Source organism: Canis lupus, chromosome 27, assembly GCF_011100685.1.
Source record: "Canis lupus familiaris isolate Mischka breed German Shepherd chromosome 27, alternate assembly UU_Cfam_GSD_1.0, whole genome shotgun sequence".
NCBI classification, from domain to species: domain Eukaryota; kingdom Metazoa; phylum Chordata; class Mammalia; order Carnivora; family Canidae; genus Canis; species Canis lupus.
The window spans coordinates 20,058,424-20,130,512 of NC_049248.1; the positions used below are offsets into that span (position 1 = coordinate 20,058,424).

A 72,089-nucleotide genomic window follows, 5' to 3' on the forward strand; every position below is an offset into this window, starting at 1 on the left:
AGAGCATGAAAGGCACTGAGGGGTTTGCCCAAGGTTACATTGCTGGTTAGTGGTAGAAACCAGACCAGTACCCAGGACATCTGGCTCTCAGTTGTACACTTTCTGAGCAGGTGGATCAAAGCAGACCTCAGCAGAGAAACTAAGTCCAAGAATACAGATGTTGCCAATTAGAAGAACCAGCCCCAGGGATTTTCAGCATGGGCAGTGGGTTCAAAGCCAAAGTGCTCTGTGCTCACAAAGGAAAGCTCTACTCCAATCCACCTGTGCATGCTCTGTTGCCCTCTCACACAGCAATGGCTCAGGCTACACAGCCTGCCCAGTGTGCTCTGACACCTGCTTCATTTTCCTGTGTTTTCCTAGTCTTGTTCTCTCTGCCTACAGTCTCTCCCTGCTGCCTACATGTGTCAAAACCCTATCTTTCCCTAGAGAGAGCCAACTCCAATGCCATTCCTCTACAAAGTCTTCTCTGATTTCACTATTCAACCCTCATCCCTGTGTGAGCCACAAATGTACATCCTCTACTTTGAATTTCCAAGAGGCTTTATTTGTATATTACTTATGACAACACTTTCTACTTGGTGTTATAGCTATGCTTTACCCATTGGATTAGAATATATAAGCTCTTTAAGGATGGGCGCCATATTTCATCTTTCTCTCTCTCTTTTTGACTTTTTCTAGTTTCTTTCATTTTTTAATGAGTCATAATTAACATACAGTGTTGTTATATTACTCTCAAGTATACAACATAATGATTCAATAATTCCACACATATCTCAATGCTCATCAAGAAAGTGTATTCTTAATTCCCTTTTTCTAAATACCCATCCCTCTACCCAATTCTCCTTTGGCAGCACCTCTTTTTCTCTGTATTTTGGAAGGAGGGTTGTGTTTGTCTCTTTTTTCCTTTTTTTTTCATTTGTTTTATTTCTTAAATTCCATATAAGCCTAAAGCATATGAGATTTTATCTTTTTCAGACTGACATGTTTCAAATAGCACTAAAGCCACCCAGTCCATCCATGTTGTTACAAATGACAAGATTCCATTGTTCCTTATTACTAATAGTTCATTGTATATACATAAACCACATTTTCTTTATCTATTCATCTACTGATGGACACTTGTGTTGCTTCCATATCCTGGCTATTGTAAATAATGCTGCAATGAACATGGGGTACATATTTTTTTTTCAAATTGATGTAACTAAAAAGCTATGCATAATAAAGGAAACCATCAACAAAACAAAAAGGCAACTTACTGACTGGGAGAAGTTATTTGCATATTCTATATCCAATAAGGGGTTAATACCCAAAACACATAAAGAACTTATACAACTCAGGGATGCCTGGGTGGCTCAGTGGTTGAGCATCTGCCTTTGGTTCAGGGTGTGATCCTGGGTCCTGGGATTGAGTCCCACATTAGGCTCCCTATAGGGAACCTGCTTTTCCCTCTGCCTATGTCTCTGCCTCTCTCTTTGTGTCTCTCACGAATAAGTAAATAAAATCTTTTAAAAAAAGAACTTACACAACTCAACACACACACACACACACACACACACACATACACACACACACACATAACAGAAAACCCCAAATAATCCAATTAAAAAATGGGCAGGGGACCTGAATAGACATTTTCCACAGAAGACATACAGATGCCCAATAGGCTAATGAAAAGATGCTCAGCATCACAATCATCAGGGAAATACAAATTGAAACTGTAATCAGATATCACTTTATACCTGTCAGGTTAGCTAAAATAAAAAAGACTAGAAAAACAAGTTTTGTCAAAGATGTGGGGAAAAAAAGAACCTTTGTGCATTGTTAGTGGGTATGTAAATTGATATAGCCACTATGGAAAATAGTATGGATGTTCCTCAAAAACTTTAAAAAAGAGCTACCATATGACTCAGTAATTCTGAATTCTGCTACTGGATATTTTCTTAAGTAATTTCTACAGCCAACACAGGGCTCAAACTCATCACCCTGAAAAGGAGAGTTGCATGCTTTACTGACAGAGCTAGCCAGGACCCCCTCTACTAGTGGATATTTGACTAGAGAAAAGGAAAACGATTTTTCAAATTTCTTTTAATAATTTTTATTTTTTTCATTTTTTATTGAAGTTCGATTTGCCAACACATGTATAACACCCAGTGCTCATTTTTTTTAAAGCTGGTGAGCAGCTATAGACACAATTGAAAAGTAGACTGAAAAAAAAAAAGGAGAAAGAGCAAAGACTCAGGCTTCACTCCACAATAAATATGGAGCTCTATTGGTGTTCCTACCTCAACATCCCATAGGGACTTAGCTTTTCATGTGCTCAAGAGTATTCCACATTATTGTGCAGGGGATCACACTGCATTCATGTATGATTATGTCAGACCAAATATGTACTGGCACTGCTGAGTTCAAGATCTACAGTCTTGGCCCTAAGTGAAGTGGGGTTAAGGAGTCAGGCTGTGCTAGATCCCATAGCTGAAGTAGATAGCAAACCCAATCAGCATCCAGACACCAAATAGAGACCAGGTGCCAGCTATCATCTGCATCATAAGGTAAACATTCAGAAAGATGCTCAGGAGTGGGAGGAGAGGCAGAGCAGGTACCTGAAAGTGAAGGGGAGGGGGGCTCTGTGGCTGTCTCCAGATTATTCCGGTGATCCCAATGATAAGCACCAGGAGCAGCACAACCACTGTGATCCACACTGGGTCTCCAGAAAGCAGACTTGGCCACCGGGCCAGCACTAGACAGAGAAGAGTCAGCAGGAGAGCAAGCAGTGAGGAGCAAACAGAGGCAATATGGCCAGAGAGTGGAGTGGGGGTGGGGCTGCCTGGAAAAAATAGTGTTTGTAGAGCCAGCTTCTCTGCTGCAGGTCTGTCCTCCTCTTGCACCTGTGCTTCATTTCCCCCATTCTTCTTCTCAGGCTGATATCTGAGGATGAGAACAGAAAAAGGTACCAGGGAGTAAGCTAGCAGGGCCCCAACTGACCTGAGGTTAACAAGATCAGTGAGTCTAAAAAATAGCATGATTGCTGCAATAATGCCAAAGATCACATTGGCTATGATGGGGGCATATGTGCCGGTATGGATCCTGGCAAGGACAGGGTACAGGAGGCCATCGTTTGCCATCATGTGTATCACCTGATGGATGAAGTACATAATACCCCAGAAGATGACAGAAATACTACAGATAAATGCAATAGTTACAGCATAGTAGGCAGGGGCCCAGCCAATATGGAGAAATACCTCAGGCAAGGTGCTCCCAGGTCGGAGCTTATAGTAAGGCACCATAAGCGTAAGTGCCACAGAGACACCAAAATACAACAAAAAGCAGATGAGCAGTGAAATCACAATGCCCATGGGGATGGAACGCTTGTGATTCTGTGTCTCTTTGACTCTGGTAACAATAATGCTGAAACCTATAAGTAAATAGAAGCATGTAGCTGATCCATGGAGAATCCCCTGGAAGCCAAATGGCACGAATCCTCCAGAGCCCAGAAGGCCCAAGCTAGAGGTATCATTGAGTCCAGGCTTTATGTGGTCCTCTTCTGTGAGCTTCCAGTTGTGCAGGTCCCCCTTCATGAAGCCAGAGATGATGACAAAACTGAGAACCAAAACTTTCACCAAAGTGAACACTTTGAAAACTATGAAGAATGGACGAATCATCATATTGTTAAATTCTATGAGCAAAAATACAAGGATCACAGCCAAGAAGCCTACATTATCTGCAAAAACCTGAGGAACATGCTGTGAGATGCTCTCATGCAGGGTTTGAGAGATCCAGTTCCTATACAGGTTGTCAAAAATTAACGTCCAGGTCTGGATAACAATGACTGCATCAGCAACAAGGGAGAGGATGAGGTTCCAGCCAGTGATGAAAGCCCAGACTTCTCCTATAGTGATATAGGTGTAGAGATATGCAGAGCCAGAGTGGGGAACCCGGGCACCAAACTCTGCATAGCAGAGCCCAGCCAACACAGAAGTTACACCAGCCACTAAAAAGCAGATCACAGTGGCTGGTCCTGCTTTATCTCTAGCGACATCGCCAGCCAGGATATATATACCTGCACCCACTGTGCGGCCGACACCCAGGGCCACTAAATCCAGAGTGCTCATACATTTGCCAAATTGGAACTCATATATTTCTTGATCCAGTGGACGTTTGTGTACCAGTTTTCGACCAAATCTGCAAAGTGCCTCATACAGCATTCCAGCTGGAATTAAAGAAAATTCTAGAATCAGAGAGCTGTAGCAACTCCAGGAAGCCAAGAGTTTTGGATCTGGTTTGGTGAGGCTGAATTAAACCGAGTTCCTTTGGGGCTTGCTGAGGTCTGTTGCTCAGGATTCAGAGTTGCTGCTTCATATTTCTTCTGCTATATGCTGTTCCTCCAACATACCTAAGTAAACAAGAAATATTTACTGCACAATGGTGTTCAAACAACCAACCAAAGCCCAGATGTCCCATGTCACCTGTTGCAGCACAAATGTCACAGAAGCTGACACCAAAAGACATCATAGAAAAAATCAACTGGCTTTTCCTCTAGAAAAAAGGGCCAAATACAACATTCTCCTTTTTTACATACCACATGACATAATCCTACTTGGGTTCATCTAACTCATGTAGTATCATGTACTAATTAAACTGAAAGACACAGCAGGGCATGAATGTATTGTGCAATAATTCACATGTGGGGTACATGCATGGTGCTTGAGCATGAGTTATGACACATTAACTCATGGACCAGTAGGTCTCTTTACTATTACAGACCTATTTTAAAAATATTATCTTAGGCTATAATATACATATTGGCTACCTCAATCTTAAACTCTTAGCCCCTACATCAGCTAGCCAAGGTCAGATGGCACTTTGGCCCCCCTTTCTCCTCATTCTGCATTATCCATCCAGTTGTACTGATGGCCAAGAATGTACAGTCCATTCCTTTCCTTTACCCACCTAGGCCCACAGGGGTAATGTGAACAGAGAGGAGGAGGGAGAAAGTGGCAGGACCTTCATAACTACCAGCAAGAAGGAGAGGACAAGGCTCCCTGGGAAGGAAACCCTGGAGAAATGGGGGCAGCAGCTGACCCAGGGTCCAGGGCTGAGAAGGGAGAGGAGCCAGGAAGGTGTTTTGTGAATTCTGACATTTAATCTACCTCACCCAAAACAACCAGGCAAAATTCACCAGTTTTCATATCCACAGTTATGGCAGTATTATGGGTAGGGAGAAAAGAAATAAGTGAACTAGCTCAGTAGCTCAGTAGCTCAGTAGCTCACAACTTTCTGTGTCCTTTGTTGAGGACACAGAAATGAGATGAGCTCATTTCTGCAGTCTCCTCACTGGCCACACTGTGCTCTCTACACACACTGCATCATCTGTAGTGTCAGCTGCCAGGAGCCTGGAGAATCTGCCCTGCTCTGTGAGCTTATATTAAAACATTCACCTGTAGTGTGCCTGGATGGCTCAGTAGAGTAAATATCTCACTCTTGATTTTGGCTCAGGTCATAATCTCAGGGCCTTGAGATTCAGCCCTGGGTCTGGCTCTGAGCTCTGTGGGGAGTCTGCTTGAGATTCTGTCTCTCCCTCTGCCTCTTATGCCCCCACCCATGCACAGTTGCTCTCCTTCTCAAGTTAATAAATAAATCTTTTAAAATGCCACTCACTTGTGACTCCCAATTAATTTTTTATAAGAAGTTATTTTTAACTCTCTCAAATCATGGTCCAATATTTTTCTTAATGAAGGAATCTTGCCTGGGGTTCCTCCTTCTTCCTACCCTACTGCTATTCAAATGGACCCCTACTGAGGGAGAGCATACCTTTGGTTAAAACAATTCACAGCAATACCCTAGAAATGAGTGCTAATCAACAGAAAAAAAAAAAAAAACAAAGTTATGCAGCACCTAGATTATGTGAAAATTGAAATGTCTTCTCTATAGATGATTAAAAGGAACCTTTGGGTTATATGCCAGACCTTCTGTCTACAAATTCATCTAGACTTCTTATTTGCCACTCACCAGTTCCAATGTTATAGCTTACTAACAAGCACCCAAGATATATAAGGAGGGTCATGGAATCTTTCTACACTATAAATTGTGACTGAGGAGTGCCCCACACACCCCCAGGCTTCAAACCCTTCCATGGTTCCCACTACGCTTCCTTAATATACTTCCTTCCTTCATAATCTGACCTATACTGATTCCTTAAGCTTCATTCTCTGCCCAGTTCCTTCCCCAGCTGTGAAATTCCACATTCATCCTGTTCCCTTCCCTCTAATGGCCTCTTGGCCCCTTCACTTAGCTAATCCCCACTTCTCTTTCCATTCCCAGATCAGAAGGTGCTTCCCCAGGAAGCCTCCCTGATCCTTACGCTGTCCTTCCTATGTGCTCTCATAGCAGCCAGGCTTCCCTCATGTGCCATTGATCCTAATGTATCCAAATTCCAGGTCAGCTGCCTGTGTCCTCCATCAGACTATGAGGTAGATGCTCAATAAATATTTGTTGAACAAATGACACACTGAGAAGACAGACCTGAAAGAACACATAATACAGAATTCCTATCTAATTAACTTTGAGATACATACTTTTAGGCAGGCAACCTTTATAAACCCAGATCAGGTAAAGATATAAATGGTATTACCTTCCTTGCAGAAGGCAAGCAAAATGAAAAACGTGGAGGGAAAAAACCTTAGCTGCCCATCATTCATGGCAGGTATGAGCCACATGAGGTGATAAAGGATTGTTTGTCTTGGAGTAAACTTGTTTTAAAATTATATCAGGCTGCCTGGAGTTAATAGGCAACAACCCACCCACGACCAGTTAGAGAATTCCTACTTTTTTTGAAGGCATCATGCTCAGGACCTGTAATCTATATGGGATGTCCTAAGGCAGAGGTTCTCACTTTGGAGGACAGAGGGAGGCCTAATGAAGACACCTGGGGAATATTTTCAAACTTCACATCTTCTCCTTCTGGAGATTCTTGTCCACTAGCCCTGTACTTCCCATGACTGCTCTAAACCATCCCAACTGACAAGACATTGTCTTCAAGTTCTAGGGAAAGAAATTCTGAAAGCTTCCTTCAAAAGAAGGCAGCACAGCTGAGTAGTTAGGAGTGAGGCTCTGCAGGGAGATTGTTCAGGTTCAAATCACAACTCAAGACTGGGTGTTATTCTGTATGTTGGCAAATTGAACACCAATAAAAATAAATTTATTATTAAAAAAATCACAACTCAACCTCACACCCAGTGCCTCTGGACAAATTAGTTCCTTTCTGGGATTTAGTTTCCTCAACAGCCAAGTGAGAGTAAAAGCAAATCCTTCCTATTGTAGCTGTGAGGAGTAAGTGAAATGATGCCTAGAAAAAGTATGTAGCTCAGAACCTAGCAAACAGTATGGACTTAATATCATCTACCTAATATTTAATCCTGAAATCTGATCCAAAGTCCATTAAAAATGACTTAGTCTTTACAAATGACAAGCCTTGAAATCATCCCCTGCAACTCAAGCCTGCTACCTAGCCCTCATGAGACAATGAAAATAGTTTTATTCCACATAATTCACCTTTAAACTCTAGGGGCTCTAACTAGACACTCTCATACATGATGGTGCTAAAACTTTGGGGTCCTATGCTCACTGAGTTATACGGGCCATCAAGAAATGCAAGGCTCAGATATAATAATAATAATAATAACAGTAACAATAATATCTTTCTGTGGGAATGCCTCATCTTATTTCTGGAAGAGGCAGTGCTGGGTACTGTGGCGGTAAGAGCAAAGACCATTATGTCAGAAATGCTGGATATGAGCCATGGTGCTTCTGAGTGACCACATGAATTTGGGTAATTTGCTCACTCTCTCTAAACCTCAGTCTTCTCGTCCACAAGGGACCTCACCTGATCTCCATCACTGGATCAGCATGAGAATTCAGTGAGAAGATCCAAACCATCATGTACCACTGGTGGAGTGTCACAGGGATCATCACCCTGAAGCTCAATTCCAGTAGAATTAAGAATGCACACAGCTGGGCAGCCCGGGTGGCTCAGAGGTTTAGTGCCGCCTTCAGCCCAGCGCCTGATCCTGGAGACCCAGGATCGAGTCCCACATTGGGTTCCCTGCATGGAGCCTGCTTCTCCCTCTGCCTGTGTCTCTTCCTCTCTCTCTCTCTCTCTCTCTCTCTCTCTCTCTCTCATAAATAAATAAATAAATAAATAAATAAATAAATAAATAAATATTTTTTTAAAAAAGAATACACACAGCCTCACATCCCAAAATCTCTCTCCAATGTGCACATTCCTAGGAAGCTGTCTCCTGAGTTCATAAGGAGCCCATGTGAGCACATTCATCACAGGACTGTTTGTGGTGGCAGGAAGTGGGGGCTGTGCCAGTGTCTGTTCCTAGAGGAATATACAAGTAAACTGTGTGTGTGCGCAGTGAAATATAACACAGCAGTCAGAGATAATAAAGTAGGTTTATAGACAACAAGTTGGGTAGCTCTCAGAAACAATGTTATATCAAAAGAAAAAGCAGGATGATGTGTCAGCACAATGGTACTTATGTACCTTTTAAAAAACAGCCAAAAACTATTGTATATTTGTCAAGGATACACATATATATATATTAAAAATGTCAGACATTCCTCTGCTCACAAACTTCTACTGGTTTCCCTTTTCATTTAGACTAAAACCAAAGTCTTCATTTACACTGACCTACAGAGTCCTAAAGCATTTGTCATTGAACCAGCTACCTCTCACCTTCTATTTCTATCCCTTCTCACTCATTTCTCTCTAGCAACTGGCCTCCTAAACATTCTGGCCTTCCGACATATCAGGCCAGACCCTCAGGACCTTTGCACAGGCTATGCCCTATGACTGCACCACTTCTAGCCCACATATCCACCTGGTTGCTCCCTTCGCTGCATTTGGTGAAACAGCACATTTGTAACACAGCCTTCCTGATTCATCCCATATACAACTGCAACTTACTCCTAACCACAGACTTGAATGCCCTGCTTTTCTTTCTCCCATAGCACTTGTCACTATTTACTGTACTTCATGTTTCAGTTATTTATTTGATTATGGTTTGCCTTACTCCATAAGAATGTAAGCTCCATGAAAGCGGGACTTTTTAAATTGTTTTGCTCCTGGCTCTACTCCTGCACCTACATCTGTGCCTGAGAGAGTCGGCACTGTATTTGTTGAGTGGATGAATGTATCTAAATACACATGTAGAGCATGAACTTGAAGAGCATTTGTTAAATACACTAAAGCAAGTGCCTCCAGTGAGGAGGGGAAATGACACTAGAAATAAGGATGAAGGGAGGAAATAAAATGCACTGAAAGGGGCCTGACAGGAAGTGATGATGCAAACATGCCACAATAGAGAGAGAGACTGACTCCACTCTGTGCACTGCAGGCTCCACACAGGAATTGCAGGAGATGATGTTGTGAGAAGACCTGGCATAGAGCCTGATAAGTGGCAGGCACTCAGTATATCTAAATTGAAGTGGAGTCAGAATCCTGTAATTGTCACGGTATGGAGAATACAAAGGAATACCCACCAGAAAGAGAGTGAAGAACAAGGGAAGATGGGGCACCCCTCCTACTAGTTTCCTCTGAACCCACTTCCCTTTTCCTAATTCCTCTTTCTCCTTCAGCTCCTTCCAGTGTCCTTGAAGGCTCCTGTAGTTGACACTACTGATGCTTGTACCATGTTTCTTTCTTTGGGGAACCATCCCCAGCCACCTTCCTCCCAACAAAAACTCAACAGTGGTTCTTCACATCTTTTTTTTTCTTTCTTCACATCTTTTAAATCACAAACTCCTCTGCCATTATTCACCTTTAAGAAATGTCATACATTCTGAAGTCCATCCATGGACCCTGAGCAGGAATCCCAGAGGAGGGCCATCTGAATGGAAAAGTCGGAGAGCGGTAATTTTGATAATTTGTTTCCCTCAACTGTGTTGTGCAGGGTGGTCTGTGCACTATTCCCACTTTTACTGAAGATGAGGGAAAGTGGACCTACAGAAAGTATGAAGATACCAGAGAAGCAACCTAAAGAACAAAATATCTGGGAATGAAATAATCATATTTTATGACTCCAACAGAAGCACTCAGAACAATCAAATGAATAAGTAAATTTGCAGAATAGAAGCAAATACATGATTGGGAATCCTGAAAGAGTCTACCAAAAATCTAGCTCCTAACAACACAGAGAAATCTCGTCCTCAAATGCCATGTTCAGAAACGTCCTTTCTTGTGCAATATTCTGTGATTATTCCAGACCCTCTGACGCAGCTGTCAGATCTCAGCCCTAATTCTCCCCCTACCCTCAGGCCCAGCACCTTCTTTCTAACTCAGCTCCTCACATACTGACTTCACTTTCAGGGATGAGCCTTTGGTCTGGGTAATACCTGCCCTGCCAAGGATGCCCTCCTCACTCCTTTCTGTCCACACTTGGTCCTCTAGTTCTTCTCAACCTTATTCTACAACATTCCTCCTCATACCAGGAAGCTTTTCCAAAGTCTTTCTGACTGATCCCCATCTCCAACCTTCTTCTACTTACTACCAGCACTTACATCCCATCCTGATGGTCAGCTGAAACCAATTTTCCCTGTCTGTCAGCTCGTATCCTGGGTGTCTTACTTAAATTCCTTTATAGTTTAAAATCTTCCAGAGGGCTGGGCCAGGATCTGTACACTTCCTAATTCTGGATTCCACACTCCCATCTCCAAAACTCACTACACGGGACAAGATCTGCTCATAATTGTACCAAACAACCAAAAAAAGGAATTCAGGACAGAGAAAATGAATATATAGATGTATTGATTGACTACTATATCTTGAGATTCCAGAAGAAGGGTTGTTTGAGAAAAGGGCCAAACAGAGGTATAAATATGAGACTAGAATATGTACCATCATGTATTTCAAGAGCATTTCCTGAGGACATTTCCTAATAAGGGCCCTGGGTCTGTGAATCTGTTTAATTAGGAAACAGTATCTCCCAAAGCAGGTGCTTGCTCAGGGGATGTGCTTAAAGAAATGTAGACAGGTGGAAGGGGTGGTGGGCGGGGGGGTGGGGGTGACTGGGTGATGGGCACTGAGGTGGGCACTTGACGGGATGAGCACTGGGTGTTATTCTATATGTTGGTAAATTGAACACCAATAAAAAATAAATTTATTAAAAAAAGAAAAAGAAAAATTAAAAAAAAGAAGAAGAAATGTAGACAGGGCCTAGGGAACATAAAGCCAGTTTGTATGAATTCCATAATGGCTCTGGTACCCCCCGCCTTCTTCCCTGTATTTCTCTGTTTCTGAGATCCTTCCAAACTCTAAAACAGAAGTTCCTTCTTATGTTGCCTAGAAGAGTATCTGTCAAGTCTAACAATCCACCCACAACATTGCCGGCTCTCTTGCTTTCCCAGCCTGCCCCACCATTGTCTTTTGTCCTGGAAGTCATGAACACTGCGGCTGAGTCTCATACCCAAAGATAGAAAAAAGACCTGGGATCGAGTCCCGCGGCAGGCTCCCTGAGTGGAGCCTGCTTCTCCCTCTGCCTGTGTCTCTACCTCTCTCTCTCTGTGTCTCTATGAATAAATAAATAAAATGTTTTTTTAAAAAAGAATACATATTGTGTTGGATTTTCAGTCAGTGATGCAGAGAAATGGAAATCAAGAAAAGGTTAGGATGTGCTCAGAATGGGTGTCAAGATTTTAAAATGGGCCAACCAACCCAGCCTCATCTTCACTCTGTTGTGCGACCATCACCATCATCCATCTCCAGAAATTGTTCATCTTCCTCAGCTGAAACTCTGTACCCATTAAACAGTTGTTCCCCATTTTTTGCCTCCCCGAAGCCCCTGGCATCCACCATTCTACTTTGTCTCTATGAATTTGACTACTCTAAGTATTTGATATAAGTGAAATCCTACACTACGTCCTTTTGTGACTAGTTTATTTCACTTAGCATGTCTTCAAAGTTTATGCAATTTGTAGTAGATGTCAGAATGTCCTTCCTGTCCTTCCTGTTTAAAACTGAATAATATTCCATTGCATGTGTGTGTCCCACATCTTGCATCTTGGTTGTCTATTTGTCAACTGATAGGCATGCTGGTTGTGTTACTCACGGGCTACCATAAATAATGTTGCTATGAAGATGGGTCTACAAATATCTTTTTGAAACTCTGCCTTCAATTCCTTGGGATATATACCCAGAAGTGGGATTGCTGCATCATATGGTAATTGTATATGTAATTTTTTTGAGAAATCACCACACTGTTTTCCACAGCGGCTGCTCCATTTTACATTCCCACCAGCAGCACACAAGCATCTCAATTTCTCCACATCCTCACCAATATTGTTAGCCTCTGTTTTTTTAAAATATTTTATTTATTTATTCATGAGAGACACAGAGAGAGAGAGAGAGAGAGAGAGAGAGAGGCAGAGACACAGGCAGAGGCAGAAGCAGGCTCCATGCAGGGAGCCCAATGTGGGACTTGATCCCAGGACCCTGGGATAATGACCTGAGCCAAAGGCAGATGCTCAACCGCTGAGCCACCCAGGCATCCCTGTTTTGTTTTGTTTTTTAAATACCAACCATCCTAATGGGTGTGAAGTGGCACATGGCTAGTTTTGAGGAATAACAGAGAGTCCTTTGGGGCCAGGACACAGTGAGTGAGGGAGAGACAGTAGGGGATGAGGTCAGAGAGAAAGCAGGAAGTGAGATCCTTCATGTAGGGTCTGAGAGTCACTGTGAGGACTTCGGCTGTTACTCTGGATATGATGGAAACCCTAGAAAAACTGAGAGTTTCACATGTTGTATACTAATTTCCTCATTTTTTAAAGATTTTATTTACTTATTCATGAGAGATACACAGAAAGAGGCAGACACATCAGCAGAGGGAGAAACAGGTTCCTTGTGGGGAACCCAATGTGGGACTCAATTCCAGGACCCTAGGATCATGACCTGAGCCCAAGGCAGACACTCAACCACTGAATCACCCAGGTTCCTCTTGTTCTTTGAATTAAGTATTGGGGTCGAAATAAAAACCTTCTCCAGGGTTTGAAAACAAGGCATGGAGACAGGTTCTGCAGAGCTCTCAGTAGATATTTGGTGTGTCTGCCAACACACTGAGGGCTGAACAAGCTGTGTGCTTCCATCTGACTCCCTCTCTAGATGCCGAAGAAGAGATGTCCTACAGCCACCCATGGGAGAGTAACATTGAAGCTCTTCATTTTCTGGGTTATCTCTAGGCAGGACTCCATCTTTTAAAACTCAAACAAAAGTCATGTTAGTATTATTCACCATTTTGGGTTATTCCCACCGTTACTGTGGATAATCAAGAGCTGACATGGAGATAAAGGGTGCATTTTCTGGAGCCTGGTGAAATTAAGGACTGCAATGACAAGGGTAGGTAGACCCTCAGGAAAGGGACAGGAACCATGTGAATCATGCATTCACTAGCGCAGAATTAAATCAATAAATTCAGTCCTAGCCCCAGATGCCTCAGGAAGGACTGTCAGAAATGTCTGAGACACTCAGAGCTGGAGAGAGAAAGGGCCCCCAAGAGAAGCCTGAACACACATTTCTGAGAGGCAAAGAGTACCTCTCATAACCTTACTCTCCCAGGTGACATGGATGAAAGATTCTATATCCAAATAAGAAGTCCAGAAGTCATATAGTTTCTTTACAATCTAATAATCTGGAGTAGATAGTTTTCCTACCACTGACTATAAATGTTGGAAAATATATACCTATGTGTGTGTAGGGGGGATGGTGTTTAGAGAAGGACAAAATACAGGGCTGTCCCCAATGGAAAAGGAGTGACAGAAATAAATTCTTAATATGGTATTCATAGGATTCAAATGAGGGTCAGGAGAGGGATGTATAGTAAAGTCTGAAACCGAAATAATTTCTCTCAGCAAGGACACAAGACATATACTCCTAGGATCCATGTGCTGCATTTCTTTCCAGCTGAGTATCACCTTATTTATCCTCCACTCTCAACATAATATGTTCCCTATTCACCCCGGGGTAAAGAGACTGTTCTACCTCATGTGATAGTCTCCATTTCATTTCCCTTCTCTGTGGGCTCTTTATAGAGGCCCTGGATTACCTTTAAGCCTTCAAACATGTATTAGAAAAATGGAACTATAATATAGGAGCAGGATGCTCTTTCTACTGTCCTCTGGTAGAAAAATAATAGAACTAGGTAGCAGTGAAAGCCTTATGTCATTCATTCAATAAATAATATTAAGCACCTTCTAATGACAGTCCTAGTGCTTGAAAAAGGTACACATGGAGAGTTACCTACGTGGCAGTAACTGTCTTTATCAATGTTCTGATATAATTCTTCTGCCCAAAATGTATAACCTGAATCTAATAACAAAAAAGAATCAGTCTGTGTTTATTCCTAAGTATCTTATCATTTTTGAACATCTATACTCTGAAAACTCTGAAAACTATAGACTTATGAAAGAAATTGTGGAAGACAAAAAGAAGTGGAAAAACATTCCATGCTCATGGATTAGAAGAACAAACAAGGGAAATAAGGGAATAATAAAGGGAATAAAGGGAAAGGAGAGAAAATGAGTGAAAATATCAGTGAGGGTGACAAAGCATGAGAGACACCTAACTCTGGGAAAAGAACAAGGGGTAGTGGAAGGGGAAGTGGGCGGGGGGTTGGGGTGACTGGGTGATGAGCACTGAGGGGGGCACTTGGCGGGATGAGCACTGGGTGTTATGCTGTATGTTGACAAATTGAACTCTAATAAAATAAGTAAATAAATAAGTAAATAAATAAACAATTAAAAAATGTCTATACCACCCAAAGCAATCTATGCATTTAATGTAGTCCCTATCAAAATACCACCAGCATTTTTCACAGAACTAGAAAAAAAAAAAAACCCTTAAATTTGCATGGAACCACAAAAGACCCTAAATAGCCAAAGCAATCTTGATAAAGAAAAGCAAAGATGGAGGCATCACAATTCTGGGCTTCAAGATATATTAAAAAGCCATAGTCACGAAGACAGTATGGTACAGGCACAAAAACAGACACATAGATCAGTGAAACAAAATAGAAATCCCAGAAATGGATCCGTAACTCTATGGTCAAAGAACCTTTGACAAAGCAGTAAAGAATATCCAATGGGAAAAAAAAAGCAGTCTTTTCAACAAATAATGTTGGGAGTATTGGACAGCAACATGGAGAAGAATGAAACTGGGTCACTTTCTTACTCCATACATAAAAATAAAACCAAAATGGATGAAAGATCTAAATGTGAGGTAGGAAACCATCAAAATCCTAGAGGAGAACACAGGCAGCAACCTCTTTGGCCTCAGACATAGCAATTTCTTATAGATACATCTCCAAAGGCTAGGAAAAAAAGCAAACATGAACAAATGGGACTACGTAAAAATGAAAAGCTACACAGTGAAAGAAAAGAATCAACAAAACTAAAAGACAACGTATATGGAATGGGAGAAGATATTTAAAAATGACATATTTTTATAAAGGGTTAGTACTTAAAATCTACAAAGAACTTATCAAATGCAACACTCCAAAAATAAATAATCCAGTTAAGAAATGGGCAGAAGAGGGCACTGAGGGGGACACTTGACAGGATGTGCACTGGGTGTTATACTATATGTTGGGAAATCGAGCTCCAATTTAAAAAAAAATACAAAAAAAAAAAAAAAAAAGGAAACGGGCAGAAGACATTAAATGACATTTTTCCAAAGACAACAACCAGATGGCTAACAGACACATGAAACAGACGCTCAACACCTCTTGTCATCGGGGAATTACAAATCAAAACCATGATGAAATACGATGTCACACCTGCCAGAATGGCTAAAATTAAAAACACAAGAAACAACAGGTGTTGGATAGGATGTGGAGAAAAGGGAACCCTCCTACACTGTTGGTGTGAATACAAACTGGTGAAGCCACTCTGGACAACATTGCAGAGTTTACTCAAAAAGGTAAAAATGGAACTACTCTACAATTTGGCAATTATACTAGTAGGTATTTACCCAAAGGATTAAAAAATTACTAATTCAAAGGGGGCACATGCATCCCAATGTTTATAGCAGCTTTATCAACAATAGCCAAATTATGGAAAGGGCCCAAATATCCATTAACTGATGAATGGATGAAGATTATATATATACATGATGGAATATTATATTATATATATATATATGATTTTGCCATTTGCAACAATATAGATAGAGTGTATTATTCTAAGCAAAATAAGTCACAGAAAGACAAATACTACATGATTTCACTCATATGTGGAATGTAAGAAACAAACAGGTAAGCATAGGGGAAGGGGAAAAAAGAAAGAGGGAAGCAAATCAAATCATAAGCAAATCTTTTTTTTTTTTAGATAACAGCAGTACAGCTTATTTATTATATATCTGAGACTAGTTTTTAGGGCTTTAGAATATTATATACAAACTTTATAGAGAAATGAGAGAGGAATAACCCAAACTTACAGGTCTGGGTGGAGGATGGCTTCCATGGTCCCCATATCTTGTGGTATTACAATTACAGGAGAAACCATCAACCTTCCCCTTTCTATTCCCACGACCAGTCCCCATGTCTCACTGCTCTTCCCCCCCCCCACACCCCCCGGGCTGTTTTTTTTTTTCACTAAGAATTTCCTTTTATCCTTGAAGCCAAATGTGTACACACCACATGCTTTTCAGAATGGAGGCGGCTGTCTCTAGAATAGTTTGTCTTTGTGTTGTTACTGCATTGTTATTAAAAGTGCTCATTTACTAATCCTTAAATCAGTGATTTCTTTGGGAAACTCTAAGCAAATGTAAATATTTAGAAACACTTTTACATTTTTGGCACAGTTTCCATCCACCTTCTTTAGTATTGCATGTAATTTTACTTCAGCTCCCTATAAACTGGGAATGAAGTTAGGGTTATTTAGGGACCTTTTCTGAAAAAATTGGAGCTGGTTTTGTTCTAGTTACATTCAGTCCAATCCAGACCATGTGTGTTTTCTTTTGTTGTGTTTTCTATTCTTCCTTCCTTTCTTTCTTTCTTTCTTTCTTTCTTTCTTTCTTTCTTTCTTTCTTTCTTTCTTTCTTTCTTTCTTTCTTTCTTTCTTTCTTTCTATTGGAGTTCAACTTGCCAACATATAGCATAACATCCAGTGCTCATCCCGCCAAGTGCCTCCCTCAGTGCCCATCACCCAGTCATGTGGAGGGACCTGGAGGGTATTGTGCTGAGTGAAATAAGTCAATCAGAAAAGGACATTATGAGGTCTCATTCATTTGGGGAATATAAAAATTAGTGAAAGGGAATAAAGGGAAAGGAGAGAAAATGAGTTAAAATATCAGTGAGCGTGACAAAACATGAGAGACACCTAACTCTGGGAAATGAACAAGGGGTAGTGGAAGGGGAAGTGGGCGGGGGGTGGGGTGGGGGTGACTGGGTGACCATAAGAGACTTTTAAGGATAGAGAACAAACTGAGGGTCAGTGAAGGGAGGTGGGGAGTGGGTGGACTAGATGGATGATGGGCTTTAAGGAGGACACTTGTTGTGATGAGCACTGGGTGTTAGATGTAAGTGATGAATCACTAAATTCTGCACCTGAAACCAATTTTACCATATGTGTTAACTAGAATTTCAGTAAAAACTTGAAACAAGAAAATGATCAGTCTACAAAATAGTTTTCCACAGAAAGTTGACTTTTGATAAAACTGACCTGTGCTGTTCAAGACTGCCAATGTCAGTCATGGCAAGCTGAGGAACTGTTGTAGATTAAAGGAGCATAAAGAGACATGATTGTGAGATGCAATGCAGAGCCCTGTTCTCAGATCAGGGAGAAACATTTTACTATAAAAAATTGGACAGTTAGTAAATTTGGAATATGAATCTTATTTTATACACACACACACCCCCCACACACACACTAGAGAGGGCAAGCAAATGTGCCAAAATATTTATAATTGCTCAATCTTGTTGAAGACAAAGGAGTGTTAATGCTGCCATTTGTGCAACATTCTACAGATATGATATTTGTCAAACTAAAAAGGTAGGAGGAAAACAAGAGTGTCTTATTAGTAAAGATTATGTTTTCTCCTTCTCTAAATGCCCTTTGTAAACAAGCTTGCCATCACTTTTGGTTGGAATAAAACTCTATCCAGAATGATCTAGCATCAGATCAGAACTTTAGGGATCCCTGGGTGGCGCAGCCGTTTGGCGCCTGCCTTTGGCCCAGGGCGCAGTCCTGGAGACCCGGGATCGAATCCCACATCGGGCTCCCGGTGCATGGAGCCTGCTTCTCCCTCTGCCTGTGTCTCTGCCTCTCTCTCTCTCTCTGTGACTATCATGAATAAATAAATAAAATCTTAAAAAAAAAAGATCAGAACTTTAGGTCAGAGGAGTGGATGGGAAGATAGAACTCTCTTGCCTTTGATTTACAACCAAAATTATCAGCAAGCAATAAAGCTTGGAATAAAACCATAACCATGGCTCATGCTAGTACAGTTATAATAAGAGGCATTTGGGAACATGTGCAGAGGCTGGAGGCAGAGAAAAATAGTGTCTGGGAAATAGGGGAGCCAGGTATGTGTGCAAGATTTAGGAATATATGGACAGAGAGGAGAAAGAGAACCAGAATTTGTTGAGTTGAAAGTAATGCACATATGTTATCTCATTTAACCCCCATAACAACCCAATGAGAGGCTAGACAACTATCCTAAGCTTTTATAGCCAGCATGAAGAAGAGCTGGAATTTAACTTGGTTCTTTGTTTCCTCAAAGACCATGTTATTTCTCCTGTAGCATCCTACCTCCACAAAGATTCAAGACTCTATGGCATGGCTAATAAAGGATTATTTGAGCCAATTCTCTTTGTGACCAGGTCACTTTCTGCCACCTGAGCCTTCAATTCAATTCAGCTGACATGAAGCCACATGCACACTTAGTGCCTTGACTGCACTAGACCTCTACCTAGTAGGTTCCTATGGTTTGGAAATACTGCATATCTAGAACCTACCTCCTGGTATACTCCTTGGTTCACCTTCTTGGTCCATAAAATTGGTAATTCTAAATAATGAGATACTCTCACCTCTCACTAAGGTATACCCAGCAGCCATCAGAGAGTGCTGATGAAGCCCTAAATTACATTCTTCCTAATACATTGCCCCAGATAACTTAAATGTGAGTGCTTTCTACCCTCCTTCTGGAAGATGGCATTTTCTTTAAGTCTTAAAAAGACATACATACACAGTCCCAACCAGACCTGCATTTTCCTGCTTTCTATCAAATTCAAACTTTTAAGATTGTATTTTTAAGTCTTTAACTGTTTCCTTCTACTTTCCTACTATTAGCCTTTTATATGTCTATCAGTTTGAAGAGGACAGATATTTCCCCACACATGCACATCTTGGGGGCATTAATATTAGCCCTACATAGACTGCTCCTCTCTGCATACTCTTTCCAAGCTGTGTTCAACATGACTCCACTTCCAGAAACAGCTTGGCCACACTTACAGATAGATATCAGCTCTATCCAGTATGCTCTCCTTGTACCTTGCTCCCCCCTCATTAATGTCCAGGGCCTAGAACTCTGCACTGGGAGAAATCTCAGAGAAGAGAGCAGGAGTAGTAGGCAGTAAGGTGGAGCCCAGGTACAGAGCTTCTGCCTAGTGATGCTTTCAGCTTGCCCTTCCTTCCCCAGCTGGAGCCCAAAGTACAAAGAGTTAACTAACCACAGCCAAGAAAAGCTATACAGCCTAGTATAGGCTGGAGGTGTCAGAGATCTGACACAAGATTTGAGGTCCAAATCTCTTTCACAACAAAGTGAAAATACGAGGGAAGTAACCCAAGACAGCTGAGACAAAGTGCATTATCTGTGACATTTATGATTTGCTGCAATGTCATCCTCTTGATGTGTGACAACTGAGCAGACAGAAAACACAGAGTTTTACTACTTTCACTGCTCTCCTTGGAAAATAAGTCACCTAATGCTATGACATTAGGCAACACGACATGATTCTCCAACTGCAATAACTATATGTAAGGCTAGTCTGCAGAAGGGAGGAGTGTACAACAAAGGATTGAATGGGGTGTAGAATAGGATTTCAAGTGTTTCAGGAGGACGGACGAGTATCCTTAGTGTGTAAGATACCAGAGAAAATATATTTCTGTTTTTTTAATCATTTTTCATTTACTGCCTGTAAATAACTATACAAATGCATTCAGTGGACTTTGGGTTGGACCTAAACAGAGAAATTGGATGGTTTCTCAAGTAGAAACCACAGGAAGTCTTGAAGTGAGAAAGACTGGATTCAATCTATTAAAGATCAGATTTGAATTGAGTATGAGTGAATTCAAAGGCAAATTACAAATGAGAAAATTTAGAAAACGCAATGATTCTTTGTGCAAAAGAACTCAAGCAAAAGTAGCATTTTTCTTCCCTCTAATTTATCAACACCACCATCATTACCCTAAATCATCATGCACTCAGTTATACACAGTGTGAGAAAATGGTAGCATATACAGATTCCCCTCCCTGGGAAACTCAATTTATTGCATTTCAAAAATACTTCCCCACTTTGAAGCTCTTTATCTCTCCTTCCATTTTGAAGGAGAGCCTTGCTGGATAAAGTATTCTTGGTTGCATGTTCTTCTCATTTAGGACCCTGAATATATCCTGCCAGCCCTTTCTGGCCTGCCAGGTCTCTGTGGAGAGGTCTGCTGTTACCCTAATACTCCTCCCCATAAAAGTCAGGGATTTCTTGTCTCTTGCTGCTTTAAGGATCTTCTCCTTATCTTTGGAATTTGCAAGCTTCACAATTAAATGTAGAGGTGTTGAACGGTTTTTATTGATTTTAGGGGGGGATCTCTCTATTTCCTGGATCTGAATTCCTGTTTCCCTTCCCAGATTAGGAAAGTTTTCAGCTAGAATTTGTTCAAATACATATTCTGGCCCTCTGTCCCTTTCGGCGCCCTCGGGAACCCCAATTAAACGTAGGTTTTTCTTCCTCAGGCTGTCGTTTATTTCCCTTAATCTATCTTCATGGTCTTTTAATTGTTTGTCTCTTTTTTCCTCAGTTTCCCTCTTTGCTATCAACTTGTCTTCTAGGTCACTCACTCGTTCTTCCACCTCGTTAACCCTCGTCGTTAGGACTTCTAGTTTGGATTGCATCTCATTCAATTGATTTTTAATTTCTGCCTGATTAGCTCTAAATTCTGCAGTCATGAAGTCTCTTGAGTCCTTTATACTTTTTTCTAGAGCCACCAGTAGCTGTATAATAGTGCTTCTGAATTGGCTTTCTGACATTGAATTGTAATCCAGATTTTGTAACTCTGTGGGAGAGAGGACTGTTTCTGATTCTTTCTTTTGAGGTGAGGTTTTCCTTCTAGTCATTTTGCTCAGTGCAGAGTGGCCAAAAGCAAGTTGTATTGGGAAAAAGAGAAAAAGAGAGAGGAGAGAAAGAAGGAAAGAAAAGAGAAAGAGGAAAAAAAAGGGAAGAAAAAAAACGAAAAAAAAAGAAGAAAAAGAGAAAGAAAAAGAAAGGAGAAAAAAAGGGGGTGGGGGAAGGAAACAAATCAAAAAGCAAAACAAAACAAAAACAAAAACAAACAAACAAAAAAGAACCACAGGGGAGTATCTTCTGATTCTCATTCATTTGGGGAATATAAATAATAGTGAAAGGGAATATAAGGGAAGGGAGAAGAAATGTGTGGGAAATATCAGAAAGGGAGACAGAACATAAAGACTGCTAACTCTGGGAAACGAACTAGGGGTGGTAGAAGGGGAGGAGGGCGGGGGGTGGGAGTGAATGGGTGACGGGCACTGGGTGTTATTCTGTATGTTAGTAAATTGAACACCAATAAAAAATAAATTAAAAAAATAATATTTAACAAATAGGATGAAAGCTAAAAAAAAAAATACTTCCCCACATACCAAAATAAGTAAAGATACATAATATATTAATGAAGATGAGTATTCCTAAGTAAGAAATGAATAGTCAAGGCAAGGGCATGTCAAAATCCCACATAGCTTCCTATTGATGGAAGAGTAGTAAGGATCACCTTTTCCAGTGTTGTCAAGAGTAGTTAGAATCTTCTGTGTACTGTAGGTCAGCCTGAGAAGGCTACATGGAGGAGGGGGGAATTACCCCATCTTGGCATTGTGTATAATGTTTCTCAGGAAAACATCATTTCAAGCTACATATTCAGCTTGGGCCATGATCCAATAAGTAGAGCCCCTTTAGACCTTCCTTCCATGCCCCTCACCAAAAACACAAAACAAGCTCCACCACACCTTGAAGCAGTAAATCCAATTTGCCATACTAGAGAGATGCAGTAAAATACTTGCTACAGATATTAATACAGACCAAGATATTAAGATATAATATTAATAATAATGATAATAATAATAATCCTTAGTCTTGTTCTGGGCAGAAGAGAAAGAGAAACCATTGCAGTAGTAATAAAATGGTAACTTCTCTCCTTGGGAAAGAGAAGGAAAGAGAAGGAAAGGTCAGATAACTTCCTTGAAAGGTCGGAAGGAAAGCTGAAGTAACTAAATTCAGCTCATACTAAAGAAAATAAATATCCAAACTTATGTTCCAGGAGTCTGAAAACAACCTTGCCAAACAGATCACTTACTAGGCATTCTTCCACCTAGGACCTTACTTTGTACTATATTCTCTTTGCATGTTACTTGGAAGAATCATATTTCTCCTTTTTGAAAATAAAATACCTTAGGGTAGAACCTGCTTCATGTTCCTCTCCGTGAATCTAGAAACCCTAATTCTGCAATTAAATTTTACTAGGTTATACCAAGACTTGAATTTGAAGGCATGACAGGCCACAACTGTCTGCTTGTTAGATGAAGAGGAAACAGCCACCTCCTCCAACTCACCTACCTATCTTACCACCCCAGCATTACACCTCTCAAATCCCATCCCAGTCCCGCAGAGGCTTAATTACAAGTCACTGAACACCCAAACTGATGCGGATTAACATAATACAGATCAACTCTATGTAGACTAAACCTATCCAGCCAAATGTAGATCAAAATCTATGTAGGTATAGACTAAAACATTTGCTTCCTTTCTGCAAAATATACAGAGAGTGTGCTAGCAGCAATACTATGCTATCTTCATTGCACCATTATTTCAGTAAATAATTAGATAACCAGAGATTTTCTAGAGGCTGTATAGACTCATGTTACCTAGTATCATTCTGGGATGGTTGTGAACAGATGAATTTTCTTAGTCCCTTTGGGATAACTTTAGAGAAGACAGAATGAAATGCAATGTTCTTCATTCATAATTTGACACATTGACAGGTTTAGATTCAGTCAGAATCCAGTCCTGGAAACTCGTTACATTTCTATCACATCAAAACAAAATGATCAACTTGACAAATCAGAAAAGCCTGAGCTTCTCCTTTAGAAGTCTTCAGAAACTAATGGACTATCTGGAAGAATCAGAATGAGGTTGTCCAAACAGGAATCAGAGAGATGGAAAAAGCCAGGAAGGGTATGTAATTAAGGGATTAGAAAGTGATGTCAACAGAGAAAATTAAAAAAAAAAAAATCTCTCTACCTTTCCCTGTATTTCTCTATGCTATTTTCTCAATCCTGAATCTTGTCAATATAGACACCTAAAAAAAAGTCCCCAGTAGAAGAAAATCTGCCTGTCCACCTTATTTTCTAAACTACAACTATAACATAGGAGCACTGATCCATATTGTTTTTTCCCAAAAAGTCCTACTAAACACTTTTGTTTTTTTCCCCAAATCCTCACTTTCCTTGTAAGCACAGAATCTAGACATCCATCCGGTGGTCTCATCCACCACTATACTTTGTCTCCACATTTAGACAAACAGTTATGAGTGGACAGAGCCCATGGCTCCTTCTTCCATGTACCTCCTCTCACTATACACCCTCAGTAATACAGTGCACATAACATGGCTTAAGAAAGGTTGACTGTCTCTGGCTATCTTCCTTCATATTTTTAAAAGTGTAATCCTCCCATGTAAGGACTCAGCTGTCTCTGTATCTCTGTCCTCTCTCACCAGACTGTGCTTGCTTCCTCTCATAGTCGTAGGTAGCCACTCCACATCACCACCATTTCTCTTGGAAAGTTAATTGTTTTGTTTGTTTTGTTGTATTATAGGAAAGACACCAGATCATCTGAATCATATGAAAGTTGTATCATGTTCTGAGATCTTATCCAAATATAGACCCTTATGACTTCTCCACCAAGGCCCATCTGCTTCATGCCAGTTTAGGCAACATAATCTACAATAAAGAGCCTTCAACATTAAGGGATACCCTTTATCCCTCTTCCCTAGTTCTTTCTAATTCCAAATCTACTTTGTAATATCTGTGATAATCAAAGAAAAAGGGACAAAGATAAACTAAATGAGTAAAATCCAGAAAATTTATTTATCAATTTGGGATATACTTGGGGAAGAAATTGGCCTTTCCACATGATTTTGCATAAACTAAGGTTTAAAAAGTATCTTCCTTCTAGAAGCATATAACATGTAACAATTGATAATGGAGAGAAGATGCCCAAGAAATGCTAGAGGGCAAGAGAAAGACAACCTAGAAATGACCATTCACCACCTGTAATTAATTAAACAGGGGTATGTATGGGTAAATGTTGTCTGGGATTCTGGTGTTGACATGCTGCCCACAGTGTACAAGGTGGTGGGGAGGCAGGGAGGGTGGAGAACAGTTTAAGACTCCAGGGCTTTTGAAATTAAAGAGTTGCAAATATGTTTTGTGATAACAGCAAACTGCCTCTTCATGACCCAGTGTATTAAAGACCTCTAGGCAGCCACACTCCAGGGGACCTTGCTAATCTTTCCTCTTCCAGCCTGACTTGGCCTCTAATCCATCACCAACACAACTTTTTAAAATTAGGTAAGAAAGGCAAGGAGATACCTTCAGCAGCTGTAAAAACAGATATCTAGCTCCTTGAGCCTGGAAGAAGCCCCTCAAATCCTCTATGGTGACAGAGGACTACTTTATCAAACTGAACCTGCTATTCTGCAAAGTCCACACCAATATCCTCCCTAATATGTGATACAGAGACTTCCAGAATCTCCAGAGAGAAAGTAAGGCAAAACATGAAGAATGCAGCAGAGCCAGGTAGAAGAATCTTCATTCATTCCAAGAAGATGTGTAGGCACACTGTGTGCTAGGTCCGGTGCAAGAGACAAAGATGAAGAAAGCAAGCTGTGTACCAGACCAGAAAGGAAAGGGCAGGGCAAACAGGTGGGAGGACGCTGTGGGGAGAAGCACCAAGGAATAATTTTCCCTAACTCAAATTTTGCTCATCAGAGCTGAGACCCTTTCTGGTCTGGAGGAGAACAGAGTATAGGCTTCTAAATCCCTCTGAGCCCAGCAAACCTTCCTGCCCTTGCCAAACTCACCAAGGTAGTTGTCTATACCGGCCAAATCAATGTGTAGCTCTGGTTCCATGAAATACCCTCTGCTCAAATCCACAGGGTTCTATAGCTAGTGGCGCTCTAAGCCCAGCCTTCTTCCTCTCTGTCTCTGTCTTCTTGCCAACTGCATAAACAGGAGAAATCACTTACCCAGGGGCATCTTCTGCTTCGGAGGAGAAACACTTAGGAAGAAAGTATGAGACAGGGACAGGCAGTCAGGCTTGGGGAGGAGCTTGCAGGGTGCCCTCAGGGAGTTGAGACCCTGGGGAGGCGGGGCCCTCATGGGGGCGGGGCCTCAGGAGTCTGAGCACTAACCAGACTGGGCCTCAGCTGGGAGTTGGGACCAAAGGCAGAATAAGCCTGGGAAGGATGTGAAAGTAGGGAGGAGGTGGCTGAGCTGGAATCCTGGAGGAAGACTAGAGGTGGGCAATGGAAGAACAGTGGGGCCCTACGTGGTGAGGAGGTGGACTGGGGACTTACATGAAACTTTGTTGGAGACTTTGTTGGCAGTAAGAGGTGAATTTAGAGGTTACCAAGCTCTCCAGAGTCCTGGGTATGGAGGAGGTCTTGGCTGGCAGGAGGAGAGTGTGGTGAACCAGGTGGATCTCTAACCTGTGGAGATTTGGAGGCCAGTCCCAGATTCAGCTCAAGAGCCCACTCAGCAGTCCTGTAAACAAGGATGGAAGCACCTCCCCACCCCCACCCCCAGGTACCTCTCCCAGAATTTCCTACAGGTTCTTCTACCACCACCATTCATCCTGGCCCCTCTCCATTCATGCCAGGAATAAAACTAAAAGGCAACTGCTTTAAGCTTCACCATGAGGGGTGTCCTGAGACAGTTATTAAGCTTTCATAGCACATTCTGACTGAATGTGCATTGAGCATCGTGCTGGAGGTAGTAGAGATGTAGTCCCTGCCTACAGAGCTTCCTGCTCTAGACAATCATTTTTTAAAAAGATTATTTAAATTCAATTTGCCAAGACATAGTATAACCCCCAGTGCTCATCCCATCAAGTGCCCTCCTCAGTGCCTGTCACCCAGTTACCCATATCCCACCCACCCACCTCCCCTTCTGCAACTCTTTGTTTTCCAGAGTCAGGAGTCTCCCATGGTTTGTCTTCCTCTCTAATTTTTCCCCACTCAGTTTCCCCCCATTTCCTTATAGTCCCTTTCACTATTTCTTATATTCCACATATGAGTGAAACTATATGATAATTGTCTTTCTCTGATTGACTCAGTTGACTCAGCATCACACCCTCCAGTTCTATCTGTGTTGACATGAATTGTAGGCACTCATCCTTTTGGATAGCTGAACAATATTCCATTATATATATATATATATATATATATATATATATATATATATATATATCACATCTTCTTTATCTATTCATCTGCCAAAGGACACTGTGGCTCCTTCCACAGTTTAGCTATTATGGACATTGCTGGTATGGATATTGGTGTGCAGGTGTGCCATTGTTTCGCTACCTCTGTATGTTTGGGGGTAAATACCCAGTAGTGCAATTGCTGGGTCATGGGGTAGCTCCATTTTTAACTTCTTGAGGAACCCTCCACACTGTTTTCCAGAGTGGCTGCACCAGCTTGCATTCCCACCAACAGTGCAAGAGAGTTCCCCTTTCTCCACATCCTCTCCAACATTTGTTGTTTCCTGTCTTGTTCTGCTCTAGACAATCATAACCTAGTGCTTCCAAGACCCTGAAACAATGACCAAAGGAAGGTGCTTCCTCCTTCCCAGAATGTTAATCTTCAAACAGAGGCAAGACTTCCCAGAGATGGAAAAAGTGGGGCCTACTTGAACACCCAGGGCTGAATGCACACATGATGGATCTACAAGCCATGGGTCTCAAGGAGAAGTGGAACTACTGTCTCTACTTGATAGTGATGAGATACCGCTAAAACCTCAATTACCTGCCCTAAAGATGGGTAGAGGTCAAGGGGGGGCGGAGAGAAGAGTAGCAGCAGGTCCCTAATGGGACAGAGTCTATCCTAACTATACTAAAACAGAGCATTAAACTTGCAGCAGAAAGAACTGCCCCAGATTTCAGGAAGAACTTCCATCTGAGAAAAACCTACAGATCCCACTGCCCCCACCCTAACACGTCTCCAGGGTGCAGGGACCAGGAGCACTGACTGAGTACCTCCTGTGTTCCAGGCACTGTGCTGGGGAGGGGGTGAGTGGCCCAGCCTAGAACACAGAGTCAGGATACTTAGAGGCAAAGGAGCCTGGCAGGGCTGGCAGGAGGACTGAAATGACAGGATGGTAGGGGAGGGGCAGCTGGGTGTGTGATCTGTGCCTGTTCCCAGAGTTCTAGGCTGTCTTTCCTGCCTCAAGCTGGGATTGTCCCAGATGTGCCTCTGCTTGAGGGAAAGAAGGGCAGGTGCAGGGGAGGGTCTGTGTATCCTGCATCTGGTTCCCAGAGCAATCCCTTCTGCTTTCTTCCCTGTGCTACTCACTGCCTGCTGGGGAGAGGGTGGGGGGCTGGGGCACAGGCCCAGACCCCCAGTCACCAGGTAAGGAAAAGAACTGGTCCAGGTCCCCTCTTTCCCTCCCTCCCACAGGGCATCAGGAGTGCTCTGCCTAGGACGACCCATTAAGCTTGTCCCAGCCCAGCAGGTCAGGGATGGTGCCTTAAGCCTGAGCTCTGCAGGACCTGTACCTCCACCACTGAGCTCTGGAGGCTCCACCATGGCCCAGGACCTGTTCCCCATGATTCCTGGCACACTGCTGCCCACCCTACCTGTCCTGTGGAAGGCACCTCTTCTAGCCACTTCAGGGTCACACTCAGAACCCCTGCAAGTCAGGGCTGAAATCCAGTCCCACTTCTTTGCTTCCTAGGACTGCATCCAGTGTCCATTTCAGGTGGTGCCACCACCCCCCAAGCACTCCCCAGCCCCAGGGGCCCAGCCTCTTCAGGTGGACTTGCTTACTGCTCCTGTTCCCACCCAGAAGCCTGCGCACACCACTGCTGCCCTTGCCGTTGCATCCTCAGCTGGCTCCACGGTGGACACAGCAGCTCTGAAGCCCCGGAGGAGTCTTTGCCCACTGTACAGGATGTTCCTGTCTCTGTCACCACCATCTCCACAACCACCACCACCACCACCATTGTAGTCAGAACCTTGACTCTTGCCATGGCCCAGGTTGCATCTGCTTAGAAGAAGAAGACAAAGAGCAAGGGGCCCTGCATCTGCACCCTGAGCAGCAAGGATTCCAAAACAGCTAAAGGACTCCAGAGGCAGAGGCCATCTATAAGGGATCTAGGTTGGCCAGTTCCCCAGGTCCTGTGGACATGCTCACCATGATACCCCCGGGCCTCCTGAGTGTCCTCAGCTGAGTGAAGCCACCTGGGAGAGGGGGGAGTTACAGAGGCTGCAGGTGGCAGGTGGGAAGTTACCTTGACCACCTTGTGGCGGGGGTGGGGGAGGGGGTGGGTAGTACACACTTGGGAAGCACTCCTGTGAGAGGTGAAGCAAGGCTTTCCGCAATTTCTCCTATTGGAAACCACAGGAGCTGTGGTACTCTGGACAAGGAGCTCTACCCATGCCTGGTGTGCTACCAGAGTTGCAAGCACAAGCTACTATGTGTGTGCATGGGACAGGAGGATGCTGTGCGCAAGCCCTACAACTGTTTGCATGGTGGGAGAGCGTCTTGTGGTTGGATCATCTCAACAGTCATGCTTAACAGTGCACTCCACAGATATCCCTTCAAATGTGATATGTGTGGCATCTTTTGCTACTAAGAATCTACTGGAGCACATACAGAACCACAGGAGAAGATGGTGCAGTGTCATGTGTGCAGCAAGACGTCAAGCGAGCCTTATATTTCAGACCATGTGAAGGTGCACTGCCACGGCCCTCAGCATGTCCGTGAGCTCTGGAACAAAGATACATGTGAGGTCTGTCCTAGGGTAGCAGTGGCGACAGTGACCTGGCATACCTGACCGCCCCCACACCTGTCCCTCAGGTTGTGCTAAGGCCCCCTGGACAGGTTGCAGGGGTGGAGAGGACTGGAGCAGCCACTGCCCTCACCACTCTCCTCTCTGAACCCCCAGCCCTGCCCTTTCAGGGATCTGGGAGCCTTCTACTCAATGGTCCTTGCTCTCTCCTTCCATCCTACCCCCTACTACTTTCTGCTGTCCCTCCCTGGAAAGTTGATGGTTGTTTTGTTTTTGTTTTTATTTTTACCAGGGAGAGGGAGGGAAGGAAGAATGGGAGTGAAGGATTATGCCGCAAAGTGGGGAAAGGTAAGATTGGAGAAGGAGTAGAAGCAGGGAAGATAGGGTACCAACTCCATAAGGGGGGATGTTTGGGTTCAGGTTCTAAACATAATCCTACCTAAGATCTGTCAGGGTAAAACAAGTTAAGAGCAGCAAAAGAAGGAGCGACTTTTTCCAGAAGCTGGACAGGAGATGGACCTTTAGATGCTAGAGAAACTAGGGGGATCCAGTAACTATAGGTACTTCCTAGACGTGGGCTTAATGGAGCCATGGTGTCCCCCATCTCTGTTCCACCTCAGCTCCAGCCCAGACATTTCTTTTCATCCAACTGCTCCCTGAGAGAAGCTGTGGCCCTGGCCATGTCATCCTGTTCCTGTGGCCCCTGCATGTTCCCCAACCTTCATTCCTCCTTTTGCATGGATCACATTATAAGAAAATTAAATTTTTGGGATCCCTGGGTGGCGCAGCAGTTTGGCGCCTGCCTTTGGCCCAGGGCGCGATCCTGGAGACCCGGGATCGAATCCCACATCGGGCTCCTGCTGCATAGAGCCTGCTTCTCCCTCGGCCTATGTCTCTCCCTCTCTCTCTCTCTGTGACTATCATAAATAAATAAAAATTGAAAAAAAATAAAAAAAAAGAAAATTAAATTTTTTTAAAAAAGGAAAATAACTGGCCCATGGCAGGGGTAATTCAGAGATACAGAGCTGGGATCACAAGTCCCACGTGGAGGAGGGAGGCATATGGGGGGACCTGGCAGGTGGAGCCCACCCAGATGAAGTCACAGGAATTGTCTGAACCTTGAAGGGGGGAGGAGGGAAAAGCAGAGGAGGCAGAGGTGTGAGCCAGAGACAGGGGCAGAGGCTGAGATACACAGAGATGAGAGAAGCAGGGAAAGCACTGTAAGGTAGGGCAGAGAGGGACCAGGGATGGGGGAGGCAGCACAGGAGACAGAGAGTGGGACATGAGGAGGGAGATACTGACAGACTCCCAGGATGAGACTCACACAGATGTAAAGAGAGACCCCCAGACCCTGAGGGAGGGACACAAACAGAGGGACAGCCAGAAGGAGGAGCTGAAGGCAGACCCAGTCCTGGGAGATCTCAAACCACAGACTATCTGGAGTCAGACAGACACACAGAGAGGCCCCCAGACAAACAGATGCATTGACAGAGGTGAAGGTGAAGGAGGCCAAGATGGAAGGAAGAAGCCAGGGCTGCAGGGAGGAGGTGAGGGGAGCAGAAAGAGAGAGAGAAGGAGGCAGGTGTGCAGCAGGAGGGGGAGCCAGGCCAGGGAGGGGGCTGCAGAGTGGCTCCAGGAGCCTGTGCCCTCCCTCCTGGCTCCTGCTGAGCCCGGGCCCCTCTCAGGACCTGCTGCTGCTGGATGGGCCCAGAGAGCTGACAGGGCCAAGCTGCTGCCAGGGCTTCCACAGGCTCCCTTCTGTGCCCACTTGGGGGTCCCTGGGGCCCTATGTGGGTATGGACACGGCCTCCCCTGCCCTCCCCACCATGATGCTGCCATTAAAGGAGGGCTGAGCTCAGCCCTAATATCATGAAGCCTGGCAAACCCAGTGCTGGGGAGTGGGGGACAAGGAGAAAGAGAAACTGAGGCAGGCAGGGACGCTGACCAACTCTGGAGAAGGTGCTGGGCACAGCCTGGTTAGGGATCTCATGGAGGAGAGTGGGGAGATGAAGGCCTAGAACTGTGCCTACATTGAGAGCTAAGGAGGCACCATGAACAATGTCAGCAAAATGACATCGCAGTGACTGTCCGTTAATTTGGGGTCAGCAGTGTAGACACCTGCTGAGCAGGCACTAACAATACCTTTGAGAAGCTCCTCACTAAAGGACCCTCACAGATATACACATGAAAGCTACTAAAGGAGATACTGAGGCAGAGATTAGAGACCTGGAGGCCAGTGTACATGCTTAAATCTAGGTTTAAAGGGACCAGGTATTTGTCATTTCTAATAGCTGAGTAATATTCCATTGTATACATAAACCCACCATTTGCTTCAACGTGGATGGAACTGGAGGGTATTATGCTGAGTGAAGTAAGTCAGTCAGAGAAGGACAAACATTATATGTTCTCATTCATTTGGGGAATATAAATAATAGTGAAAGGGAAAATAAGGGAAGGGAGAAGAAATGTGTGGGAAATATCAGAAAGGGAGACAGAACATAAAGACTGCTAACTCTGGGAAACGAACTAGGGGTGGTAGAAGGGGAGGAGGGCGGGGGGTGGGAGTGAATGGGTGACGGGCACTGGGTGTTATTCTGTATGTTAGTAAATTGAACACCAATAAAAAAATAAATTAAAAAAAAATTTAAAAAAAAAAATAAATAAAGGGACCAGGGATGAAGCACCCAGACAAGTATGTGAAGACCTAAGACAGCATGGCAAGCTGGCCCCCACCTCTTACCCAGGCTTTCTCAGGACTCTGCAGAGACCAGCTCCCCCAGGTCCTCTCAGGGCCAGGGGAGACCCTGAGAATATTAACCCATGCAACCTAAAGGAGAATTGTTCTCCCTGCCCTCTGCTCTGTCAGCCACATGTGAAGGTCCCAGAGCCAGATGTGTGGTTACAGCTGGAGCCCAATGAGTCTCTGTAGCAGCAGGAGGGAGGGTGCAGAGGGACCCAGATAAGTTTATCTGGTTCCAGAGAAGTTCTGCAGAGAACAGGGTACAAAGCTCACCAGGCCCATCCCAGTCCCATTGACACTTAGAAGTTTAACAAAGTTCAGAATGTCCAGAGCTCCCAGGTCATTATAGCCAGAAGCTGGTAATCACATTTCTTCTCAAGGTCTACGCTTTATCTTATTCATTCCCCACAGACAAGCATCTTTTCTGAAACAGTCTGAATCAGATCCTGGAATGTAGCAGCTGTCTCCACTAGGGAAATTGGCTTAATTAAAGCAAAGAAATTTAGAAAATGCCTCAGAAAGGATTTCCTTAGAGCTAGGGTTGGTAAATGCTAGAACCAGACAACATATACAAACACATGCACACCCAAACATGAAAAGGAAAGTCTTCACTTGACTGCTATTTATTTGCCTGGGGGTGGACCTCCAGATGATGTGTCTCACATCAGGGAACACAATATAGTTTCTCTAAACATTAGGAAATGGATTCCCCTCTTACCCTGAGCTACAGGAGGGAGAGGACTGTTTCCCTCCCCCAGTCTTGGCAAACATTCTGAGGAAGGATGACACAGCCTGGAGGGAAGAGCCCACATGCAGATGCCCAGTTTGTTGTCCTCTCCCTAGAGGCCTACCACTCCTGGTGGATTGCCACCTCTCTGCACCTCTCTGTGTCCATCCTTTGGACTCAACCTGTGAACCCAGCCCAGGGGGAAGGAAAGCATCCCAAGGGAGAAGAAGACAGGGCCTTGGTCTCTGGGAGCTGAGAACAAAGACACAGGAGAAAACCCAGTTAAAAAGAAAAGCATGTAAGTTCATAGAATGTAGTGAGATCCTCCAGGGTTGAGATACCAGATTTAGAGGCTGGTAGTACAAGGGGCTAGGAGAAAGGAAACTGGTGTGCTTAGCACGTATGGAGAGAAAAATATGAGAAGAAATCAAGGATAAGTATGAGGATGGATTAAAACACTTAATGCACTCAAATATATAAATCTTTACCATTATGCACGGTTATGCATGAATCTTTTTTTTTATTGGAGTTCAATTTGCCAGTATATAGCATAACACCCAGTGCTCATCTCATCAAGTGCCCACCTCAGTGCCTGTCACCCAGTCACCTCCACCCCCCACCCACCTCCCTTTCCACCACCCCTTGTTTCCCAGAGCTAGGAATCTCTCATGTTCTGTCTCCCTCTCTGATATTTCCCACTCATTTTCTCTCCTTTCCCCTTTATTCCCTTTCACTATTTTTTATATTCCCCAAATGAATGAGACCATATGATGTTTGTCCTTTTCCGATTGACTTATTTCACTCAGCATAATACCCTCCAGGTCTCTCCACATCGAAGCAAAAGGTGGGTACTTGTCGTTTCTAATGGCTGAGTAATATTCCATTGTATACATAGACCGCATCTTCTTTATCCATTCATCTTTTGATGGACACCGAGGCTCCTTCCACAGTTTGGCTATTGTGGACATTGCTGCTAGAAACATCGGGCTGCAGTTGTCCCGGTGTTTCATTGCATCTGTATCTTTGGGGTAAATCCCCAGCAGTGCAATTGCTGGGTCATAGGGCAGATCTATTTTTAACTCTTTGAGGAACCTCCACACAGTTTTCCAGAGTGGCTGCACCAGTTCACATTCCCACCAACAGTGCAAGAGGGTTCCCCTTTCTCCACATCCTCTCCAACATTTGTGGTTTCCTGTCTTGTTAATTTTCCCCATTCTCACTGGTGTGAGGTGGTATCTCATTATGGTTTTGATTTGTATTTCCCTGATGGCAAGTGATGCGGAGCATTTTCTTATGTGCTTGTTGGCCATGTCTATGTCTTCCTCTGTGAGATTTCTGTTCATGTCTTTCATGAACATGATTGGATTTCATGATTGGATTGTTTGTTTCTTTGCTGTTGAGTTTAATAAGTTCTTTATAGATCTTGGAAACTAGCCATTTATCTGATAGGTCATTTGCAAATCTCTTCTCCCATTCTGTAGGTTGTCTTTTAGTTTTGTTGACTGTTTCTTTTGCTGTGCAAAAGCTTCTTATCTTGATGAAGTCTCAATAGTTCATTTTTGCTTTTTTTTCTCTTGCTTTATGGATGTATCTTGCAAGAAGTTACAGTGTCCAAGTTCAAAAAGGGTGTTGTCTGTGTTCTCTTCTAGGATTTTGATGGAATCTTGTCTCACATTTAGATCTTTCATCCATTTTGAGTTTATCTTTCTGTATGGCGCAAGAGAGTGGTCCAGAATCGTTCTTCTGCATGTGGATGTCCAATTTTCTCAGCACCATTTATTGAAGAGACTGTCTTTTTTCCAGTGGATAGTCTTTCCTCCTTTATCGAATATTAGTTGACCATAAAGTTGAGGGTCCACTTCTGGATTCTCTATTCTGTTCTGTTGACCAATGTGTCTGTTTTTGTGCCAGTACCACACTGTCTTGATGACCACAGCTTTGTAGTACAACATGAAATCTGGCATTGTGATGCCCCCAGCTATGATTTTCTTTTTTAATATTCCCCTGGCTCTTCAAGGTCTTTTCTGATTCCACACAAATCTTAAGATGTTTTGTTCCAACTCGCTGAAGAAAGTCCATGGTATTTTGATAGGCATTGCATTAAATGTGTAAATTGCCCTGGGTAGCATTGATATTTTCAAAATATTAATTCTGCCAATCCATGAGCATGGAATATTTTTCCATCTCTTTGTGTCTTCCTCAATTTCTTTCAGAAGTGTTCTGTAGTTTTTAGAATATAGATCCTTTACCTCTTTAGTTAGGTTTATTCCTAGGTATCTTATGCTTTTGGGTGTACTTGTAAATAGGATTGACTCCTTAATTTCTCTTTCTGCAGTCTCATTGTTAGTGTATAGAAATGCCACTGGCTTCTGGGCATTGATTTTGTATCCTTCCACACTGCCAAGTTACCGTATGAGTTCTAGCAATCTTGGGGTGGAGTCTTTTGGGTTTTCTATGTAGAGTATCATGTCATCGGCGAAGAGGGAGAGTTTGACTTCTTTTTTGCCAATTCGAATGCCTTTTATTTCTTTTTGTTGCCTGATTCCTGAGGCTAGGACTTCCAGTACTATGTTGAATAGCCGTAGTGAGAGTGGACATCCCTGTCGTTTTCTGATCTTACAGGAAAGGCTCTAGTGTTTCCTCATTGACAATGATATTTGCTTTGGGCTTCTCGTAGATGACTTTTAAGATGCTGAGAAATGTTCTCTCTATCCCTACACTCTGAAGAGTTTTGGTCAGGAATGGATGCTCTATTTTGTCAAGTGCTTTCTCTGCATCTAATGAGAGGATCATATGGTTCTTGGTTTTTCTCTTTCTGATATGATCAATCACATTGACTATTTTATGAGTGTTGAACCAGCCTTGCATCCCAGGGATAAATCCCACTTGGTCATGGTGAATAATTTTCTTAATGTACTGTTGGATGCTATTGGCTAGTATCTTGTTGAGAATTTTTGCATCCATGTTCATCAGGGATATTGGCCTATAATTCTCCTTTTTGGTGGGGTCTTTGGTTTTGGAATTAAGGTGATGCTGGCCTCATAGAACGAGTTTGGAAGTATTCCATCTCTTTCTATCTTTCTGAAAAGCTTTAGTAAAATAGGTACAGTTTCTTCTTTAAACATTTGACAGAATTCCCCTGGGAAGCCATCTGGCCCTGGACTTTTGTGTCTTGGGAGGTTTTTGATGACTGCTTCAATTTTCTCCCTGGTTATTGGCATGTTCAGGTTTTCTAGTTCTTCCTGTTCCAGTATTGGTAGTTTGTGGCTTTCCAGGAATGGTCCATTTCTTCTAGATTGCCTAATTTATTGGCGTTAAGCTGCTCATAATAAGTTTTTAAGATCATTTGTATTGCCTTGGTATTGGTGGTGATGTCTCCTTTCTCATTCATGATTTTATTAATTTGAGTCTTTTCTCTCTTCTTTTTAATAAGGCTGGCTTTCTCTCTTCTTTTTAATAAGGCTGGCTAATGGTTTATCTATCTTATTAATTCTTTCAAAGAACCACCTGCTGGTTTTGTTGATCTGTTCCACAGTTCTTCTGGTCTTTATTTCATTGAGTTCTGCTTGAATCTTTATTAACTCTCTTCTTCTGCTGAGTGTAGGATCTATTTGCTGTTTCCTGCTCCCTTGGGTGCAAGGTTAGCTTTTCTATTTGAGTTCTTTCCAGTTTTTGGATGGATGCTTGTATTGCAATGTATTTCCCCCTCAGGACTGCTTTTGCTATATCCAAAAGGTTTTGAATGGTTGTATCTTCATTCTCATTAGTTTCCATGAATCTTTCTAATTTTTCTCTAATATCCTGGTTGACCCTTTCATCTTTTAGCAGGATGGTCCTTAACCTCTACATGTCTGAAATCCTTCCAAATTTCCTCTCGTGATTTAGTTCTAATTTCAAAGTATTATGGTCAGAAAATATGCAGGGGAGGATCCCAATCTTTTGGTATCAGTTAAGTCCTGATTTTTGACCTAGTGTGTGGTCTATTCTGGAGAAAGTTCCATGTGCACTTGAGAAGAATGTGTATTCAGTTGCGTTTGGATGTAAAGTTCTGTAGATATCTGTGAAATCCATCTGGTCCAGTGTATCATTTAAAACTCTAGTTTCTCTGGAGATGTTGTGCTTAGAAGACCTGTCGATTGTAGAAAGCACTACATTCAAGTCACCACGTATAAGTGTACCATTATCTTAATATGTCTTAACTTTGGTTATTAATTGATTGATATACTTGGCACCTCCCACATTCAGGGCATAAATATTCATGATTGTTAGGTCCTTTTGTTGGATAGATCCTTTAAGCATGATATAGTGTCCCTCTTCATCTCTTACTACAGTCTTTGGGATAAAATTTAGTTTATCTGATATAAGGATGGCTACCCCTGCTTTCTTTTCAGGACCATTTGAATGGTACATGGTTCTCCAACCTTTTATTTTCAGGCTGTAGGTGTCCTTATGTCTAAAATGAGTCTCTTATAGACAGCAAATAGATGGGTCTTGCTTTTTTATCCCTGCACGTTTTGATAGGGTCATTCAGCCCATTCACATTCAGAGTTACTACTGCAAGATATGAATTTATTGTCATCATGATACCTATGCTGTCCCTGTTCTTGTGGATTGTTCCCATGGACTTCTATTACAGAATCCCCCTTAGTATTTCTTTCAGAGCTGGCTTGGTGGTCACATATTCTTTCAGTTTCTGCCTATCTTGGAAGCTCTTTATCTCTCCTTTTATTCTGAATGAGAGCCTTGCTGGATAGAGTATTCTTGGCTGCAGGTTCTTCTCATTTAGGACCATGACTATATCCTGCCAGCCCTTTCTGGCCTGCCAGTCTCTGTGGAGAGATCTGCTGTTAATCTAATATTTCTCCCCATAAAAGTTAGAGATTTCTTGTCTCTTGCTGCTTTAAGGATCTTCTCCTTATCTTTGGAGTTTGCAAGCTTCACTATTAAATATCGAGGTGTTGAGTGGTTTTTATTGATTTTAGGGGGGATCTCTCTATTTCCTGGATCTGAATGCCTGTTTCCCTTCCCAGATTAGGAAAGTTTTCAGCTAGAATTTGTTCAAATACACATTCTGGACCTCTGTCCCTTTCAGCGCCCTCAGGAACCCCAATTAAACGTAGATTTTTCTTCCTCAGGGTGTCATTTATTTCCCTTATTCTATCTCCATGTTCTTTTAATTGTTTTTCTCTTTTTCTCTCAGTTTCCCTCTTTGCCATCAACTTGTCTTCTATGTCACTCACTCATTCCTCTACCTCGTTAACCTTCATTAGGACCTCTAATTTGGATTGCATGTCCTTTAATTGATTTTTAATTTCTGCATGATTACATCTAAATTCTGCAGTCATGAAGTCTCTTGAGTCCTTTATGCTTTTTTCTGGAGCCACCAGTAGCTTTATAATAGCGCTTCTGAATTGGTTTTCTGACATTGAATTGTAATCCAAATTCTGTAACTCTGTGGGAGAGAGGACTGTTTCTGTTTCTTTCTTTTGAGGTGAGTTTTTTCTTCTAGTCATTTTACTCAGTGCAGAGTGGCCAAAAACAAGTTGTATTGGGAAAAGGAGAGGAAGAGAGAAGAGAAAAAAGAAAAGAAAAAGAAAAAAAAATAGAAGAAGAAAAAAAGAAGAGAAGAAAAGAAAAAAGGGGGGAGGGGAAGCAAACAGAAAACAAAAAGAAGGGGGAGTATCCTCTGAATCTATATACTGTAAATCCCTCGACTTCCCCTGGAACTTTCCAGTGCTGCTTGGTCAATAACTTGCTTTTCCCCTGTCCTTCTAGCTGGTCTTCTGGGGGAGGGACCTGCTGTGCTGATTCTCAGGTGTGTGCACCTGGGGGAGCTGCTCAGCCCCCTGCATGGTGCAGGCATCAGTAGGAATTGTTTATCCTGTTTATCCTGTGAGGCCACTGTGAGGCTCAGTGGGGGTTGTTTATCCTGTGAGGCCCCAGGAGGAACAGCAACAGTGGCTGCGGCCAGCTCTGGAGCCCTGGAGTCAGCTCCCACAGGAACTCCAGAGCTCTCCGTCTGCAGGGCCTGGATGCTCGGGGGGCCGGGCCGCTGATCTGCTCAGCTCGGGGCAGGAGCGTCCTTGCTGTCCTGGGCCCCCCTGGCCTCTGCCTGTCCTGGGGGAGGCCGGATCCTGGGCTGTGTCCCCAGTGCCCTGTGCTCCGGGGCCGGTGCGGTTGGAATCGCGCTCCCCTGCGGCACAGCCCCCTCCCCCTCCCCGCTGAGCCGCCGCCGGAGCCCCTCAGAGCTGCTCCCGGGTCCAGCCCTGCACGCTGCAGCCCTTTGGGGAGCTCGGGCCGCGGGGTGTGGGCGCTGCCCCGGAGGCAGGTGTCAGTTAGTGCCCCGGGAGCCCTGAGGGCATCCCTCTCTCCTGGGGTCCTGCTCCAACTCCCTGCGAGAGCCTTTCTGTCCAGGAAGATTGGTGCAGCTCCTGCTTCTCCGGGACCGGGCTCTCCTGTCCTGGGGACACTCGTCCTGGCCTTAGCCTGGCTCATCAGGGGCCCCTCCCCCCTGGATGCCTTTTATTTCTTTATTTTTTCCTCCATCTTCCTACCTTGATAGAAGCACGAACTCTTCTCACTGTAGCATTCCAGCTGTTCTCTCTTTAAATCTCGAGCCTAATTCGTAGGTTTTCAGGATGATTTGAAAGTTATCTAGGTAATTTGGTGGGGACAGGTGACTTGGGGACCCTAGTCTTCTGCCATCTTGCCCCCCTCCTATATATATATATATATATATATATATATATATATATATATATATTGTTGTTGGAGTTCAATTTGCCAACATACAGCTTAACACCCAGTGCTCATCCCCTCAAGTGCCCCCCTTGGTGCCCGTCACCCAGTCACCCCAACACCACACCCACCTCCCCTTCCACTACCCCTTGTTCATTTCCCAGAGTTCGGTGTATTTCCCTGATGGCCCGTGATGTGGAGCATTTTCTCATGTGCTTGTTGGCCATGTCTATGTCTTCCTTGGTGAAATTTCTGTTCATGTCTTCTGCCTATTTCATGATTGGATTTTTTGTTTCTTGGGTGTTGAGTTTAGTAAATTTTTTATAGATCTTGGACACTAGTCCTTTATCTGATATGTATTTGCAAATCTCTTCTCCCATTCTGCAGGTTGTCTTTAATTTTGTTGACTGTTTCTTTTGCTGTGCAAAAGCTTTTTATCCTGATTAAGTCCCAATAGTTCATTTTTTGCTTTTGTTTCCTTGCCTTCATAGATGTATCTTGCAAGAAATTGCTATGGCCAAGTTCAAAAAGGATGTTGCCTGTGTTCTCCTCCAGGATTTTGGTGGGTTCTTGTCTTACATTTGGATCTCTGAACCATTTTGAGTTTAGTTTTGTGTATGGTGTAAGAGAATGGTTCATTTCAGTCTTTTGCATTGGGCCGTCCAATTTTCCCAGCACCATTTATTGAAGAGACTATCCTTTTCCAGTGGATATTTTTTCCTGCTTTGTCGAATATTAGTTGATCATAGGGTTGAGTGACCATTTCTGGGGTCTCTGATCTGTTCCATTGATCTGTGTGTCTGTTTTCATGCCAGTATCATACTGTCTTTATGATCACAACTTTGTAATACAATGAAATCTGGCATTGTGATGCCCCTGGCATTGGTTTTCTTTTTCAATATTCCTCTGGATATTTGGGGTATTTTCTTATTCCATACAAATCATAAGATTATTTGTTCCAATTCTGTGAAGAAAGTCCATAGTATTTTGATAGGGATTGCATTGAATGTGTAAATTGCCCTGGGTAACATAGACATTTTCACAATATTTATTGTTCCTATTCATGAACATGGAATATTTTTCCATCTCTTTATGTCTTCCTTCAATTTCTTTCAGAAATGTTCTGTAGTTCTTAGGGTATAGATAATTTACTTTTTTGGTTAGGTTTATTCCTAGGTATCTTATGCTTTTGCGTGCAATTGTAAATGGGATTGATTCCTTAATTTCTCGTTCTTCAGTCCCATTGTTAGTGTATAGAAATGCCATTGATTTCTGGGCATTGATTTTGTATCCTTCCACATTGCCAAATTGCTGTATGAGTTCTAGCAATCTTGGGGTGGAGGCTTTTGGATTTTCTATGTACAGTATCATGCTATCTGCAAGGAAGGGGAGTTGAACTTCTTTTGCCAATATGAATGCCTTTTTATTTCTTTTTGTTGTCTGATTGCTAAGACTAGGACTTTTAGTAGTATGTTGAATAGCCATAGTGAGAGTGGACATCCCTGTCGTTTTCTGATCTTACAGGAAAGGCTCTAGTGTTTCCTCATTGACAATGATATTTGCTGTGGGCTTTTCATACATGGCTTTTAAGATGCTGAGGAATGTTCCCTCTATCCCTACACTCTGAAGAGTTTTGATCAGGAATGGATGCTCTATTTTGTCAAATGTTGTCTCTGCATCTATTGAGAGGATCCTATGGTTCTTGTTTTTTCTCTTTCTGATATGATCAATCACATTGACTATTTTATGAGTGTTGAACCACCCTTGCATCCTGGGGATAAATCCCACTTGGGCATGGTGAATAATCCTCTTAAAGTAATGTTGGATGCTATTGGCTAATATCTTGTTGAGAATTTTTGCATGCATGTTCATCAGGGATATTGGTCTATAATTCTTCTTTTTGGTAGGGTCTTTGTCTGGTTTTGGGCTGAAGGTAATGCTGGCCTCATAAAACAGTTTGGAAATATTACCTCCCTTACTATCCTTCAAAACAATTTTAGTAGAATAGGTATTATTTCTTTTAAAAATATTTTATTTATTTTTTCATGAGAGACACACAGAGAGAGAGGCAGAGACACAGGCAGAGGGAGAAGCAGGCTCCATGCAGGGAGCCTGATGTGGGACTCGATCCTGGGACTCCAGGATCACGCCTTAGGCCGAAGGCAGGTGCTAAACCGCTGAGCCACCCAGGAAACCCTAGGTATTATTTTTTCATCAAATGTTTTATATAATTCCCCTGGGAAGCCATCTGGCCCTGGACTTTTGTGTCTTGGGAAGTTTTTGATGACTACTTCAATTTCCTCACTGGTTCTTGGCCTGTTCAGGTTTTCTATTTCTTCTGTTCCAGTTTTGGTAAGCGTGGCTTTCCAGAAATGTATCCATTTCTTGTAGATTGCCTAATTTTTTGGCATATAGGTGCTCATAATATGTTTTTAAAATCGTTTGTATTTCCTTAGTATTGGTTGTGATCTTTTATATTTCATGATTTTATTAATTTGGGTCTTTTTTCTTTTTAATGTCTGCCTAAGGGTTTATCTATATTATTAATTCTTTCAAAGAACCAACTCCTGGTTTTGTTGATTTGTCCTACAGTTCTTCTGGTCTCTATTTTATTGAGTTCTGCTCGAATATTTATTATCTCTCTTGTCCTGGTTAGTTTAGCCTTTATTTGCTGTTCTTTCTCCAATCCTTTAGGTGCAAGGTTAGCTTGTATACTTGTTTGGGTTTTTTTTTCCAATTTTTTGTGGGAGGCTTGTATTGAGATGTATTTCCCTTTTAGGATCACTTTTTCTGTATCCCAAAGATTTTGAACAGTTGTATTTTCATTTTCATTAGTTTCCATGAATCTTTTTAATTTTTCTCTAATTTCCTGGTTGACCCATTCATCTTTCAGTGGGATGCTCTTTAACCTCCAGGTGTTTGAGTTTTTTCCAAATTTCTTCTTGTGATTGTGTTCTAGTTTCAAAGCATTGTAGTGTTAAAATATGCAGGGGACAATCCTAATCTTTTGGTATCAATTGAAGTCTGATTTGTGATCCAGTATGTTGTCTATTCTGGAAAAAGTTCCACGTGCATCTGAGAAGAATGTGTATTCAGTTGCATTCGGATGGAAAGTTCTGTATATATCTGTGAAATCTATTTGGCCAGTGTATCATTCAAAGCCCTTGTTTCTTTGGTGATATTGTGCTTAGAAGATATGTCTTTTGCTGAGAGTGCCATGTTGAAGTCTCCTACTATTAGTGTATTATTATCTAAGTATGTCTTTACTTTGGTTATTACTTGATTGATATACTTGGCAGCTCCCACATTAGGGGCATAAATATTCATGATTGATAGGTCTTCTTGTTGGATAGACCCTTTATCTATGATATAGTGTCCCTCTTCATCTCTTACTACAGTCTTTGGGATAGACTCTAATTTATCTGATATGAGGATTGCTACCCCTGCTTTCTTTTGAGGACCACTTGAATGGTCCTCAAAAGACCATTGGTTCTCCACCACTTCATTTTCAGGCTGTATGTGTCCTTATGTCTAAAATGAGTCTCTTGTAGACAGCATACAGATGGGTCTTGCTTTTTTATCCAGTCCAATACCCTGTGTCTTTTGATGGGATCATTTAGCCCAGTCACTATTGAGTTACTATTGAAAGATATTAATTTAGTGTCATCGTATTACCTATTCAGTCCCTGTTTTTGTGGATTGTTTTTTTGGGCTCCCTCTTTCTTTTACAGGGTCCCCGTTAATATTTCTTGCAGAGCAGATTTGGAGGTCACATATTCTTTCAGTTTCTCTCTATTCTGGAAGCTCTTTATCTCTCCTTCAATTCTGAATGACAGCCTTGCTGGATAAAGTATTCTTGGCTGCATGTTTTTCTCATTTAGTACCCTGTATATATCATTCCAGTCCTTTCTGGCTTGCCAGGTTCCTGTGGAGAGGTGTGCTATTAATCTGATATTTCTCCCCATATAAGTTAAAAATGTCTTTTCTAGTGCTGCTTTAAGAATTTTCTCTTTATTTTTGAATTTTGCAAGTTTCACTATTAAATGTTGAGGTTTTCAACAGTTTTTATTGATTTTGGGGGGTGTCCTCTCTATCTCTTGGATCTGAATGCCTATTTCCTTCCCCATATTATGGAAGTTCTCAGTTATGATTTGTTCAAATATACCTTGTGATCCTCTCTCAGTCTCTTCTGGAATCCCAAATAGACATATATTTTTCTTTCTCAAGCTATCATTTGTTTCCCTAAACCTTTCCTCATGGGCTCATAATTGTTTTGCTCTTTTTTCCTCAGCCTTCTTCCTTTCCATAAACTTGTCTTCTATGTCACTCTTCCATCTCATTAACCCTAGCAGTTAGAGCACCTAGTTTGGATTGCATCTCAGTTAAATTATTTTTAATTTCGGTCTGATTAGATCTCAATTCTGTAGTAACAAAGTCTGTACACTCCTTTACGCTTTTTTTCTAGAGCCACCAGTAGCTTTATTTTTTTTTATTTTTTTTTATTTATTTATGATAGTCACAGAGAGAGAGAGAGAGAGAGAGGCAGAGACACAGGCAGAGGGAGAAGCAGGCTCCATGCACCGGGAGCCCGACGTGGGATTCGATCCCGGGTCTCCAGGATTGCGCCCTGGGCCAAAGGCAGGCACTAAACCGCTGTGCCACCCAGGGATCCCCACCAGTAGCTTTATAAATGTACTTCTGAACTGAATTTCTGACATAATATTTATTTATTTATTTGTGAGAGAGAGAGAAAGAGAGAGGCAGAGACACAGGCAGAGGGAGAAGCAGGCTCCGAGAAGGGAACCTGATGTGGTACTCAATCCCGGGATTCCAGTATTATGCCCTGGGCCGAAGGCAGGCACCAAACCACTGAGCCACCCAGGGATCTCCCCTGACTCATATTTAAATTAACATTCTATAACTCACATTATGGTTCTTTCTTCTGCAGAGAATTCTTCCTTCTAATCATTTTGTCCAGGGCAGAGTGGCTGTATGAGTGAGCTGAGTCAAAAATATCAACCATAACCTAAGTAAAATACATCCTAGATGATTCCAAAGATGTCAGAGGCCATAAAATAAAAGAAAAAATAACAAAATAAAAGTACCACTAAAGTGAAAAACAAATTTTAGAACAAAATAGTAAAAATAAAAAACCAAAAACAAGAAGAAGAAGAAAAAGAAAAAAAAAAAAGAGGCGGTGGTGGTGGTGAGGAATTGGTAGAGGAGAGAGAATGTAGCTTCCCTGAGGGTACCTAGAGGGTGATCCTCTTGGTTCTGAGTGTATTTTGTTCTGTATGTTAGAAGATGCTCAATTCCAAATTTATATAAACCAGCAATACTTATATAAAGACCCAACATCAACCACAAACAGATAAACAAGATAAAAGATGGGGGCAAAATGGAATGGAAGAGAAAATATAGTCTCACAGAATGAACGAGCACAGTGTTTCACTTGGTTCTGGGTGTATTTTGGTCGTGTGTTAGAAGGTACTAACTTCCATCATTGTAAAACAAAACGAGACAGAAAAAACAAAAACAAAACAAAAACCCATATCTCATATGTCTACCAAAATTAAATTGAATACATTGAAGGGAATCCAGAAGTGAAAAATACGTCTAAGCCATGTAATTGTAGAAATATGAAAGTCAAAAAGGAAAAAGCTTAAAAAAGAAGAGTTGGTAAAATATTGTAGTTAAGGTGAGAAGACAGAAAAAATATTTTTAACTTGATATAAAAACGAATCATAATGAGAAAAAAAAAAGGAACCTCTAGTTCCATATACTATTTTCCCTCAGTCCTGGAGCTTTCCAGTGCTGCTTGGTCAGTAAACTTGCTTTTCCCTTGTTCTTCCAGCTGGTCTTCTGAGGGAGAGGACTGTTGCACTGATTCTCAGGTGTCTGGACTTGGGTGGAGATGCCCCACCCCTTGCCAGATATTGGGCTCAGTATGAGCTGTTTATCCTGTGAGGCCTTGGTTCCCCCAGAGGTCCCAACTCTCCTAGGGGCAAGGTGACACGAAGAGAATAAAAAATGATGGCGGCCAGATTTCCAGCTCTGGCGTCAAGTTCACTGTAAGTAACCAACCATAGTCTCCCAGTCTACACTGCTCCAAATGCTCCTGGGAGCAGGTGCAGGTGCACTGATCTGCACAACTTGCTGGGTGCCCAGTGGCAGGAGAGTTCTCATTTTCCTGTGCCCTTCCCACTTCCTCCTTGTCCCAAGGGGAATGGAGGATAGCTGTATTTGCTTTTGCATGCCCTCAGATCCAGGACCCTGTGCTACTGGGCCTGCACTCCTGGGAACAGACTTTTCTAAAGGGAACTGATGAGAGCCGCGTCTTTCCATTGCGGGGCTCTAGGGTAAAGGGATTTCTGAGGTCAGCTCGCATAACCAGTGGGCTTCTTCCATATGCCCTGGAGGGCTGCGGTGTTCCAAGCCCTTTACTGAGACTGGACCTCAGTTTTTGGTGAGCTTTGTCCCAGGCGCACCTAGTCTTGAAGTGTCTCCAGGGGTCTTGATGCTTCACTGCCCCTCCTGCGATTCTGCCCGATTTCCCTTCCTAGCACTTTTCTGTCAGGGAAAGCTCAGGTACAGATTTTTAAAGTTCCCTCTTGTCCAGGGCTGGGCTTTCATGCCCTGGAGGCTTTTGCCCAGCTAGTCACAGTTCACTTCCCCCACTTTATTTCTTTTTTATTTTTATTTTTTGCCTTCCTACCTTGTTAGAAACAAAAACTTTTCTCTCTGTAGCATCTCAGCTCTTCTCTACCTTTCATGTCGAATTCCTAGGTGTTCAGGATTTTTTGAAAGATATCTAGGTAAGTTTGTGGGACCAGATGAGTTGAGGATCCCTGCTCTTCTGCCATCTTGCCAGTCTTTCCTATTTTTAAATTTTTGAAGAACATCTATACTGTTTTCTAGAGTGTCTGCACCAGTTTGCATTCCCATCAACAATGTAAGAGTTCCTCTTTTTTCTGCACCATCATCAATATCTGTTGTTTCTTGACTTTTTAATTGTAGCCATTCTGACCTGTGTGAGGTGACATCCCATTGTGGTTTTGACTTGTATTTCTGTGATGCCGAGTGATATTGATCATCTTTTCATATGTCTGTTAGCCATCTGGATGCCTTCTTTGGAGAGATGTCTGTTCATGTCTTCTGCCTATTGACTGGATCTTTTGTTTTGGGGTTTTGAGTTTGATAAGTTCTTTATAGATTTTGGATTCTAGCCCTTTATCTGATAAGACATTGCAAATATCTCCTTTCATTCTATAGGCTGTCTTTTAGTTTTGCTGATTGTTTCTTTGCTGTGCAAAGCTTTTTATCCTGTTGAAGTTTCAAGGGTTCATTTTTGCTTTTGTCCTTTGACTCTGGAGACATGTCTAATGAGAAGTTGCTGCAGGGACACCTTGGTGGCTCAGTGGTTGAGTGTCTGTCTTTGGCTCAGGGTGTGATCCTGGAGTTCTGTGGTCGAGTCCCACATCTGGCTCCCAGCAGGGAGTCTGCTTCTCCCTCTGCCTATGTCTCTGCCTTTCTCTCTGTATTTCTTATGAATAAATAAATAAAATCTTTTTTTAAAAAAAGAAGTTGCAGCCAAGGTACTATGTTGAACAATAGTGGTGAGAGAGGACATCCCTGTTGTGTTCCTGACTTAGGGAAAAAGCTCTGTTTTTCCCCATTGGGAATGATATTCAGGGCAGCCCGGGTGGCTCAGCAGTTTGGTGCCACCTTCAGCCCAGGACATGATCCTGGAGACCCGAGATCGAGTCCCACATCAGGCTCCCTGCATGGAGCCTGCTTCTCCCTCTGCCTGTGTCTCTGCTTCTCTCTCTCTCTCTGTGTGTCTCATGAATAAATAAATAAAATCTTTTTTAAAAAGAGAATGATATTCACTGTGGGTCTTTCATATTTGGCTTCATGATGTTGTACTATGCTCCCTCTATCCCTGCATGGTGGAGGGTTTTTAATCAAGAAAAGATACTGTAGTTTGTCAGATGCTTTTTCTGTATCTATTAAGAGCATCATAAAGTTCTTATCCTTTCTTTCATTAATGTGGTGTGTCATGTTGATTGTTTTGTGGATCTTGAATCAACTCTGCAGGCAAATACCACTTGGTCATGGTGAATAATTCATGTACTGCTGGATCCTATTAGCTAGTATCTTGGTGAAAATTTTTGTATCCATGTTCATCAAGGATATTGGTCTGTAATTCTTTTTAGTGGGGTCTCTGTCTGGTTTTTGGATCAAGGTAATGGTAGCCTCATAGAATGAGTTCGAAATTTTTCCTTCCATTTTGGGATGCCTGGGTGACTCAGTGGTTGAGCATCTGCCTTTGGCCCAGGGGATGATCCTTGAGTCCCGAGATCGAGTCCCACACTGGGATCCCAGCATGGAACCTGTGTCTCTCTCTGCTTATGTCTCTGTCTCTCTCTGTGTGTGTGTCTTTCATGAATGAATAAGTAAATACATCTTTAAAAAAAGAAATTTTCCCTTCCATTGCTATTTTTTTTGGAACCATTTTGGAAGAATGGGTATTAGTTTGTCTTTAATTTTTGGTAGAATTTCCCTGGGAAGCCATCTGGCCCTGAACTCTTATTTGTTGGGAGATTTTTGATACTGATTCAGGTTCTTTTCTGGTTATTGGTCCGTTCAGGTTTTCTATTTAATCTTGTTTTAGTTTGGGTAGTTTGTACATTTCTAGGAATTTATTCATTTACTCCAGATTGCCTAATTTGTTGCCATACAATTGCATATAATCTCTTGTAATTGTAGTTCTTCAATGTTGGTTGTGATCTCTCCTCTTTCCTTCATGATTTTATTTATTTGGGTCCTTTCTCTTTTCTTTTTGCTAAGTCTGGTTAGAAGTTTATCAATATTGTTAATTCTTTCAAAAGATTATCTCCTAATTTTGTTGATATGTTCTAGTGCATTTTTAAAAATTTCTATATCATGCTTTCTATTCTAATCTTTATTATTTCTCTTCTCCTGTTGGCTTTAGGCTTTACTGCTATTCCTTTTCCAGCTCCTTTAGTTGTAAGGTCATGTTATATATTTGAGACTTCTCTTGCTTCTTGAGGAAGATCTATATTGCTATGCACTTTCCTCATAGGACTGCCTTTGCTGTATCCCAAATATTTTGAACTGTTGTGTTTTCATTTTCATTTGGTTCCATGTATTTTTAAAAATTTTTCTTTAATTTCCCTGGTTCACCCATTTACTCTTTAGCAGGATGTTCTTTATCCTCCATATGGTTGTGTCTTTCAAAAATTTTTCTTTGCTGACTTCAAGTTTCCTAGCATTGTGATAAAAAAATACACATATATGTGTATCTTTTTGTACAGATTGACACAGTATTTGATCTATTCTGGAGAATGTTCCATGTGCACTTGAAAATAATGTGTATTCTGCTGCTTTAGGATGAAATGTTCTAAATATATCTGCGAAGTCCATCTTGTCCAGTGTGTCATTCAAAACCCTTGTTTCTTGTTGATTTTCTGCTTAGATGATCTGTCTATTGCTGTGAGTGGGGTGTTAAAGTACCCTACTATTATTGTATTATTATTATTATTATTATTATTATTATTATTATTGAGTTCCTTTATGTTTGTTATTAATTGTTTTATATATTTGCATGCTTCCATGTTGGGGGCATAAATATTTACAATTGTCAGATCTTCTTGTTGGATAGACCCCATTACTATACCATAGTGCCTTTTTTTCATTTCTTATTACAGTCTTTGGTTTATGAATTCCCTAAGTCTACCTTTGTGATCTAATAGTTTTCTTTCCCTCTTCTTTTAAGCTTCATTATTTTCCATAATTTTATCTTCTGTATCACTGGTTTGCTCTTTTGCTTTCACCCTTGTTTTTGGCCTCCGCTTGGGACTTGATCTTGGCAATAGCGTTTTTAATTTTGGTCTGACTAGATTTTAGTTCTTTTATCTCTACAGTAAGGGATTCTCTAGTATCTTCTATGCTTTTTTCAAGCTCAGCTAGTATCTTTATAATCATTGTTTTGAATTCTAGTTCAGACATCTTACTTATATCTGTATTGATTAAATCCCTGACTGTGAGTACTACCTCCTTTCTTTCTTTTGGGGTGAATTTCTACATCTTATTGTTCTTTCTAGGAAAGAAAGAAAAAAGAAAAAAAAACAGCAAAACAATAACAAGAGCAACAACAACAACAATAACAACAACAGCAGCTTCAGGAAGTGTTTCTGGCATATGCTGTGTACACTCTGCTGTTGCATTTTGGTTGCTCTTTCCCACTGGTCCCTCCACTACAGAGTTTCTCCTTGCTTGTAGTGGGGAGTGTTTGGGCCTTTAACTAGGTATGCTTTGATCTAAGACAAGAGAAAAGGAACAGGAACAAAAATGCAAACAAACAAAGAATGAGAAGGAAAGAAGGAAAGAAGGAAAAAAGAGTAAGGAAAAGAAAAAGAAAAAAGAAAAAAAATAAGAAGGTTGACTTGCAAAATAATAAAAGGAAACAAACCAACATATGAACAAAAAAATTATAAGCCTCATACAAATAAGAGACAAAATAAGAAAAAAATATTTATATAAAATAAAAGATAAAATAATAAAAAAGAAACAGAAAAATAAAAAATTTAAAAATGAAGAAAAAGAAAAAGAGAAGCAATCCTGACCCTATGTCCACCTGACGCTGACCTTTTGGAGCACTCTTTAAACAATAGGCTTGATACATGGCTGGGGCTGTGTTGGTCTTCTGTGCTGCTGGCTCAGAAGTTTACTTGCCCTTGTAAAGATGCTTCTGCCTGGTCAGAGAGTAAAGTCTAATGTAGGGAACTCCAGCCTCCACTGAAGGCCCTGTGTTTCTCTCTGGAGTCTGACTGTGCTGGTAGTGGGAGGATTGAGGGGTGGTAAAGGAGGTATAATATGGCATCGCCCTACCATCTCATCCCAGAGGAGGGGAACTCCTGGTCACCATTGTTCAGGAGGCCCTCTCAGAAAAGTGAATTATCTCCTGTGTCCTGGACTTTTGTCAATTCCCTGCACTTAACCTGTCTGTACCTGAGATGTTGATGTACCAAGCACTACAGATCTCCTGTATTTTATCTCTAATTGGTGGCTAGTATTCAAAACTCTAAATTTTAAAGGGCCTAGAAAAATGTGGATGCATACCCATCCTCCTGATAGAAGCTTGTGGCATGCCTGGCTCCATCTCGATCCAGCAAAGCAGTCACGTAGAGGCTTGGATCTATTGTGGAAGACAGCAAAAAGCAGTGACCACTATGTGTGCAATTTGCACGTCTCTGCTCTCTGCTTAGTTCTATCCAAGAAAAAGAGCCACCCTGGGTGCACACCATGGTTTAAGCCTATTGTGGCTCAGAGCAAAAAGCTGCTACAAGGTTATCTGCCTTCTGCACACACTCCTGTCCCTGCTGTTGAGTGCCACTGAATGGCTTCCAGCTGGCTTTTTGTCCTTGGAGAGGCAAAATAAACTCTTCCAAATGTTCTCCAGGAAGGAGAGCGATCTCTCCCAGTGTGACCCAGGGGATCTCCTCACCACAACTTATTATGTGATTTCTACCTGCTGCCCTCTCACCACTCTCTTCCTCTCCCTGACTTTGCTCCATGAAAAGGATTCCTTCCCCTTCATGGCCCTTCGGCTTTCCTCTCCCCCACTTCACAGCTCCAAACCTCATATCTGCTACATTCTCTCCCTCCAACTATGTAGATTGTTTTCTTAATCCTCAGATTGTATGCCTATGTTCAAAATATTTGGATGTTGATCTAGCTATGTTCAAGGGGTGAGGCAAGCTCAGGGTCCCCCTACTACTCTGCCATCTTAACTCCTTTCCCCTGTTATTTCTTATCATAAGGCCCTCTTTATTATATTCAAGTGTTTCTCATGCTCTGTAATTATTTGAACATTTGTTTTCTTGCTTATTGTCTATTTCCCAGTAGGAAAAGCTCTATTTTGAAATAATGAGCAATGAATAAATATATTATATGAACAATATGCATGTCATCCTGCCTCCTACTTTCATGAGTTTTGCTACAGGTTTTCTAAAGAAGTAAACAAAGAATAAAACAGAATATTCAACTCCTCTTATAATTGTTGCTTTTGCCAAAGGTCATTGCTTTTTATGAAATTAGTTTCACAAATGACTAGTTTCTCACAATCTCAACTCTATATTACTTAATTGGTATAATTTTTAATTCTATTTTGTCAGGGGTGGCTCAAATAGAGAGTCCCACATGTAAGCAAATAAGTAAATAAAATGGCTGCTTTTAGTACCTTCCAGGAAGAGGTTCTAGGAGAGGGGAAGCAGTTGGTTACATGGGTGGTATACATTCAAGGGCAGCTGTGTATTAGGCTAGAGGATAAAAGATAGGAGCTGATTTCTTTGTGGTTGCCTTTTCTCATTCTCTGCAAGCCCCTTCTGATAGTAGCAAATATATAGGGGCTCCTCAGCAGCCCGGAATCTTAGCCATAAACTTTGCAGAAAGAAAACTCATTGAGATTTCTTTGAGTTGGAATGAAAAATAAGTATCAGGGTTGCTACAAATATACCATTCAGAGCCAGGGGTGGAAGGCAGCTAGGTCCTTATAGCTGGTTGAACTCCTTCAGGATTTGTGTACAAACACACACACACATACACACACACACACACACACATCGTAGCCAATATGTCTAACAAATAGGCTCATGTTTATAGTTCTACCAAGATAAACATACCCCACTCCTTAGGGAGTGTTTCCAACCAAATTCAGACACATATGTCCATATAGTATCCACACACATGACTTTCAATGAGGTGCTTTATGAATATATGCACCCAGCTGCTCCTCCTTTCCCAGCTCCTGAATCTAGAGTGGGGCCCAGGGAAGGTTAATGAATGTCTGAGTGTTAGCCTTCATGTCTCCTGAAGTATATTTCTCACTATATTCCACATAACACATGGAAACTGTTTTACTAATTATTCAGTATGTGGAATTATCTATGGTCTTTCAATTTCCTTTATGCTATCAAGTTTCAAGGAGCTACTACTCCCGACAGAGTACAGCTCTGAATATATGTACAACACTGTTCTAACTGTTGGGTGTAGAGTCAGGGGAGAACCTACTCCTTGTCCTGAGCAAGATTCTACTCTTGAAACACAAAGGACAGTCACTAGAACTCAGGCATAGCTACACCAAAGGCAAAACTAGAAGTGCCTGGGTATAGTTCTAGATCCTGTGTACAGATCTTGACAGTGTTCTAGATGTAGTTCTGGATGGAGAAAAATACTGTTTTTCAAGGAAGTCTCTCAGAAGATAGTTTTAAAGAACTAGCACAGTGCTATCCTGAAAGTTTAGAGAATTTTCTGTACCAAAGAAATATGTAAGGTTCAATTCAATTTATTATTTATTTATTTATTTATTTATTTATTTATTTATTATGTATTTATTTTTACCATTTAACTTGTTTTAATGTTTCTTCACAAATGGTGAAAAACACTAAAGTAGAGACAAGGAATAATCATAATGTTGTGGCCAACATTATAAATATGATATTATAAATTTAAAACATTTTCTGGTTTAAAAAATAAATCTGGTAGTCAGTGCAGCTCTGCGGGGTCTCTGCGTCTAGCAGGGCCAGTCTCTGTGCTCCTGACGGTGCTCGCCTTTATCCATTTTTCCAGGTCCTCCACGTCCACCTCTTCTTCCTCCCATCTGTTCCATCAAAGGTCCAGGGGGGATGTTTATAGCAGCAATGGCCAAAATAGCCAAACTGTGGAAGGAGCCTCGGTGTCCATCGAAAGATGAATGGATAAAGAAGTTGTGGTTTCTGTATACAATGGAATATTACTCAGCCATTAGAAATGACAAATACCCACCATTTGCTTCAACGTGGATGGAACTGGAGGGTATTATGCTGATTGAAGTAAGTCAATCGGAGAAGGACAAACATTATATGTTCTCATTCATTTGGGGAATATAAATAATAGTGAAAGGGAATATAAGGGAAGGGAGAAGAGATGTGTGGGAAATATCAGAAAGGGAGAGAGAACATAAAGACTCCTAACTCTGGGAAATGAACTAGGGGTGGTGGAAGGGGAGGAGGGCAGGGAGTGGGGGTGAATGGGTGATGGGCACTGAGGGGGGCACTTGACGGGATGAGCACTGGGTGTTATTCTGTATGTTGGTAAATTGAACACCAATAAAAAATAAATTTATTAAAAAAAAAAAGGTCCAGGGGGCCCACCAGGACCGCCTCGTCTTCCTCTGCCAAAGCCACCTCGGTCCATGCCCCGGCCACCACGAAAGCCCCCTCTGTCTCCACCGCGGCCACCTCTGAACATCCCACCGCACCGAGAGCACCGCGGTCCATGAGGCCACCTCTTCCTCCCCGCATGCCACCAGGGCCACCTCTGCCACGGTCACTGCCCGGGGGCGGGAAGGGTGGTGGAAGGAAGCCTTCAGGCTTCGAGGCCTTACACTGGTTGCATTCTGTTCTCCAGGCGAAGTTCTGGTTTCCACAGCCCGGAATGGGGCACTGCCAGTCCCCAGTCCGGTGCTGGAAGTTTCCTCCTCCGGATGGACGTTTCCTCCCCGGGAACCCGGGGTCCTCTTGGGGGAAAGCCACCTCTGTCTCCACCACGGCCTCCCATGCGACCCATGGGGCCCCCAGGACTTCCTGGGCCCCCTGGACCTCCACGGAGTGGCGGTGGCACACCTTTGCCCTCACTGGAAGGCATACGACCCCGCATGCTGTTCATCGGAGGTTTCTTCCGAGCAAGAGAAACCTTAAGTTTGCTTCCTTGAAAATCTCTCCCATCAAACCACTCCACAGCAGCCTTGGCAGTTGGTGGGTCTTCATAGGATACTGTAGCATCACCTTTGGGCTTTCCTCTTTCCTTGTCCAAGTAGATATGGATCATGGGTTGTCCGGTTCTCTTGTTCATCTTATTAACTCCACACTGCTTAAAGAAGTCAGCCAGATCATCTAGAGTCACATTGTCATTCAAGCCTTGCACATAAATTGCACGGTTGTCAGAGTCTTCATCTGGATCTACAGGTGGGCCTAGATTAAGAGCTGGTCCTTCATCCATGGATCCACCAGGCTTATTGAAGCCACCTCGCTCTCCAGCGCCCATTCCACCGAGTCCTCCTCCCCACCCACCTCCGCTTATGCCTCCACAATCAAATCCCCCTCTTCCCCTGCCCCGTTTTTCAAGGCCACTCATGCTCTGGTTCTCTCCTGGTCCGGAAAATCCTCCAGACTCCTGCCCATAAACACCCATGCTACTGGGGTGGTACTGTCGGAATGAACTCTGCTGCCCATAGCTGCTGCTCTGTTGGCTATATTGACTTGGAGCCTGGCTATAGGATCCAGTTTGGGGGGGATAACTAGTGGGCAGCTGCTGCCCATAGCTGCTTTGTTGACCATAGCTACTCTGCTGTCCATAGCTGCTCTGCTGCCCATAGGTGTTCTGCTGAGAGTAACTTCTCTTATCATAACTAGTCGGCTGTGTAGAGGAATAGCTGGTAGGAGGATACAATGGTGGTGCTGTGACTGGCTGCATGAGGTAGCTCCCAGGTCCCCAGGGATAACTGTAGTTACTCTGTCCATATCCTAGGCTGGGCTGGTTGTAACCCCCTGTGCTAGATTGAGGTTGACTAGTCTCAGTGGGTTTGTTACTATCCTGTGGTCTTGCAGGTGCAGTGGCTGCTGGCTGCTGCCCATAGGCTGGGTAAGCAGGCTGAGTGCCATATGCAGACTGAGCTGCATAGGAGGCCTGGGTGGTAGTGACCGTAGCAGTGGTGGTATCATAAGCACCAGTGCCGTACCCCTGGACAGGCTGACTGTATGCCTGGGGGGCAGTTGGAGTAGTATAACCAGCGGGAGGCTGTCCATAAGAGGTTGCATAGGCGGTCTGCCCATAGGTCGCAGTGGTCTGAGCCTGGGCATAGCTGACATCAGTGGGCTGCCCATAGGTTCCATCACTCTGCTGCCCATATGCCTGGGTGGTCTGTGCATACCCTTGAGTTGGTTGGGCGGTGTATGCACTGTAGCCCTGCTGGGCTGCAGCTTGGCTGTAGGTACTGTAATCCGTGGACGCCATTTTCTCTCCTTCCCTCTTGTTCTCTCAACGTTCGTCTCCCTCTCGCTTTGGTTCAATTCAATTTATTGTGAATTTATGAAATGCTCATTATGTTCCTGGCTCCCAGCTGAATGCTGAGGGAGTAAACAAGGTACATTCTTTACCAAAGATCTATAATCTAGGAAACAAGATAAAGACACACATATAACTGTGGCATTTTATTTTTTTAATTTCTTTTTAGTAAAGCCAATAATAAATAACTAGCATGTAAAATTGTGAAATATTTAACATGTACATTGTTATGATTTGATATATACTGTGAAATGATTCGCTATGTTTTCCCTATTGTAAAGGATTAATCATGTTATTTTAATCTAGATATTTCATTTAATGAATGTAGGTGTTCAAAGGATGCTTTTGTTTCTCTTGCTTCATCTTTACATGTGAAGGGGCCTCAACTGGAGATTTGGTTTTCAAAGTGTGGTCCCTGGACCAGCAGCAGCAACATCACCTGGGAACTTATTAGAAGTACAAGTTCTGGGCCCCACCCAGACCTACTAAATTGCAAACACTGGGTCCTGGGTCCGGCAATCTGTTTTCACAAACCCTCGAGGTGAGGTGACACCTGCTGGAATTTGAGCACCACTGAGCAGAGTGTATTCTCTACCTCTCCCCACCCCCCTTGTCACTGTAACTTTGGTGAATTGAAGAGGTAGCACTGAGTATACTTAGCTCAACTGTTTCCACTATTTTGTTGGTTTTCTTTTTTTATCCAGAACAAACTTGTCCACAGAGCACATGCTTTCCACTGTACTAATACACAAGAAAATCTAATAAAAATATGCTCTCTCCTGTGTTGGGAGGCAGGATTTGCTCAGCACTACTTGCAAAGAGGAGTATGTCTGTCTGAGTGAAGCAGGATTAGCAAGCCTATTAGGCTGCTGATCTAGAGCTGAAGTTTTAATAATCGGTTTCTTTGTCTTGATTATCAATTGGTTCCAAAAATAGGAGGGGGAAATGGGGTGTTATTTATTGGACCTCTACAGCTTGAATAATGGGTTGTAGAAGAGAGGGCAGGATGCAGGTTTAGATCACGTGCAGTAGAGAGACCTAGTTGAGAGAATAACAGAAGAATCGGAGGAAACCCTCTAACTTGGTAAGTACAAAGAATCTACTAATGAGTAGTTCTGACCTCTGGTGTTATAAATAATCAGGGCATGGAAGGCACTGAGGGGCTTACCCAAGCTCACATTGCTGGTTAGTGGTGGAAACCAGACCAGGACCCGGGACACGTGGCTCTCAGCTGTGCACCTTCTGAGCAGGTGGACCAAAGCAAACAATAGCAAAGAAACTTCAAAGTCCAAGAATGCAGCTATTGCCAAGTAGAAGATCCAGCCCCAGGGATTTTCAGCATGGGCAGTGGAATCAAAGCCAAAGTGCTCTGTGCTCAGAGGAAAGCTCTGGTTGCAATCCACCTGTGCATGCTCTGTTGCCCCCTCACACAGCCATGGCTCAGGCTACACAGCCTGCTCAGTGTGCTCTGAACACTGCTTCGTTTCCCTATGCTTTTCCTAATGTTGTTCTCTTTGCCTAGAATCTCTCCCTTCAACCCGTGTGTGGAAAATTCTATCTGTCCCTGGAGAGAGCCAATTTAAATGGCATTCTATAAATTCTTCTCTGATTTCATCAAGCAACTCTCACTACTGTGCCAGCCATGAGTGATCATCCCCCATTCTGAATTCCCAGGACACTTTATTTGCATATTACTTATGACAATACTTTTTACTTTGTGTTACCGCTATGCTTTACCCCTTCTAGTAGAATATAAGCTCCTTAAAGGTAGCAATCATATTTTATCTTCTTTTTTTTTTTTTTGGTCTTTTTCTAGTTTATTTTTAAATTGAAGCATAATTAACATACAGAATTATTATTTTATTCTTAGGTGAACAATATAATCATTCAACAATTCTATACATATCTCAGGGCTCATCAAGATAAGTATATTACCTGGGTGGTGCACATACAAGGCAGCTGTATATTGGGCTAGAATGTAAAGACAGGAGGTGATCACTTTGTGGCTTTTGTTTCTCTTACTCTGCAAATCTTTCCTGATTGTAGCTGATGTATAGGGGTTCCACAGCAGCCCAGCATCTTAGCCATAAACTTCCCAGAAAGAAAGCTCATTGAGGTTCCCTTGAAAGGGGATGAAAAATAAATATCAGGGTTTTGTACAAACACCAGCCAGGGCCAGGGAAAGAAAGTAGCCAGTTCCTAGTAGCTGGTTGAAACTTCAGGATTTGTCTGCACACGCACACACACACAAACATACACACATATACTCATCATATCCAAAAAGTCTAACAAATATGCTCATGTTCATAGACCTACCAAGATAAACATACCCCAGTCCTTGGTGCATATTTTCACTCACATTCGAGCATGTATGTTCATATAGTAGACACACACACACATGACTTTCTATGATGTACTTCATGAACATATGCACCCAGCCTTGTCCCCTTTGCAAGCTCCTAACCGCAGAGTGGGGCACAGTGAGGTTGAAGGAGTATAAGCTACATGTGTCACTGAGTGTGTCTCTAACTACAGTCCACAAACAGAAATCGTTTTTTTCATTATTCACTATTTAAGACTATCCACTATTTTCCAGTGGATATGTCTTACCTCTCTGTAACCAAATTTCATTGATCATCTATCCCTTACTGAGCTGCTATTCCATGCAGAGTATAGTTCAGGGATTACAGGTACAAGATTTTGCTCAAACTTTGTACAAATCCAAGCTTCACCACTCACTTTGCACACATCACTTACCTCTCTGAGCCTTAGTTTCAACTTTTATAAAATGAGCATAATAGTGACCTCATACAACTTTGTATTAAATAGATAACTGTGTAAAGTGTTAGGAACAAAGTACAGAGCCTAGCACTCAAAACATGGGAGCTCTTACTATCATCATCATTTTGTGGACACTGGAGATATACAGGAGTAAAACATAGAAGGGATGTTCTTTTCCCTCAGGAGGTTTTTAAATCTCATCAATGAGACCAAATAAATACATAGAGAGTAAAGGGCTTGGAAAGCTAAAATTCAAATTTGAACCCTAACATGCAACTTATTCTTCTAAATACAATCCCTGTTTTAAAATTGTTAGCAGATTTCAATGCTCCAATGAGATTTTTTTCTTCTTTTGTTATTCATCATGCCCATGCCTCACATACATGACATGTCCACCCCAGCCTTTCATTTCAGGAGTTGAGTGGAGAATTCTAGGGGAAAATTTTTTTTGAACATTTTGTACATTTTCCTGTTCCTGGGCAGGAGCCTATCTGAGGCATTCCACACCCAAGTGAGATATGCCCATGGCCAGAGAGCCTGTACCCTCCCATCTCCCCTGGTCACCCTCTAATCTCAGAAAATTCTTCCTTGTGTTCGATCTCAATTTGTTTTCCTTCAATACTGGCCTCTTTTTATCACTCAAATTGGGGAGGAGTTACACAAACCCTCAAAACTGAAGAAAATTCTCAAATGCCCACCTGATAATATTGTTCTTATTGCCTATTAGTCCAGGTTGCTGGGATAATAGGTTGACATTTTGTTATTAAAAGTAATCAGAATATCCCTTAAAAGCATTAACTTGTTTTGTACCAGGGTATAACCCTTCATGCAGTCATATACTCTTTCTTTAAATTTTTTGAAATATGAAAGTGTCCTAATTTCCAGGACAGGTAGTTAAGAACTCCTATTTCATCCCCTAAACTCCATAGCCTCCTCTATTAATATCAGCAGTTACCACTCATTTGATTAAGGAATAGTAAAACCCTGGGCCTGGGCATGACTAATATGACCTCACTAATCCCTTGTCAGGCCCTTATATGAAGTAGGGGTAACACGATTGGCCCCAGACTTGACCAGTGCTGTGCATACCCAGCGGAGCTCCTGAAGACAAAGCAAACCCCAGCATGAGCAAGAAAGGCATTTCCCCAAAGAGGGCAGAGTGCCAAACCCTGCCATAGTGACTGGTGTGGGAGGCCTGGACACACTTCACTCTCTTTGTCCAATTTAAATTTCCTAGCCTAGGCCTCTCCCGTTTTCCCAATTTTGAAGTTGTCACATCTTCCATAGTGCTTATTTGAGGCCAGACCCCTGTCATCGATCATCTCAGGCCAGTGCTTCTCAAATCTGAAAGACCACACAAATCACTTGGGAGCCTTTTGAAAATACAGCTTCTGATTCAAGAGGTCTGGGTTGGGGCCTAAGGTGCTGCATTTCTAACAAGCCCTCAGGTGGCACTCCATGCTGCTGGTCCTTGGACTATACTTTGAAAAGAAGAATCTAGATGACTATAGCAGTTGCTATAACTGTCTCCCAGGAAAAGTTTATCTGTACACATCATTCTGTCTGTCTATCCTCCAGACGGCTGTGAGATTCATGTCTCATCCCTTCCTGATTCAGGAATCTCACTCCATGACACATCTGGAGTGATACATTTCTGGCTGAAAAATTACCTTCTAATGTGAAAATAAACACATCCCTCACAAGAGTATCATTTTCATGACTCCTAAAGGTCCATGTAGCCTAGAATTACTGTCCATTCTTTTCCAACTCACCTGTCCCTCTTTTATTTCCCAAATTGCTCCATAAGCACCCTCCTCCAGGAAGTGTCTCTTGACCAATAATACCTCTCTCTCAGTTTCTACTCATACCTTCCCTCCTAGAGTAATGACTTCTCAATCCCTATTCAGTTACTAATTATTCCTATTTCATTCCATTATTTTCCCCATTTGGGGTGTAAATTCACTCCCCAAAGGATCTTAGCTGCTTTCACAAGGTTTCTGCACCAGTCTCTCACAAATGCATCTAAAGGAGTGGTTAAGAATATGGATAATCCTGCCTCTATCAGGCTTCCCTGGAGTCACCTACTCCATGTTGGGAACATGAAAAATTCCACAAGTAAGAAAGTAGCTTCCTAGTCTTCCCTCCCAGGGTGGACCTTATACATAAATACAATAGAAAAACACCAGCCCTCCTACACCAACCATAAAACTCTCACTTCTTCAAGAGAGATGTCTATTGTGCCCACTCTGGATCCCATCTCATCTTCAGAGAGTCTCAGGATGCAGGATGTAGGCAGATTAGAAGGGCTGTCTATCAGTTTCCAACTTCAGGCTACCCAAAAAACCCCATCTATGGGGATAGATGGAACTGGACCAATTAAAGTCTTGTCAAGCATTGTCCTGCCCCAGGGCTGTATTAACTCTGTTGCTCTTTGAATGGACAGCAATGCTTTTGCTGTTGGGTTTAGAGGAAAGGGAGAACCTACCCAATGCCTTGAGCAAGAGTCCACTCTGATGCAACAGTCACACTAGATACTAGAACTCAGGCATAGCCAAACAAAGGCAAAACTAGAAATGTCTTGGTACAATTCTAGATACTGGGTACAGATCTAGATACACATCGAGATATAGTTCCAGATGGAGAGAATTTTTTCCTTGTTTTGCCAAGGAAATCTCCCAGGATATGGTTTTAAAGGAGTAGCACGGTGCTGGCCTGAAACACGGGAGAATTTTCTATACCAAAGCAATGTTTAAGGCTCAATTCAATTTAGCATCAATTTCTTAGATTCTCATTATGTGCCTGGTCCCCAGCTGAGTGCTCTGGGAGCATTAATTAGATATTCTCCTTACCTAAATCTATAATCTAGGAACAAAATAAAGAAAATAAAGACACATAGATAACTGTGGTATCTTATTATTTTTATTTTAGCTTTATTGAGGTATAATTGACATATAAAATTGTACGATATTTAAACTATACATTGTGGTGATTTCATAAACATATACATTTAGAAATGATTCACTATGATTTCCCCACTGTGAAAGGATTAACCATAGAATTTTAATTTAAATATTTCATTAAATGAAGGTAAGTGTTCCAAGGGTGCCTTTGTTTCCCTCACTTATCTTTGCGTATGGAGGAGACTCAGCTGGAGCTTTGCTTTTCAAAGCATGGTCCCTGGACCAGCAGCATCACCTGGGAACTGTTAGAAGTACAATTTTTTTTTTTTTTTTTTTTTTTTTTTTTTTTTAGAAGTACAAGTTTTGAGCTCCACTCAGACCTCCTGAATTCCAAATGCTGGGGGCAGGATCCAGCAATCTGTTTTCACAAGTCTTCCAAGTGAGGTGACATCTGGTAAACTTTTGTATTACTGAGCACTATTCCTGGCTTCTCTCCAGCACTCCCTTCCCTATAACTCGGGTTGAAGAAATAGCACTAAGTGTGCCCAGAAGAGCCCCTTCCAGTTTTGTTGTTGTTGTTGCTTTACTTTTCTATTCAGGTTCTCTGTGCCCAAAGGATACATGCATTCCAACATGCTCATAAATGAGCAATCCAATAAAAGCAAGCTGTCTCCTATGGTGGGGAGCGGGGGTGCTCAACATTATTTGTGATGAAGAATAAATCTGTCCAATTTAGTGCTGCAGAATTAGCAAGCCACTTAGGTGGCAGATCTAAAGTTGATGGTTTAATCATCTGTCTCTATGTCTTGATTATCAATTGGTTCCAAACATAGGAGGGAGAAATGGGGTGTTATTTATTGGCCCTCTACAGCTCCAGCAGTGGGTTCTAGTGATAAATGGGCAGGATGTAGGTACAGATCACGTGCAGTAGAGAGACCTAGATGAGAGAATAACAGAAGAGCAGGAGGCAATCCTAGGATTTTTTTTAAGGACACAGAACTTTGCAAATTACAGTCCTGATCTCTCCTGTTTCAGATAAATAAGCGGAGCATGAAAGGAAATGAGCACTTGTTCAAGCTCACATTGCTGGTTAGTGGTGGAAACCAGACCAGAACCCAGGACACGTGGCTCTCACCTGTGCATTTTCTGAGCAAGTGGGCCACAGTAGTAGACAACAGTAGAGAAACTTTCAAGCCAAGGATATAGATATCGCCAAGAATAACCAACCTCAGGGATTTTCAGCATAGGTAGTGGGCTCAAGGCCAAAGTGCTTTGTACTCAGAGGAAAGCTTTGGCTGCAACTCACCTCTGCATGCTCTGTTGCCCCCTCACACAGCCATGGCTAAAACTACACAGCTAGCTCAGTGTGCTCTGAACACTGCTTCATTTTCCTGTGCTTTTCCTGGTGGTGTTCTCTCTGCCTACAATCTCTCCCTGCTTTCCATGTGTGGCAACTTTCTCTCTATCTTTCCTTGGAGAAAGCCAACTCAAATGCCATTCCTCTACAAAGTCTTCTCTGATTTCACCCATCAACGCTCACCACTGTGCCAGCCACGAATGATCATCCTCCACTATGAATTCCCAAGATGTTTTATTTGCATGTTACTTATGACAACACTTTCTGCTTTGTGTTAGAACTATGTTTTACCTTTTGCATTAGCATATAAGCTTTTTATATTCTTTATTTTATATTCAGTGGCCATATTTCATCTCTTGTTTGCTCTTTTCCTAGTTTATTTTTGTATGACATATAATTAACATACATTGTCATTATATTACCCTCAGGTGTAGAATATAATGATTCAACAATCCTATCATTTCTCAGGTCTCATGAAGATAAGTATACTTAAAAAAATCATTCATATATTTGAGAGAGCAAGTGTCAGTGGGGCAGGGAAGGAGCAGAGGGAAGGGACAAGTAGACTCTGCTGAACATAGAGCCCAAAGAGAGGCTTGATCTTTCAACCTTGAAATCATGACCTGAGCCAAAATCCAGAGCTGTATGCTTAACTGACTGAGCTACCCAGGAGTTCCAAGATAAGTGTACTCTTAATTCCTTTTATCTATTTCACTCATCCTCATGTCCACATCCCCTTTGGCAGTCACCAGTTTGTTCCCTGTATTTAAGAGTCTGGGAAGTTTGTACTGTCTTTCTCTCTCTTTTTTTTTCTTTGTTTGCTCATTTCTTTTATTTCTGAAGTTCCACATAGGAGTGGAAAATATGGTATTCATCTTTCTGAGATTGACATATTTTACTTACCATGATAAGTCTATTTTTTTACAGAATGCAAAATTCAATAGTTTTTTATGACTCAGTAAATTTCCAGTATGTGTGTGTATGTTTATGTGTCTGTGTGTGTATCACATCTTCTTTATCCATTCATTTATGGATGTACACTTGAGTTGCTTCCCTATCCTCATTATTATTAATAATGCTGCAATAAGAATTGGGGTGCATAGATTTTTTTCATGCAAATAAAGCTTTTGCACAGCAATAGAAACCATCAACAAAACACAAAGGCAACCTGGTAAATGATGCAAGATATCTGCAACCTATATATTTCATAAGTTGTTAATATATAAGATATATAAAGAATTTACACAACACCAGAAAAACCAATAATCTGATTTAAAAATGGACAGAGGATCTGAATAAACATTTTTTCATAGAAGACATACAAATGACCAACAGACACATGAAAAGGTGTTCGGCATCAGTAATCATGAGGGAAATGCAAAATTAATACCACAAGGAGTGGGGTATCTGGTTGCCTAAGTCACTTAAGTGTCTGACTCTTGGTTTCAGCTCAGGTCATGATCTTGGGGTTGTTGGAAAGAGCCCCACATGGGACTTCCCACTCAGAGGGGATTCCGCTGGAGAGTCCCTCTCTCCTTCTGCTACTTCCCCTTGTTTGTATGTACTCTCTCTCTCAAAAAAAATAAATCTTTTAAAAAACCAACAAAACAATGAGATATTACTTTATGCCTCTCAGAATCGCTAAAATAAAAAACACAAGAAACAACAAGTTGGCAAGAGTATGAACAAAAAGGAACCTTCATGCACTGTTGGTAGGCATGTTAATTGGTGTAGCCACTGTGGAAAACAGTATGCAGGTTCCTCAACAAATTGAAATAGAATTACCATATGATTTTATACTACCATACTGTGTGTTTACCCAAAGAAAACCAAACACTTTGTCTAGTTACTTTCAGTAATGATTGCTTTAAAGGCAGAAAGCAGCTACAGACATAATTGAAAAGTAGACAAGTAAAGAAAAATAAGTAGAAGCAATCCTACATTCCAACATAAAGACAGAATGGTGGAAGGGGAGGAGGGCAGGGGTGGGGGTGAATGGGTGACGGGCACTGAGGGGGGCATTTGACGGGATGAGCACTGGGTGTTATTCTGTATGTTGGCAAATTGAACACCAATAAAAATAAATTTATTATTAAAAAAAAAAGACAGAATGGCTCTATTAACTTTTCTCCACCAATATCGCATGGGAGGCCTAGTTTTCCATGAGCTCAAGAGAACTCCCCATTATTATCCAGGGGACCTGACTGCATTCAGGTGTGATGATGTCCAAGCAAATGTGTACTGGCTCTGTTCAAGTCCAGGGCTACAGTTTTGGTGTTAACTTCAGTGGAGTTAAGCAAGGCTGTGCTGCATCCCATAGCCAAAGTAGATAGCAAACCCAATCAGCATCCAGACACCAAATTGGGCCCAGGTGCCAGCTGGCATCTGCATCATAAGGTAAAAATTCAGAAAGATGCTCAGAAGTGGGAGGAGAGGCAGGCCAGGTACCTTAAAGTAAAGGGGAGTGGAGCTCTGTGGCTGCCTCCAGATGACCCCAGTGATCCCAGTGATGAGCACCAGGAGCAGCACAACCACTGTGATCCACCATGGGTCTCCAGAAAGCAGACCTGGCCACTGAGCCAGCACCAGGCAGAGAAGAGTCAGCAGCAGAGCAAGCAGTGAGGAGCAAACAGAGACAATCAGGCCAGAGAGTGGAGTGGGGGTGGAGCTGTCTGGAAAAAATATTCGGCGTAGAGTCAGCTGCTCTGCTTCAGGTCCATTCTCCTGTTGCACCTGTGCTTCATTTCCCCCATTCTTCCTCTCAGGCTGATACCTGAGGATGAGAACACTAAAAGCTACCAGGGAGTAATTCAACAGAGTTACAATTGACCGGAGGTCCACAAGATGAGTAAGTCCAAAGAAGACTATCATGATTGCTGCAATAATGCCAAAGATCACAGTAGCCACCATGCGGGTGTATGTTCCAGTATGGATCCTGGCAAGGACAGGGAACAAGAGGCCGTCCTTTGCCATCATGTATACTTGATGACATATGGGGACCATAAAGCCCAAGAGGCTGACAGAAAGACTACAGAGGAATCCAAAAGCCACAGCATAGTAGGCAGGGGCCCAGCCAATATGGAGAAATACCTCAGGCAAGGTGCTCCCAGCTCGGAGCTGGTAATAAGGCACCATAAGTGTAAGTGCTGCAGAGACACCAAAATATACTGAAATGCAGATGAGCAATGAAATCACAGTGCCCCTGGGGATAGAACACTTAGGATTCTGAGCTTCTTCAACTCTGGTAACAATATTGTCAAAACCTATAAAAGCATAGAAGCAGGTAGCTGCTCCACGGAGAATCCCCTGGAAGCCAAAAGGCACGAATCCTCCAGAGCCCAGAGGGCCCAAGCTCGAGGTGTCATTGAGTCCAGCCTTTATATAGTCCTCTTCTGTGAGCTTCCAGTTGTGCAGGTCCCCCTTAATGAAACCAGACATGATGATAAAACTAAGAACCAAAACTTTCACTAAAGTGAATGCTTTGGTGGCCAGGGAAAACTCAGTAATCCTCAGAGTCAGCAATCCTATGAGCAACAATACAAGGCCCACAACAAAGAAGTCTAGATATTCTGCAAAGACCCGAGGAACATGAGGTGAGATGCTCTCATGCAGGGCCTGAGAGATCTGGTTCCCAGGCAAGTTGTTAAAAGCTAAAGACCAGGCACAGGCCACAATGGTGGTACCAGCAACAAAGAACAAGATAAGATTCCAGCCAGTGATGAAAGCCCCAAGTTCACCTATAGTGACATAGGTGCAGAGATATGCAGATCCAGATTGGGGAACTCGAGCACTAATCTCTGAATAGCACAGCCCAGCCAACACAGAAGTTAGGCCGGCCACCAAAAAGCAGATCATGGTAGAAGGTCCTGCTTGACTGTTGGCCACTTCCCCAGCCAGGATATACACACCTACACCCACTGTGTTGTCCACACCCAGGGCCACTAAATCCATAGTGCTCAGGCTTCTGTCAGGGGCAATGTCAGTCACATCTTTCTTCAATGGACGTCTGCGCACCAGCTTGTTACCAAATATGTGAAGTTCCTGACACAGCATTCTGACTGAATTGAAGAGGTTTCTGGGATCAGTGCTGTAGAGAGCCCAGGGAGCCAAATTCTCCAATCAGGTTCCGTGAAGCTAATTAAGCTGAGTTGGGTTAGGTCTGCTAAGTTCCGTTGCTCAGGCTTCAAAGCTGCTGCTTCATATTTCATCTGGTATGTGCTGTCCCACCATAATGCCTAGTAAGAAATAAATATTTCCTGAAAAGTAGTTTTCAACCAACCAACCAAAGCTCAGAAGTCTCACGTCTTCTTCTGCAGCTCAGATATCACAGAAATTGACATCAAAGGACATGATAGGCAAATCAACCCTGCTTTCCCCCATAGAGAAAAGTGCCAAATACCTCCAACATTTTCCTTTTTTAATCAACTATATAACATAATTGTTTTGGTTCATCTAACATATGTAGCTTCATATGCTAATTAAGCTATAAGACACAATAGGGCATGAATGTATTCTACAATAATTCACAAATGGGATGTGTGTACGGTACTTAGCCATGGTTATGACCCATTAATTCACCGGGTGGTGGGCATAATTGATTTGCAGAGACATTTTAAAATATCATCTGAGGTTAAAATACAAATTTAATCCCCCAGTCATAAATCCTTAGCCCCTATATCAACTAGCCAAGATCAGATGGCACTTGGTCCCCCTTTCTCCTCATACTGCATCATCCATTCAGCTGTCCTGGTGGCCAAGGATGTACAGTCCACTCCTTCCCTTTACTCACCTAGGACCACAAGGGTGCTGTGAACAGAGAGGAGAAGGGAGAAAGGGGCAGGCCCTTCATAACCCCCTGCAAGAAAGAGAGGACCAGGCTGCCTGAAAAGGAAACACTGCAGAAATGGGGGCAACAGCCACCCAAGGTCCAGGACTGAGAAGGGAGAAGAGCTTGTATGGTGGTTTTACAAATTCTGACATTCAGTAAACCTCACCCAAAGTGAGGAGGCAAAATTCCAAAATTCCAAAATTCCAAAAAAAAAGTGGTCAAAAAAGTGGACAGTTTTTATGTCCACAGTTATGAGAATGTGATGTATAGGGAGAAAATAAATGAGTTACCAGCTCAGTAGCTCACAACATGAACAATTCCTTCTGTCTCCTTCCTCTCTGAGCTCCAGGAGAGAAGGTGAGCTCACTTCTGCAGACAATCTCTTCACTGGCCACACTGTGTTCTATACATACCCTGCACCATCTGTGACATCAGCTGCCAGGGGCCTGGAGAATCTACCCTGCTCTGTGAGCTTGTATTAAAACACTTACTTGCAACTGTCTGTAATTTTTCACAGGGAATAATTTTTATCTCTCTCAAACCATGGTCTCAATATGTTCAAATATATCTTCTTAATGAAGGAAATAAATGAAGGACGAGCCCTGTCCCTTCCACATAACTACATGAACTCGGGGCATTTGCTCACTCCCTCTAAGCCTCAGTCTCCTCATCCACAAGGGTCCTCACCTGACCTTCCTCACTAGATCAGCATGAGAATTCAGTGAGAAGATACAAACCATCACAAATTGCTGGTGGTAGTGTCACTGTGTCACCATCCTGAAACATAATGTTAGTGAGCACATTCATCTCATCACAGGATGGTTTGTGGTGCCAGGAAGTGGGAGCTATGCCAGTGTCTGTGGTGAAAGAAATATATAAATAAAATGTGCTATGTGTCCACAATGAGATATGACACAGTAGTCAGGGATAATAAGGTAGATTTATAGACAGTGTGGGTAGATCTCAGAAAAAAATGACAAGTAGGAGAAATAAAGTAGAATGAGGCATATAGCTCAATGCCATTTGTACATTTACAAAAAGCCATAAAATTCTGTATATTTGTCAAGGATACACATGCATCTATTTAAAAATGTCATATCATTGGGATTCCTGGGTGGCTCAGTGGTTGAGCATCTGACCTTGGCTTAGGGCATGATCCCTGGTCCAGGGATCAAGCCCCACATCGGTCTCTCTGAAAGGAGCCTGCTTTTCCCTCTGTCTATGTCTCTGCCTCTATGTGTCTCTCACAAATAAATAAATAAATAAAATCTTTAAAAATTGCCATGTCATTGCTCTGCTGAAAACCTTCCTCTGATTTCCCTTTTTATTCAGAGTAGAAGCCAAAGTCTGCATTTACAATCACCTACAAAGTCCGAAAGTATTTGTCACTGAAACAGCTACCTCTCAGCCTTCTGTTTCTCCTTCCACTCATTTCTCTGTAGCCACTGGCCTCCTAAACATTCTGGCCCCCTAACATTCCAGGAAGGACACTACTCAGGGCCTTTGCCCCGGCTGTCCCTTATAATTGCACCACTTCTAGCCCAGATATCCACATGGTTGCTCTCAGAACTAGATTGGATAAAATAACACATGTAGCCCAGCCTTCCTGAATCACCCCACATACAACTGCAACCTGCTCCTAACCACACATAACCGACCTTATCCCCTGCCTATATTTTCCCATAGCATTTGTCACAATTTAAGGCACTATATGTTTTACTTACTTGTTTATGAGTTGTCTCACTCCAAAAGAATGTAAGCTCCATGAAAGCAAGACTTTCTGTTTTGCTCTTGGCTGTATTCCCTGCACCCTACAACTGTGCCTGACAGAGTTGGCACTTTAGTGTTGAGTGGATGAATGTATCTAACTACATGTGTACAGCATGGACTGGAAGAACATTTGTTAAATACACTACAGCAAGTGCCTGCAGTGAGGAGGGGGAAATGGAATAGAGATAAGGATGAGAGGGGGAAATTAAATGCATTGATAAGGTGCCTGACAGGAAGTGATGGTGCTAACATGCCATTACTGAGGAAGGGGCTGACCCCACCCTGTGCATGGCAGGTTCAACATAGGAATTGCCGAGATAATATTGTGAGAGGACCTGGTACAGACCTTGACAAATGGCAGGCACTCGAGAGACTTAAACTGAAGGGGAACTGGAATCCTGTAATCACCAGGATATCAAAGAAGGAATATCTACTAGAAAGAGGGTGAAGAATAGGGAAGACGAGGCATCCCCCTACTAGTTTCCTCTGAACCTATTTCCCTTTTCCCAACTCCTCTTCCTCCTTCAGCTTCTTCAACTGTCCTGGAGGCTCCTATATTTGGCACTAAGGATACTTGTACCACGTTTCTCTCTCTGGGGAACTGTCCACAGCCACCTACCTCCCAACAAAGACACACCAGTGGTTCTTCACATTTGTTGAATCACAGGCCCCTCTGACATTAGTCACCTCAGAAAGTCATACACTCTTCTTAAGTCCATCCATGGACCCCGCCGAATCCCAAAGAAGGACCATCTGAACGGCAAGGTCAAAGAGGAGTAATGTTTTTGATAGTTTATGTTTCCCTCAATTGTGTTGTGCGGGGTGGTCCTTGTGCTTTTCCCATTTTTACTGAAGAGGAGGCAGAGAGGGCTACAGTCAAAGTATAGAGATACCAGTGGAATGACTCAAAGGAAAAAAACATCTGGGAACTAAATAACTATGTTTCATGACTCCAACAGAAGCAGGCTGAACAAACAAATGAATAACCGAACTTACAGAAGAGGAAAGCAAACTCATTATTTGGAATCCTGAGAGAGATTAACACAAATCCAGCTTATAACAACTCAGAGATCATCATCCTCAAATACCATGTTCAGAAATGCCCTTTCTCCATGAAATAATCTGTGATTATTCCAATGGTTTATATTTAGTTCAAACTCTCTGACCCAGCTGTCAGAACTCCCTGCTCCACCCAAATCTCCCCCTACCCTCAGGCCCATTGCTTCTTTCCTAACTTAGCTCCTCACAACCTAACTTACCTTTCCTGGGGTGAGCCTTTGGCCTGGGTAAGTTACCTGCCCTGCCAGGGTGGCCCTCCTCACCCCATCTGCCTCCCTTGACCCTTTAGCTCTTCTCAATCCTATTCTACGATCTTCTCCTTCCCCCACCCCATGTCTAGGAAGCCCTTCCTAAGCCATCTTGACTGATCTCCCTCTCCAACCCTTATCCCCTTCCTGCCAGCACTTATAACCTGTTCTGATGCTCACTTGAAACTAATTTCCCCTTTCTTTTTCCTGATGTGCAGGTGACTCAGTTAAATTCCTTTACATTCTAAAAGCTTCCAGAGGGCAGAGCCAGGATCCATATACCTCCTTCCTCTTGATTTCTACACTCTCACCCCCAACTCTCACTACCCAGGTCAAATATTGCTCATGATTGTACCAAGCATGCAAAAGAGGCATTTAGCAGAGAGAAAATGAATATATAATATTGATTGACTACTATATAATAAGATTCGTAGTAGTAGGATTTTTTTTTTTGTAAAGATAGAAAGGGCCAAACTCAGGTGTAAACAGGAGACTAGAACATGCACCATCATCTGTTTTAATACCTGAGGATAACTCCTAAGGAGGGCTCTGGGAGTAGATCTCAGTTTCATTTGGAAGCAGTCTCTCCTAAAGGAGGTGTTTGCTTAGAAGAGGTGCTCTAAGAAATGCAGAGAGGGGCCAGGGAACATGAAGCCAGCTTGTATGAATTCCATAATGCTCTCAGTGTCCCCTTTCTTCCATCCTCTTCCCTGTGTTTCTCTCAGGCTCTGAGCTCCTTCTGAACTCCAAAACAAACATTCCATCATAGGTCTCAAAGAGAACCTCATGCCTAATCCAACTAAATGCAGGATGTAGGTTTCACCTTTAAGCTGTTATGAGTAATGCTCTTACAAATGTGGGTATACAATTATCTTTTTGAGACCCTACTTTCAGTTCTGTGGGATATATACCCACAAGTGGGGTTCCTGATTCACATGGTAACAGTATATGTACTTTTTCCAGAAGTCATCGTACTGTTTTCCACAGCAGCTGCCCCATTTTACATCCCCACCAGCAATGCATAAACATCCCAATTTCTCTACATCTTCATCAACACTTGTTATCCTCTTTTTTTTAATAGCAGCCATATTGATGGGTGTGAAGTGGTATTTGGATATTTTTAAGGAATAACTAGGAGGCCTATGTGGCCAGGACAGATTGAGTGAAGGGGAAGCAGTGGGTAATGAGATCAGAAAGAAAGCAGAAAGCCAGATCCTTCATGGAGAGTCTGAGAGTCACTGTGAGGAATTTGGCTGTTACTTTGGGTGTATGGAAACCCTAGAAAAACTGAGAGTTTCATATATTGCCTACTGACTTTTAAGTTCTGTGAACTAGGTACTGGGTTCTCTATCTAAAGAAAGGCCTCCTCCAGAGTTTGAAAACTATCATTATATGGTTTCACTCATATGGGGAATATAAAAAATAGAGAAAGGGATTATAGGGGAAAGGAGAGAAAATGAGTGGGAAAAATTAG

The 72,089-nt window shown here is 42.4% G+C and overlaps 2 protein-coding genes and 1 pseudogene across 6 annotated transcripts in view; all 3 read right to left on the bottom strand.

Moving 5' to 3' along the window:
* Positions 1-2,079: 2,079 nt before the first annotated feature.
* LOC119866316 (cationic amino acid transporter 3-like) lies at positions 2,080-25,685 on the bottom strand. Its single transcript, XM_038576147.1, has 2 exons — positions 25,576-25,685; positions 2,080-4,390 (listed from the first exon to the last, which is right to left on the bottom strand). The coding sequence occupies exon 2, from the start codon at positions 4,200-4,202 to the stop codon at positions 2,460-2,462; it is 1,743 nt and encodes a 580-aa protein (XP_038432075.1). The 5' UTR covers positions 4,203-4,390; positions 25,576-25,685; the 3' UTR covers positions 2,080-2,459.
* Positions 25,686-53,141: 27,456 nt separating this feature from the next.
* Positions 53,142-55,683, bottom strand: LOC119877662 (annotated as a pseudogene).
* Positions 55,684-64,422: 8,739 nt separating this feature from the next.
* LOC100687078 (cationic amino acid transporter 3-like) overlaps positions 64,423-72,089 on the bottom strand; it is a 19,582-nt gene continuing 11,915 nt past the window's right edge. For 3 of the 5 annotated variants that reach the window (XM_038576991.1, XM_038576992.1, XM_038576994.1), the window contains 2 exons: positions 69,928-70,061; positions 64,423-66,945 (listed from right to left, as the gene is read on the bottom strand). In XM_038576991.1, the coding sequence (XP_038432919.1) occupies positions 65,003-66,763 (1,761 nt within the window). In that variant the 5' untranslated portion in view covers positions 66,764-66,945; positions 69,928-70,061 and the 3' untranslated portion in view covers positions 64,423-65,002. Of the gene's footprint in view, positions 66,946-67,828; positions 68,692-69,927; positions 70,062-72,089 lie in introns of those variants that run through there. The other 2 variants (XM_038576995.1, XM_038576993.1) reach the window with 2 other exon arrangements.

Excerpts from the sequence above, each read along its gene's own strand:
- LOC119866316 (XM_038576147.1), bottom strand. The coding sequence starts at position 4,202 with ATGCTGTATGAGGCACTTTGCAGATTTGGTCGAAAACTGGTACACAAA.